The 72,089-nt window shown below is 38.2% G+C and overlaps 1 long non-coding RNA gene and 2 other non-coding genes across 3 annotated transcripts; 1 reads left to right on the top strand and 2 right to left on the bottom strand.

Moving 5' to 3' along the window:
- Nucleotides 1-13,287: 13,287 nt before the first annotated feature.
- On the bottom strand, nt 13,288-13,391 carry LOC148565319 (small nucleolar RNA R71). Its single transcript, XR_015884362.1, has one exon. It is a non-coding gene; the product is annotated as a small nucleolar RNA R71 (small nucleolar RNA).
- Nucleotides 13,392-50,373: 36,982 nt separating this feature from the next.
- LOC107640800 (uncharacterized) lies at nt 50,374-55,816 on the bottom strand. Its single transcript, XR_015883362.1, has 5 exons — nt 55,712-55,816; nt 54,334-54,850; nt 52,491-52,636; nt 50,777-50,853; nt 50,374-50,623 (listed from the first exon to the last, which is right to left on the bottom strand). It is a non-coding gene; the product is annotated as an uncharacterized LOC107640800 (long non-coding RNA).
- Nucleotides 55,817-61,500: 5,684 nt separating this feature from the next.
- Nucleotides 61,501-61,606, top strand: LOC148565318 (small nucleolar RNA R71). The gene has a single exon (XR_015884441.1). It is a non-coding gene; the product is annotated as a small nucleolar RNA R71 (small nucleolar RNA).
- Nucleotides 61,607-72,089: the final 10,483 nt, after the last annotated feature.

The raw sequence follows: 72,089 nt of genomic DNA, 5'->3' as shown, positions 1-72,089 counted from the left end.
GTGTCACGGATCATCACATTCATCAAGTTGAAGAACGAATGAATATCTTGGAGAAGAAATAGACTTGAGTTGAATATAAAAACAATAGTACTTTGTATTAATTCATGAAGAACAGCAGAGCTCCACACCTTAATCTATGGTGTGTAGAAACTGATGACAAGTCATTCTAGCCTATTTTAGCTAGTCTTTTTCTTTTGTTTTCATTAGAATTATGCACTTTCTTGAGCTACAAGCAAGCTAATTGAGTAGATTTTCATGTTTCCCTTGATTGAACCAACCATATAAGAATTCATGCCATTTCATGAGGTTTTATGCTATATTTGTTGCATATTATGAAAGAATGAATATCTCATGATTTTGAGCATAGCTTTGATGAGTTTGGTTGATTAATGATAGGAGAAGAAAGCTTGGAGAAAGGTTGAAGCAAGAAGGAATGGCTAGGAGTGAAGAGAGGACAATGGAATAAGTGAAATTGAACCAGGAAGCAAGAAGCTGGACCTAAAGTTAGCATCAAACTTTTGCACAAACTTTTGGTTGAAAAGTTAGCCCCAACGTTAGCCCCCTAACTTGGAGGCTAACGTTGGAACTTGAAAATTCTCCCCTGGGCTCCAAAAGTTTGCGCCAACGTTAGCCCCCTAACTTGGAGGCTAACGTTGGCACATGAATTCCTCCCTGGCCATCCAACGTTTGCGCCAACGTTAGCCCCCTAACTTGGAGGCTAACGTTGGCACATGAATTCCTCCCTGGCCATCCAACGTTTGCACCAACGTTAGCCCCCTAACTTGGAGGCTAACGTTGGCACATGAAAATTCAATGGGGAAGGAGCAAAAGTTTGCGCCAACGTTAGCCCCCTAACTTGGTGGCTAACGTTGGCGCCACTAGCACACAAGGCAAGGCCAACGTTAGGGTCAAAGTTAGACCCCTAACGTTGGCACCAACGTTCATACCAGCAAATTGTGCTGGCTGCTATGAAAAGTTGGAGCCAAAGTTAGACCCCTAACTTTGGCTCAAACTTTTGGTCCAACTTTTGCTAACCTCAAAACCGGTTCAATTGGTTCACTTTGGTTCTTCTTCAAACTTCAAGAGCAATCAACCAAGGCCTCTTTCAACCCAATTCCACCAAGAGCAAAGGCCCAACTCAAGGCTTGAAGATCATTTGAAGAAAGTGTATAAATAGGATAGAATTCAAGTTCTTCGGAGAGCTTTCCTTTTGAAATTTTCATAATAGTTTTCGGAGAGCTTTTGTTATTGAGTGAACTTTAATTTCTTTGTTTCCATTGCTTTCAATTTCATTTACACTTGTCTTGGATCTTGGATTGGAGAATTGAAGAAATTCTGTTTCAATCTCAATCTTGGATCTCTCTGTTTCTTTACTGTTAATTGAATTTCATTTCCGGTTAATTGCTCTTCATCTATTCTCTTTGCAATTTACAATTTCCTTGCAATTATTCTTGTTGGATCTAGGAAGGCATTGAGATCTAGACTTGGTTTTCTAGTCTCTGGGTCCTGAGATCTGATTTCCCATTTCAATTCTCTGTTTACTGCTTTCTATGTTCATTTACTTTTCTGCTTCATATCCGGTTCAATCCCAAATACCTTTTACTTTTCTGTCTGATGCAAATTTACTTTTCCTTGTTTAACTTCTGCAAATCCAACTCCCAATCCCCTTTACATTTCGAGCTATTTACATTCCTTGCACTTTAAGATTCCGCAATTTACATTTCTTGCACTCTAAGTTTCTGCCATTTAATTTCTTGTTCTTTACGTTTCAGCACTTTAATTCCCTGTTCCCTTTTCTTCCATGCAATTTAATTTCTGCAAATTACAAAACACTCAACCAAATCTTGATTCACTTGACTAAATCAACCACTAAACTAAAATTGCTCAATCCTTCAATCCCTGTGGGATCGACCTCACTCCCGTGAGTTTTTATTACTTGATGCGACCCGGTACACTTGCCGGTTAGATTTGTGTGTTTTGGGAAAAATTTATTTTTCCTCCAAAATACTCATCAAGTTTTTGGCGCCGTTGCCGGGGATTGATTAGATTGACAATGATTAAGTGAGGTGGTGATCTAGATCAAGCACTTTTCCTTTAATATTGATTAACCCACTAACTGTTTGATTTTTTGCTTAAACTAACTAACACTTCAATCTGGCAGTAAATTGAAGTGTCACTGGTTTTGTGCATTTCTCATGCTCTGCTTATATGTCAGGTACAAGAAGAACCATACCCAATTTTCATGAACAAGACGAAAGAACTCTCAGGAGGTTAAGAAGAGCTGAAAGAGTAAAAAATATTGTTGGAGAAGAGGAATCAGACGAAGAATTCCAAGAGATGGAGGAACATTTAACCAATCCACCAGGTGGAGAAGACAACAACAATGGCAACCCACCCCAGAGGAGAGTTTTGGCTTCCTATACCTTTGCAAATCCTAGACATTGTGGGAGCAGCATCTTGGCTCCAAATGTCAATGCTAACAATTTTGAACTCAAGCCACAACTCATCACGTTGGTTCAGAACAACTGCTCTTTGGTGGAGGACCACTTGAGGACCCACACCAACATTTGTCCACTTTCTTGAGGATATGCAACACTGTCAAAACTAATGGAGTGCCCCTTGACAGTTACAAACTGATGCTGTTCCCATTTTCTCTCAGGGACAAGGCCACTCAATGGTTGGAATCGTTTCCAAGGGACAGCATCAACAACTGGGATGATTTGGTAACTAAATTCCTTGCCAAATTTTATCCACCTCAGAGGATTATAAGGTTAAAGGCTGAGGTACAAACATTTACACAAATGGAGGCTGAACCCATCTATGAGGCATGGGAGAGGTACAAGGCTCTGATCAGGAAATGTCCCCCTGCTATGTTTAATGAGTGGGAGAAGTTTCAAAACTTCTATGAAGGCTTAACACTGAAATCTCAGGAAGCTTTGGATCATTCAGCTGGAGGTTCCTTGCAACTCATGAAAACTGCAGAAGAGGCTCAAGAACTCATTGATATGGTGTCCAACAACCAATATTTCTTTGCTCATCAAAGAGGCCGCCAACCATCACAAAGGAGAGGAGTAATGGAGCTAGAAGGAGTGGATTCAATCCTAGCTCAAAACAAGATGATGCAGCAGCAAATTCAGCAACAATTTGAGCAAATGGCCAAGAGAATTGATAGTCTCCAAGTTGCAGCAGTCAACACTAGCCAATCATCAACCACATGGGGACAGAGTGAAGAAACTCAAGAAGAACAACAACAAGAGCAAGTACAGTATATGCACAACCAAGGACCAAATGAAGTGTATGGTGATACATACAATCCATCCTGGAAGAACCACCCAAACCTCAGATGGGGAGATAACCATGCCCAAAACCAACAACCATGACAGAGGAACTCAAACCAACACAACCCAAGAAGCAACCAAAATCACAACCTGCAGCAGACTAACCAAAACCCCTACAGAAAACCTCAAAATGCCACCATGACCACCCTAATAACCAACCAACCAACCAAAATGCCTACCATCCACCACCCACATCTCATAACCCACCTCAAATATCACCTGAAGCCCAAAGAATCACTTACTTGGAGGCCATGATAGACAAAATCCTGAAACACCAGGAAATGGTAGCCAAGAATCAGGAAGCCTCCCTGAAGAGCCTAGAGAGACAGATGGGGCAACTCTCCAAGCAAGTATCTGTTGAGAGACCTTCAAACTCACTGCCCAGTGACACAATTCCAAATCCCAAGGAGGAATGCAAGGCAATACAATTAAGGAGTGGGAGAACATTGATAAGCAACAATGACACTACAAGGAAGCAAGCAGAGAACACCAAAGAACCAATGGAGGATGAGAATCAAACAAAGGTAGATGAGGCTAATAAGCAAGTTGTGATGCCAAACAAAGGCACTGAGAAACTCAAAGAAAAGGACAACCAGCCACATAGCTCAAAGGAAGTAGCTCAGGGGCAGCAGCAAATAGGAAAGAGCATCACACCTCCACTACCATATCCCCAGAGGTTCAACAAAGAGGTTAAAGACCAGCATTTTCACAAATTCCTTGAGATTTTCAAAAAGTTGGAAATCAATATTCCCTTGGCTGAAGCACTTGAGCAAATGCCTCTATATTCCAAATTTCTGAAGGATCTTATCAACAAGAAAAGAAGTTGGCTTGAAAGGGAAACCATATTACTCACCGAGGAATGCAGTGCTGTGATTCAACGGGGTATTCCACCAAAACTTAAGGATCCGGGAAGCTTTGTAGTCTCATGCACTATTGGCAAGATAATTCTCAACAAGGCTCTCTGTGACCTGGGTGCCAGCATCAATTTAATGCCTCTCTCAATGATGAGAAAACTTGCCATAGAAGAACTTAAACCCACCAGGATGTCACTAGTCATGGCTGACAGATCAATCAAGACACCCAATGGAATTGTGGAGAATCTGTTGGTGAAGGTTGGGGAGTTTATTTTCCCAACAGACTTTGTAATTTTGGACACTGAAGAAGAAGGAAACTACTCAATCATTCTGGGAAGGCCATTTCTACACACAGCAAGGGCCATCATTGATGTAGAAAAAGGAGAAATGACCTTCAGGGTCCATAATGAACAAATGATCATAAATGTGTTCAAATCAATGCAAAACGCTCCTGAGCAAGAGGATTACGTAAGAGTGGATATGATAGACAGTTTGGTGGATGAAACAGTGGAAGAAAATTTTCAAGAGCAAGAAGGAAATCAAGGGGCAACAGAGGAACAAGTGGCTGAGACCTTCACTGAGCAAGATGAAAGACAAGATAGCAATGAAGATGTGCGAAAACAAGAACTGAAACCTTTACCCACCCATCTCAAATATGCATTCCTTGGCACATCGGAGAGCTTCCCAGTAATCATTAATTCATCCCTGACAAAGAAGGAAGAAGGAGAACTTCTTGACGTACTCAAAGCTCATAAGGATGCTTTAGGATGGACCATTGATGACCTGAAGGGAATCAGCCCTGCAGTATGTATGCATAAGATCCTCTTGGAAGATAATTCCAAACCAGTGGTTCAACCGCAAAGAAGGCTAAATCCTACAATGAAGGAAGTTGTCCAGAAGGAAGTAATGAAGTTGTGGAATGCAGGGATAATCTTCCCAATATCTGACAGCCCATGGGTAAGTCCGGTTCAAGTTGTGCCAAAGAAGGGAGGGATGACGGTCATCACTAATGAGAAGAATGAGTTGATCCCTACTAGAACAGTGACTGGGTGGAGGATGTGCATAGACTATAGAAGATTGAATGATGCCACCAGGAAGGATCATTTTCCTCTCCCATTCATTGATCAGATGCTGGAAAGGTTAGCCGGCCATGCCTATTACTGCTTTTTGGACGGATATTCTGGGTATAATCAAATCGTGGTGGACCCCAAGGACCAAGAGAAAACTGCCTTTACATGTCCATTTGGAGTTTTTGCATATAGGAGGATGCCTTTTGGGCTCTGCAACGCCCCTGCCACATTTCAAAGGTGTATGCTCTCCATTTTTTCTGATATGGTCGAAAAATTTTTAGAAGTCTTCATGGATGACTTCTCTGTTTTTGGTGATAATTTCAATGCTTGCCTAAACCATTTAACTCTTGTCTTGAAACGGTGCCAAGAAACTAATTTGGTTTTAAACTGGGAGAAATGCCATTTCATGGTACCCGAAGGGATTGTTCTTGGCCATAAAGTTTCAAGAAAAGGGATAGAGGTTGATAAGGCAAAGGTTGAGATTATAGAAAATCTCCCTCCACCAATTAATGTGAAATCTGTTAGAAGTTTCTTGGGGCATGCCAAATTTTACAGAAGGTTTATCAAGGACTATTCAAAAATAGCCAAACCTTTAAGTAATCTGTTAATGCTTGATAACCCTTTTGTTTTTGATGAAAACTGCCAGCATGCATTTGAAACTTTAAAAAATAAACTCACAACAGCACCAATCATCACACCTCCAGATTAGGAATTACCTTTTGAACTCATGTGTGATGCAAGTGACATTGCAATTGGTGCTGTACCTGGGCAAAAGAAGGGAAATTTGCATCATGTCATATATTATGCAAGTAAAGTGTTGAATGAGGCCCAAAGAAATTACACTACAACAGAAAAAGAGTTGCTAGCTGTAGTCTATGCATTTGATAAGTTTAGATCATATCTGATAGGATCAAAAGTTGTGGTTTACACTGATCATGCTGCACTTAAGTATTTGATGTCAAAACAGGATGCTAAACCAAGACTCATCAGGTGGATACTGCTCCTACAAGAATTTGACATTGAGATAAGAGATAGGAAGGGCACTGAAAATCAGGTTGCTGATCATCTGTCAAGGCTACCACATGAAACAAGTCAAAAAGCATCCCAGCCCATAAATGAAAGCTTCCCAGATGAGCACCTTCTGCAGATCCAGCAAGCACCTTGGTTTGCTGACATAGCAAATTACAAAGTGGGAAGGAAGATACCGCAAGAATTCTCTAAGCAACAAGTGAAAAAGTTGATCAACGAAGCAAGGAAATTTTCATGGGATGAACCCTTCTTATTCAAGAGATGCTCTGATGGAGTGATCAGAAGGTGTATTCCTGAAAGTGAAGTGAGGGACATCTTGTGGCATTGTCATGGTTCAGCTTATGGTGGACACTTTGGCCTAGAAAAAACAGCCGCAAAAATACTGCAGAGTGGCTTCTATTGGCCAACTATCTTCAAGGATGCCAGAGAATATGTACACCAATGTAATGAATGCCAAAAAGCAGGAGGATTAACAAGAAGGAATGAGATGCCTCAAAACTTTATCTTAGAATTAGAATTGTTCGATCTATGGGGAATTGATTTCATGGGGCCTTTTCCTCCTTCCTATTCTTTTAGATACATCCTGGTAGCAGTGGAGTATGTCTCAAAGTGGGTGGAAGACATAGCCACAACCACCTGTGATGCACAGATCGTCCTCCAATTCCTTAAAAAGCACATCTTCACTAGGTATGGAGTGCCCAAAGGTCTTATTAGTGATGGTGGTAGTCACTTTTGCAACAAACAAATGGAGAAACTCCTTCACAAATATGGAGTAATTCACAAAGTAGCCACACCTTACCATCCTCAGACTAATGGCCAAGCTGAACTTGCAAATAGAGAATTAAAGAAGATCCTAGAGAAAACAGTGGGAATCACAAGAAAAGATTGGGCTAGAAAGCTAGAGGATGCATTGTGGGCTTATAGGACAGCTTTTAAAACTCCTATTGGCAAGTCACCCTTTCAGCTATTGTATGGCAAATCCTGCCACCTCCCTGTAGAGCTTGAACACAGAGCTTTTTGGGCCACTAAACTCCTCAACCTTGATCCCCAAGCTGCAGGAGAAAAAAGGTTGTTACAACTAAATGAGTTGGATGAATTTAGACTAGAGGCTTATGAAAGTACGAAGATATACAAGGAGAAAGCTAAGAAGTGGCATGACAAGAAGATCACAAAGAAGGAATTCAAGCCAGGACAGCAAGTGCTCCTGTATAATTCGAGGCTTAAAATTTTCCCTGGCAAACTGAAGTCTAAATGGACTGGCCCATACTTGGTGACAAAGGTTTTTCCCTATGGGAGTATTGAACTGCTAGATGAGGTAACAAAGAATCAATTCACAACAAATGGTCACAGAGCAAAGCTGTATTTGGGAGGACAATTGGATAAGGAAAAAGAGGTTCAACACCTCCAGCCCTCTTAAAAAGAATTGAAAGATGTCAAGCTAGTGACAATAAAAGAGCGCTTGTTGGGAGGCAACCCAACCGGAGGTAGTTTTCTTTTCATAACTTTTTCAATAAGAGTGTTGGATAACTGCTATGTATTGCAAGAAGCTAAGTTTGGTGTTGCACACCAAAAACAATCGAAGGGAGAATGCAAGATGCTAAGTTTGGTGTTCCACCAAAACTTCATTCTAACTTCCTGCACATTGCTAGTTCCAAGCAATCAAACAGATTATTCAACAACTTAACTATTTTTGTTTAGTCCCAATATCTTAACCTTTAGCAAGGACACAAAAGTTTGCCCAGAGTTAACCTGTTGAATCAGAAGAAGTAGCAAGGAATTAAGTGGGAATTAACCACCAATTGAAGGTCCCATGCATAAAGACTCAAAAAGGGGCACAACAGAAAGGAGAACAAAAGAAATGCAAACCAATAGGTTGTATCTATACTTAACCTTTACTGTTGGGAAATATTTTTGATTGATGTCTTGATAAAGTGTTCATTTAGTTCAAACAGATTCAAACTTCCCTTAGAACAAGTAAAACTAGTCTATGTGTATGCTTGTGTATTCACTTTCACTTGACAAGAAGCATGTGTTGTCCCCTGCATCTTTAAAATTCAATAAAAGAACAGTTTGAATGTGAAGTAAAATGGTTTCTGTTAGATAGAAGTGGAATAAAAGTAAGTGGTGGTATGTGTGTGATTGTATAATAGCTCACTTTTAGTGGATAAAGAGCTAGGATATCTCCTTCTAAGTAAAGAGTGGCCTACTGTCTATGAATCTCAATTGAATTAAATTCCTTGGTTAGAAAGAAAAACAAAAAGAAGGAAAGAAAAAAAAAAGATAGCCAAAAAGTGGCAGAACAAAAGAAAAACAAAAAGAAACAAAGCTGGACACCAATAGCTTGAACTTTGAAATATATGCCTGTGATGTCTTTGTACTAGGATCTGCTTGGATTAGTAAGCTCTTAGGAGTGCCTCAACACTCGGTGACTTGGGTTAACTAATCCGGGATCATCAGCTGAAAGTCCACTATCAAGAGCAACCTAACTACAAGGCATTTAGTAACCCAAAGAGGTGCTGGGCATCAATGTTTTAAGAAGGAATGTGAGCCAAGTGTCTATGGTGAATAATGTGTCAAGTATAAAGAAAAGAAAATGAACTTGCTACACATGACACTCAAATAAAGCTTATGAACAAAGTAATAGCCAAGGATAAAGGAATAATGAGAGGTCATATCAGTATGTCACTTGAAGCTTGAAGGAGACTTTCTAGGCCTAGGAGTCAATAAGAAGTGAGTATTGGCATATCCACACAAAACCCCATGAACTATCAATAATACTCTGCTAGCATGAACATCATCTTCTATTTCATTCTTTCTTCTCAATAAATCTTTTCTTGCTTGGGGACAAGCAAGCTTTAAGTTTGGTGTTGTGATGACAAGTCATCCTAGCCTATTTTAGCTAGTCTTTTTCTTTTGTTTTCATTAGAATTATGCACTTTCTTGAGCTACAAGCAAGCTAATTGAGTAGATTTTCATGTTTCCCTTGATTGAACCAACCATATATGAATTCATGCCATTTCATGAGGTTTTATGCTATATTTGTTGCATATTATGAAAGAATGAATATCTCATGATTTTGAGCATAGCTTTGATGAGTTTGGTTGATTAATGATAGGAGAAGAAAGCTTGGAGAAAGGTTGAAGCAAGAAGGAATGGCTAGGAGTGAAGAGAGGACAATGGAATAAGTGAAATTGAACCAGGAAGCAAGAAGCTGGACCTAAAGTTAGCATCAAACTTTTGCACAAACTTTTGGTTGAAAAGTTAGCCCCAACGTTAGCCCCCTAACTTGGAGGCTAACGTTGGAACTTGAAAATTCTCCCCTGGGCTCCAAAAGTTTGCGCCAACGTTAGCCCCCTAACTTGGAGGCTAACGTTGGCACATGAATTCCTCCCTGGCCATCCAACGTTTGCGCCAACGTTAGCCCCCTAACTTGGAGGCTAACGTTGGCACATGAATTCCTCCCTGGCCATCCAACGTTTGCACCAACGTTAGCCCCCTAACTTGGAGGCTAACGTTGGCACATGAAAATTCAATGGGGAAGGAGCAAAAGTTTGCGCCAACGTTAGCCCCCTAACTTGGTGGCTAACGTTGGCGCCACTAGCACACAAGGCAAGGCCAACGTTAGGGTCAAAGTTAGACCCCTAACGTTGGCACCAACGTTCATACCAGCAAATTGTGCTGGCTGCTATGAAAAGTTGGAGCTCTAACTTTGGCTCAAACTTTTGGTCCAACTTTTGCTAACCTCAAAACCGGTTCAATTGGTTCACTTTGGTTCTTCTTCAAACTTCAAGAGCAATCAACCAAGGCCTCTTTCAACCCAATTCCACCAAGAGCAAAGGCCCAACTCAAGGCTTGAAGATCATTTGAAGAAAGTGTATAAATAGGATATAATTTAAGTTCTTCGGAGAGCTTTCCTTTTGAAATTTTCATAATAGTTTTCGGAGAGCTTTTGTTATTGAGTGAACTTTAATTTCTTTGTTTCCATTGCTTTAATTTCATTTACACTTGTCTTGGATCTTGGATTGGAGAATTGAAGAAATTCTGTTTCAATCTCAATCTTGGATCTCTCTGTTTCTTTACTGTTAATTGAATTTCATTTCCGGTTAATTGCTCTTCATCTATTCTCTTTGCAATTTACAATTTCCTTGCAATTATTCTTGTTGGATCTAGGAAGGCATTGAGATCTAGACTTGGTTTTCTAGTCTCTGGGTCCTGAGATCTGATTTCCCATTTCAATTCTCTGTTTACTGCTTTCTATGTTCATTTACTTTTCTGCTTCATATCCGGTTCAATCCCAAATACCTTTTACTCTTCTGTCTGATGCAAATTTACTTTTCCTTGTTTAATTTCTGCAAATCCAACTCCCAATCCCCTTTACATTTCGAGCTATTTACATTCCTTGCACTTTAAGATTCCGCAATTTACATTTCTTGCACTCTAAGTTTCTGCCATTTAATTTCTTGTTCTTTATGTTTCAGCACTTTAATTCCCTGTTCCCTTTTCTTCCATGCAATTTAATTTCTGCAAATTACAAAACACTCAACCAAATCTTGATTCGCTTGACTAAATCAACCACTAAACTAAAATTGCTCAATCCTTCAATCCCTGTGGGATCGACCTCACTCCCGTGAGTTTTTATTACTTGATGCGACTCGGTACACTTGCCGGTTAGATTTGTGTGTTTTGGGAGAAATTTATTTTTCCTCCAAAATACTCATCAGAAACTCCACCTCTAAAAATACATAAGAACAAGGTCTAGGCATGGCCGTGAGGCCAGCCTCCCAAACGTGAAAATGTCTATCAAAGTATGAGTCAAAGATAGATGAAAATACAATAGCAAAAGGTCCTATTTATAGAGAACTAGTAGCCTAGGATTTACAGAAATCAGTAATTAATGCAGAAATCTTCTTCCGGGCCCACTTGGCGTGTGCTTGGGCTAAGCATTGAAGCTTCCATGTGTAGAGACTTTTCTTGTAGTTAAATACCAGCTTTTGTGCCAGTTTGGGCGTTTAACTCCAGCTTTTATGCCAGTTTTGGAGTTAAACACTAGAATTCTTGAGCTGACTTGGAACGCCTGTTTGGGCCATCAAATCTCAGACAAAGTATTAACTATTATATATTGCGGGAAAGCCCAGGATGTCTGCTTTCCAACGCAATTCAGAGGGCGCCAATTTGGCTTCTGTAGCTCCAGAAAATCCACTTTGAGTGCAGGGAGGTCAGAATCCAACAGCATATGCAGTCCTTTTTCAGCCAGAAAATACCTGAAATCACAGAAAAACACACAAACTCAAAGTAAAGTCCAGAAATATGATTTTTAAATAAAAACTAATAAAAACATAATAAAAATTAATTAAAATATACTAAAAACATACTAAAAATAATGCCAAAAAGCGTATAAATTATCCGCTCATCAGGTGCCAATCGTGCATTCTGGTCTTAAAGTTGGAGTCAACGTTTTTGGTTAAACGTTGAGTTAACATTCCCTTGAGAAAATCAGTTCTGGTTGCTGTCATCGACGTTTGACTCAACGTTGGAGTGCCAACTTTCTCGCTGTTAGGCGTACACGTGAATGGTCAAATTTGCCATTTCACGCGTGCGCGTGCCGTACGCGTGCGCATGGTTGGGCTAAAAAAGTATGTCCACACGTACGCATCATTGTTGCGTACGCGTCGATGCAAAGTTCCCAACTCCCATTTCTGAAATCTTATCAAGGACGTTGGCCTTAGCATTGGACAACAAACACTTCCTCCAACGTTGGCACATCCACACGTGCGCGTCACCTACGCGTGCGCGTGGATGCTAAATTCTCAAATTCCAAAACTGAATGTTGCACATCAAGCCTTGACACGTTACTTTATCCTCTTGTCAACGTTGCCAATTTCATGCCTACTATAGACAATTATATATGGTTGGAAAGCTCTGAATGTCAGATTACTAAACCAACTAGAATCACCTCAATTGGACATCTGCAACTCAAGTTATGTTCCTTTGAAGGAGACAGGGTCGCTGGCGTCGGTGTGCAACGTTGGAGGCAACATTGGCACACCAACCTGGTCAAAAATGCCAGATTCTGGAGCTCAAACGCATTGTCCACCCCATACTATTATATATTGTTGGAAATCGCTGAATGTCTACTTTCCAATGCCGTTGGGAGTGCATAATTTGGAGCTCATTGACTCGAGTTATAATCCATGGAAGATGTCAAGGTCAGTTGGCCTTACTGCATGTTGATACTATGTTCATCTTTGCACTTTCGGAACAAGTTTTCTCCCTCAAATTTAGTATCCACCATGCAGTTCCATATATGCTTGGAAAGCTCTATATTCATACTTTCCAATGCTATTGGAATCACTTCATTTGGAGCTCTGTATCTCAAGTTATTCGTGTTTGAAGTACATCCCTTCAGGTTGTGAGGAGCAACGTTTCCAGCAACGTTGGAGCACCAACTTTGGCTCCAACATTGCTTCCCTTTGCTTCCTTTCATGGCCTTCTTGTTTCTTCTTTGCCTTCCCTTTTCTTAGCTTCCTTTCCACCTATCATCAACCAAACAAAATGCATTAAAGTATTGCCTTAATCATAAGATAATGCATCATTCATAGCATCAAACAATTCTTTGCATAAATTTTATGAAATGCACAAAATTAATAATGTTTGATTGAATAAAGACAAGCATGAATTTCTCATCCAAATACTTACTTATTACCTAAGAAATGCATGAAACTACTCTAAAACAAACTAAAAACGGCTTGTGAAACTAGCTAAGATGCCCTGACATCAGAAGATCCACATTTATTCTTATCTGAATTCTTGCAAATCCGTGATACTATTAAGACCAATGGAGTGGATCCTGAGGTCTACAGACTTATGCTTTTCCCTTTTGCTATTAGAGACAAAGCTAGGATATGGTTGGATTCTCAACCTAAGGAAAGCCTAGACTCTTGGGATAAGTTGGTTAATGCATTCTTGGCCAAGTTCTTTTCACCTGAAAAGATGAGCAAGCTCAGGGTGAAAGTACAAACTTTCAAACAAAAAGAGGGTGAATCCCTCTATGAAGCTTGGAAAAGATACAAGTAATTGATTAGGAGATGTCCTCCTGACATGATCTCAAAATGGTCTATCCTAGGTATTTTCTATGATGGTCTATCTGAGATGTCCAAGATGTCATTGGACCATTCTGCTGATGGATCACTCCACTTGAAGAAAATGCCTACAGAGGTGCAGGAACTCATTGAAATGGTTGTAAACAACCAATTCATGTACACTTCTGAGAGGAAACCTGTGAACAATGGGGTAGCTCAGAAGAAAGGAGTCCTGAAAGTTGACACTCTGAATGCCATAATGGATCAGAACAAGATCTTGACTCAATAGGTTAATATGATCTCTCAACATTTGACTGGATCACAAGCTGCAACTAGCAGCACTTAAGAAGCTTCCTATGATGGAGATGCCTATGATCCAGATCAACCCATGATGGAAGAGGTGAATTACATCGGAGAATCCTATGGAAATACCTATAACTCCTCATGGAGAAATCATCCTAACCTTTCATGGAGAGATCAACAGAAGCCTCAGCAAGGCCTTAACAATAATCAACGTGGAAGAACCTAGAATAGGTTCAATAACAGACCACCATTCCCATCTTCTCAGCAACAGATGGAAGCTTCTAAGTGGAGCCTTTCTGACTTAGCAACCATAGTCTCTGAACTCTTGAAGACCACTCACAGTTTCATAACAGAAACTAGGTCTTCTATCAGAAATCTGAAGGTACAAGTTGGTCAGCTGAGCAAGAGAATCCCTGAGACCCCTCCTAATAGTCTTTCTAGTAACACTGAAGTAAACCCCAGAGAAGAGTGCAAGGCCATCACAGTGGACATTTGAGGCCGAATCTGAAGGAGATGTAAGGAACTCCTTACTGGGCGTTCAATGCCCAAAGAGGAACCATTCGTGGCGTTAAACACCAGTAAAGAAGACCTTACTAGGTATTCAATGCCCACAAAAGCACCATCACTGGAGTTGAATGCCAGTAAGGAAGACCTTACTATGCGTTCAACACCCATAGAAGCACCATCACTAGTGTTGAATGCTAGTAAAGGGATACAAGCTGGGCGTTCAACGCCCAAAGAGACACAAGTCCTGGCATTGAATGCCACAACAGGAGTAGTTAGCGACCCTAAGCCCACTGAGAACTTTCCTATTGAAGAACTAATAGAACCCAAGGTTCATAAGGAGCCCATTGAAGTTCCCCTGAATGCTTGGTTGAAGATCATAGAATCTGAAGACTACTCCTCCTCTGACGAGGAAAAGGAAATTAGGGAAGAACAAGTTGCTCGGTACCTAGGACTTCTCATGAAGCTGAATGCCAAGTTGTTTAGCACAGAGTCATTGGAGGAAGAACATCCAGTGCTCACCAAGGAACCTAATGCCTTGGTTCAGCAGAAACTACCTCAGAAGCTGCCGGATCCCGGACACTTCCTGATTCCCTCCACCATAGACACCATCACCTTTGAGAAGGCTCTGTGTGACCTAAGGTCAAGCATAAACCTTATGCTACTCTCTATAATGGAGGGGCTGGGGATCTTTGAGGTGCAAGCTGCAAGAATCTCACCAGAGATGGCAAACAAGTCAATGAAAAAGGCCTATGGCCGTGTAGAGGATGTTTTAGTAAAGGTTGAGAACCTTTACATCCCTGCAGATTTTATAATCTTGGATACTGGGGAGGAAGAGGATGAATCTATCATCTTTGGAAGACCCTTCCTGGCCACTGCCAATGCCATCATTGATGTAGCAAAGGGAGAGCTGATTCTACAGTTATGGGAGGACCACTTCTTGTTCAAGATGCCTAACCCTAACTCTCCCTCTGACAAAAGAGAGACAGTTGTACAACACTTAGTGTTTCAACCCTCTCTCCTAGTGTAGAGCTATACAGAACCCCTAGACACCAACTCTATGTTTGGTATTGGGAAGCCATTATCAAGCACTAAGAATAAAGGTACTAAGAAGAAAGTACCTAAAGGCTGGAGGGATAAGAAAATCCCTACTGAAGGCCTCTCACCTGAAATGAGAGTAGTCTTCACTAACAACCCAGTGATTCCACACACAGTGAACAAGATCCTGTCTTTAGAGCATGTAGAGCTCATCCATGAGAGCACAAGCAAGAGGTTCACTGTAAGAGGAAAAATTCTGAGCCCCTATCCATCTCCGTAAGGAGCTAATTGTCAAGCTAGTGACGTTAAAAAAGCAATTGTTGGGAGGTAACCCGTCAATAATTAATGTTTTCTTGTTTTTCTTTAAGTTATGTCAGTTTAATTTTCATATTTCTTTAAGTTTTGTGATCATGTGCAGTAGTGATAAAACTCAATTTTGTGGTTTATCTTGTGTTGATTTTAGGGGATTTTATCAACTTTTCACATTTATTCAATGAAATAGCATGGTTTTGTAATTCTCCCTTAATTTGTGCTTAAGTGTAAAAACATGATTTTTAGGCCCTTAAATTGGTAATTTTAATTCACCTTTGATTCCATAGATGCCTTGATGCGTTTGTTAGTGAATTCAGGTTGAAAAGGCTAGGAATGGATCTAAGGAGTGAAGAGAAAAGTATGCAAAGTGGAGAATTCATGGAAAATCAAGGATTTGGAGTGCATTCATCGACGCGCACGCGTGGAGATGAGGTCGCCAGCTGACGCGTACGCGTGACATGACGCGTACGCGTGAGAAGGAAAAGCCAAGTGACACGTATGCATGACCCATGCGGAAGCGTCACAGCTCGCACATGACCTCATTAAAGTGAAAATGCTGGGGCCGATTTCTGAGCTGTCCAGGCCCAGATCCAACTCGTTCCTAAGGCTATTTCATGCAGAAATCAAGCTTGGGCAAAGGGGGGAGCAATTAGTTGTAGGATAGCATCATGTAGGTTAGTTTCTAGAGAAAGAAGCTCCCTCTTCTCTCTAGAATTAGGGTTCTTAAGGTATTTTGCATCTTAGATCTAGGGTTCAATTGTTGTTTTCCTTGTAATTTCTTGTTTCTACATCTTAATTCTCTTAGTTTGCATTGTTAATTTTCCTTTTATGCCTCAATTTTGTTTTATGAATGCCCATGTTGGATTTGGATTTCCTTTAATGCAATTTGATATTTGATGTTCTTTCATTGTTAATTTGAGTAATTATAGTTAATTTCCTTGCAATTGGTAGTTATAGATTTACATTTCTTGCAATTTTACCATGCTTTCCTTTTATGCCTTCCAAGTATTTGACAGAATGTTTGGTAGGATGTTAGAGTAGATTTTTTAGCGTTCTTGGCTTGGAAAGAGGAATTAGGCAATCTTGAGTCATGAATACCCAACTTATGTTGGCAATCTAGAGTGATTAGTTAATATTATTTCCATTGATTCTAATCTCTTGCTAATTCAATTAGTAAGTTGATTAGAACTTTTGGATTGAGATTAACTAGTCCTATTTGACTTTCTTCCGATGTTGGAGATGACGAATTAGGATTAGCTCTTGTTAATTATTATTACGAGTGACTAGGATAGAAGGCCTATATTCTCAATCCTTGCCATTAATGTCTATATTAATTGCTTTCTTTAATTGTTTTCTTTATTTTCTTTCCATTTACTTTCTCGCCCCTTTTATCAATCAAACCCCCCCCCCCGTGTTCCTTCATAGCCAATAATCACTCACTTCATTACAATTTCTTGTGAGACGACCCGAGATTTAAATACTTCGGTTAATTTTCATTGGGGTTTGTACTTGTGACAACCAACACTATTAAAATTTGATGTAAGAATTATTCATTGGTTTGGAACTATACTATCAACGGAATTATTTTGTGTGAAATTCCTAACTGACATAATTCTTTCTATCAAATTTTTGGCGCCGTTGCCGGGGAATTGCAGTGGTGTTATATTATTGGCTATTGTATATATGTGAATGTGTTTGCCTTTTGCTTCTTTGTTAGTTGTTGCTAGTTGTAGGACTTTGCTTTCTTTGTTTCTTGTTAGTTTTTGTTTTTGTTTTCTCTTGTCATCATGAATTCTCATCACTTTGGCTATGAGTGTGGTTCAAACTATGTTGTAGGAAATGGAAGCTTTAATGAGGATTTGCATCAAGAATTTGGAGATCAAAGGTGGGAGGAGCCCCAAGCTTATGGACAACCCTCTTGGCAACAACCTCCTCTGATTTTTTATGGGTACAATCCAACTCTTGATGCATACCAATCTAATGTATGTGATGACCCTCATTGTGGTTGTCAACCACAATCACCACATGCATATGATCCTTTCCCTCAACATAGTCCCCAACAACGTTACTCACGAGCCTCATACCACCATTCACCCCATATGACCCTAACCCATATCCACCATACCAACCACCATATGAACCATACATAGAGCCACCACCATTCCAACACCAATACTCCTAAGAACCACAATTTTCTTATACACTACCTCAAAACTTTCAATAATATGAACCACCTTCCAACTACAATGCCTTTCTCACAAATGATGAACCCTCTCTTCCACCACCACTTTTAGTGGACCAATCTCTCCAACTCCTGTGGCAAGAACTACAAGAACTTCTAGCTAGGTGTCTTATACAAGAAGAAGAGCAAAAGATGTTACGGGAATTCATGACTAACTTAACTGAAGTGATGAACCACATGGTATCATTGTGCTCAAATATCCAAGACACTCCCATTGTTGAATGTGGAGGATTAGTTGAGGATCATAATGAGAAGGAGATTTTGAAGCTTCAATGTGAAGAAGAGGAGTTGAAGCAAGAAGTGCCACAAGAGGAGGAGGTAGAAGTTATTGAACAAGAGGAAGTAGTGGTTGAAGATTTAGGAGATGTTGAGTGCAAGGAGGAATCTCAAGTTAAAGAGCCCTCTTCCAAGAAGCTTGATATTGATGTTGAGGAGGTTGTACAACCTCCAAGGCATATCACGTTGGAAAACTTTGAAGAGGTTGATCAGGAGATGGATTTAATCATTAGTGAATTCTTATGTATAATTGAACCCTCTTCCATTGGGCTTGAAATTGAGATTAAAGAAGAAGATGCACAACCTCTCATGCCCTTGGTAAGCAATGAAGAAGAGATGAAATTGGAAGAAAGCTGCCAAGAAGAAGGTTTGGAAGAAGTTGGGCAAGCACTAAGTTCCCCTATCTATGATGATTCTGCATCAACATATGATCCTTTTGAGTTTGAGGAATCCCTCCCCATTGGGCTTGGAATTGATGATGAGGTAGACTTCACTAAACCTCCTATCTATGCTTTTAGTGATGGGGAAGAGTTAGAAGAATTTGGTGAGGAGGAACTTGAACTTGAGGAAGCTTGGCAAGAGGTAGAGCTTGAAGAACCTTGCCAAGTGGTGGAAGCCTCTAGAAGAGGATGGACGGGAGTGGAGCGTGCTTTATCAAGACCGTTGGGAACTCCTCTACCTAAGTTGTCATATAACCCTTTATTTGAGTGGGTAAAACTTCTAACTCTTACCTTTATTATGCCACTTGAATTTGGTTTGCTTGAAACGGATGGCCAACTTAGGATGCTTTGTGGAATTAAGCATAAGAGGAGGATGTTTAGTGGTTAGCGGTGTAAATCTAGGCTCATCATGGTTGGAAGCTCAAAATTTAGGAGCATGGATTGGTGTAATGCTCAATTGGATGGGTCTAGGATGGTAGTTTGGTGCCTTAGTGAGAATTCGACCTTCTTACCACCCGGAGGGAATTACCATGATCAATTTGAAGATGGGTATGAAAACAAAGTACGGGATCCCGGATTACAAGGTGTGGATCAACTTTGGGAGCTCATGGTTTGTGAAGAACTCCATCAAAGCATGGAGCTATTAACTTTGAATGATGGAGTTTATTGGAAGTCCAAGCATTGGTGGATGTTGAAGGATGGATTCAAGCACAAGCCACCTTGATGAGAGCTCCCCATAAGTCCAACTTAAAGACAATAAACAAAAGTGCTAGGTGGGAGATACCCCACCATGGTAACATCTTTCCCTTTTTCTTTTTGTAAATATTGGTAAAAATAAGTTTAATTTCATGTTTTGTTTGGTTTGTTGAGTTTAATTGGGAGTCTAGTAGGTTAAATAAGGTTTTATGGTGTTTTGGTAGCTGTTTGGAGGTTTGGAAAGCTTGGTTTGGTGCAAGAACTTGGAAAAATTTTGAAAAACAGAGCACCATACCATGCGTACGCGTGACACCAAATTTTTCAACCATCTACGCATATGCCTCGCGCCACGCATACGCGTGGATCCAAAATTTTCACCTCCCATACAAATTCCAGAGAGTTGTGCGAGTTTTGGGCTACAATTGTGCTTTTAGCACAAAATATACCCACGCGTACGCGTGACCCACGCGTACGCGTCGCCTCTCTGAATAACCCATCACACGTACGCGTGACTCACGCATACGCGTTGAACCCATTTCACCAATCCATGCTTACGCGTCACCCCACGCGTACGCGTGGGTTGCCCTGCATCACCCATCTTCTTATCTTCTCTTCTTTCCATTTCTTTCCTTCTTCTCTCTTCTCTTCTTTTCTTTCCAGCCTTCAACCATCACCCAACACTACCAAGCACCATATAACACCATTTTTTTAGTTAGTTAGTTAGTTAGTTATTTAGTTGGTTTAATTTTTGTTTAATTTTCTATTTTTCGTTATAAGTGTTGGATTATTAAGCTTGTTTACTGTTTATTGCTGCTGATTACTAATAGGATGTTAGTTTAACATCATTTTTGTTTATATTCCTTGTTGGATTCTTTGTTGAGGTTATATTTGGTTACTTGGTTTTAAACATTTCATGCTTAACATTTGTGCATACCAAGTACTTGTACATTGCTTTCAAGCATCTTAACTCTTTTGAATTGCATGTTTTGGCCACCATGCATTCATCATCCATTGTTAGGCAACTGTGCATTATCAATGCATTTTTTTGTTAGGTGATAATTGTTTATGATTGTCCTTCATTTACATCACCTATTTCATGCATTGAGATTTTGGAATTGGGGAATTGGATTGAAAGCTTACCTAGTGACATATTTTTAAGCTTTCTAAGCTTTGTGGATCATACTTGCTATGTGATTGATTTCCACTTCTATCTTCTTTTTTCTAAGTTCCATAACACCCATGTGTTCCACCTTTATGTCACATAGGTGTTGCAAACAAACTTCAATATGTGTCATTGATTGTTATGTAAGTTTCATATACCATTTTGTTCACTAAGTTTACTTGCACATCAATCAATGTCCATTCATTATCCAATTCACAATTTCTTGATTAAATGCTTGAATACTTTCATGCTTCTTCACTACTTGTTTGGTTGCTTTAACCTACAAGTTCTCTTCAAAGTATCTCAAGCACACTAGAATGAGTGATGTGCATACTTTCTTGTGTGTAATTATGACATAGCTCTTTATGCTAGTATGTGTGTTCTAAATTGCATGCAACTTAGAACTCACACACTACTCCTCCTTGATGTCACACTGATTCACTCACTCTATTCTAGTGGTTCTTACCTCATTCCAATAATTTACGCTTCCTTGCTTTTGTATTTTCTCACCTTACGGTGTTATTTTTTTGTTTTTAATGAATGATGCACCATAAGCAAAAAACAGAAGCGGAAGAAAAAACACACAGCACCGGTTGATCCGCCAGCTGAAGGTGGCAATCCGGAAAGTCGTCGTACCCCCTTGTTCATCTTTAATTGCACCGAGGACGGTGCAAACTTTTAAGTGTAGGGAGGTCGTCTGACCAGTCGGCATTTTTGGGTGACAAGTTTCTAATCCCAACACTTTTGTATTTCATTTTTAGGTTTTCTAGGGTTTTAGTTGCATTCTCTTGTTTTGCATCTATATATAATAAGCTTAGTCAAAATGGTGACATTTTCCAAGAAATTCATCTATAGGGCACCACAATTGATTGAAAAAAAAATAATTTTTAGAACATGCTTGAATTATACATTGTGGAACTTGTTTTGAGCTAAGAACACAAGCATGTGAGATTTGAGCCTAATTGTGTGGTTACATCATATAACCACTTATTTTCATTCTTGTGTATGTTATTCTCTTTCTATGATTGTAATCTTTGATTTGTTTGATTCTTTATGTCCATTATTTTGTGTATACACGCACTTATATGATTGAGGCCATCGTTTTGATTAGCTCACTTACCCAAATAGCCTTACCTTTTATCTTCCATTGTTAACCAACTTTGAGCCTATGCTAAACCCATTTGTTCTTAATTTTAGCAAATTACAAGCCCTAAGTGAAAAACAATAAATGTCCCTTGTTTGGATCTTTGATTAGCTTAGGCTAGTGAGAGTGTTTATCATTTGATTTTGGGAGAGTTGTGAACATTGGGTAGAGATAAAAGTGTATTTTGTGGTTTTGTTGAAAATCATGGGAATTGGGTACATACTCATGTATCAATTATGTCTAAACCATATGCATTGATGCTTTTATGTATATTTTAGTTTGAAAAGAAATGAGAAAAATAAAAAGAGAAATATATATATATATATATAAAAGAAAAAATAGAAAAAGAAAGAAAAAAAAATCAATAAAAAGGGGACAAAATGCCCCAAAGTAAAGTTTAATAAAAATCAATGCATAGGTGGGTGATTAAAAAGAGAATGCATAAGTGTGTGGAAAAGTGAAGAATGGGTAGTTAGGTTAGCTTTGAATTGTATAGGTTGTTATATAGGTTAGGTGGGAAGCTTAGGTTAATCAAAGATTCAAATTCTAGCCCACTTAACCAAATATACACCCTTACCTTGACCATAACCTCATTACAACCTATGGAAAGGTCCTCATGATATTTGTATGCATACATAAAATAATTGTTGATTGTTAGATGAAAAAGCAAATCTTGGAAAGCATGATTAGGGGAGAATTGAGTGAATCAACCCTATACACTTGAGTGACTAGAGCGGATACACATCCAGTGAGGGTTCGATCGCTCAATTACATGTTTCTACCCGTGATCATCTCTTTTCTTGCAAGTTTGTACACTCTTTTCAATAACTCAGTTCAATTGTGGGTTTGCTTTGATTGCTATCGCTTTAGCCCTTGTACTCATATATGTATTCTTGGGAATTGATTTATTTTGACCAAGTAATTCCATTCATTTAGATAGATTGCATGTAGGTAGTTGCATCTAGGTAGTTTGCATCGAATAAATATTGATACCCTTTATTTCTTTCTTGAGTTTAGCATGAGAACATGCTAAGTTTAAGTGTGGGGAGGTTTGATAAACCCCAATTTTGTGGTTTATCTTGTGTTGATTTTAGGAGATTTTATCAACTTTTCTCACATTTATTTAATGAAATAGCATGGTTTTGTAATTCTCCCTTAATTTGTGCTTAAGTGTAAAAACATACTTTTTAGGCCCTTAAATTGGTAATTTTAATTCACCTTTGATTCCACTAGATGCCTTGATGCGTTTGTTAGTGAATTCAGGTTGAAAAGGCTAGGAATGGATCAAAGGAGTGAAGAGAAAAGCGTGCAAAGTGGAGAATTCATGGAAAATCAAGGATTAGTTAATATTATTTCCATTGACTCTAATCTCTTGCTAATTCAATTAGTAAGTTGATTAGGACTTTTGGATTGAGATTAAGTAGTCTTATTTGACTTTTTTCCGATGTTGGAGACGACGAATTAGGATTAGCTCTTGTTAATTATTGTTATGAGTGACTAGGATAGAAGGCCTATATTCTCAATCCTTGCCATGAATGTCTCTCTTTATTAATTGCTTTCTTTAATTGTTTTCTTTATTTTCTTACCATTTACTTTCTTGCCCCTTTATCAATCAAACCCCCCGTGTTTCTTCATAGCGAATAATTACTTACTTCATTGCAATTCCTTGTGAGATGACCCGAGGTTTAAATATTTCGGTTAATTTTTATTGGAGTTTGTACATGTGACAACCAACACTATTAAAATTTGATGTGAGAATTATTCGTTGGTTTGGAACTATACTATCAACGAAATTATTTTGTGTAAAATTTCTAACCGACATAATTCTTTCTATCAAGTAGTTAGAACAGAAACAGAAACATCAGAACTGGAAAAAGAACACCCTGGAGCAAGTACCTTGCTGGCGTTGAATGCCAGACAAGGAGGCCAGAGTGGGCGTTCAACGCCCATGAGGAGCAGCATTACTGGAATTGAACGCTAGCCAGGAAGCATGAAGCTGGCATTAAATGCCAGCCAGGGGGCAGAGACTGGGCATTCAACGCCCCAACAGAGGCACAAACCTGGCATTGAACGCAAGGAAGGAGCACCCCAATGGGCGTTCAACGCCCTAATAGGAGCACATAGCTGGCGTTGAATGTTAGCCAGGAGTAAGGGGTAGGTGTTCAACGCCTACAACGGGGTAGGGAATTTGAATTCCCTAGCCTCCTAGGACTAGTAAGTCCCAGAGAATCTCTACCTACCCCACCTTCTTCTCTCTCTCACTTTCCTATAAACCCTAACCCAATCACATCTATATCTCTTTCCAAAACCATCATAATTCCCACCAACTCCTACCCACTTTAAATTCAAAATTTTCCACCTAATTTCCCACTCTTCTGTTCGAACCCTACCCCTAACCCACTCATATAAATACCCCTTCTTCCTACCCTTCATACACACACTCCAAACACTAAAACCCTCAATTGGCCGAACCACTATCCCCCTCCATTTCCTCTATTCTCTTCTTCTTCTACTCTTTTCTTCCTTCTTTTGCTCGAGGACGAGAAAAGCTTTTAAGTTTGATGTTGGAAAAGCCTTGCTTTTTGCTTTCAATTCACACTTATGGCACCCAAAGTCAGAGAATCCTCTAGAAAGAGGAAAGGGAAAGCTGTTGCTTCCACCTCCGAACCTTGGAAGATGGACAGATTCATCACAAAAGCTCATCAAAACCACTTCTATGAAGTAGTGGCAAAGAAAATGGAGATTCCTGAAGTCCCGTTTAGGCTAAAAAAGAGTGAGTACCCGGAGATCCGACGAGAAATCCAAAGGAGAGGTTGGGAAGTCCTAACCAATCCCATTCCAGAAGTTGGAATCTTGATGGTGCAAGAGTTCTATGCTAATGCATGGGCCACTAAAAACCATGACACTAGTGTGAACCCAAGTCATTTCAGATATTTGTGTGGAAGTAACTCAGTAGAAGAGGGATGCTCAAGGCAAGCCTATCCAACTGAGAAGGCTTGACCTCAAGCCCGTAGCTAGAGGATGGTTGGAATTCATCCGACGCTCTATCATCCCGACTAGAAATCGGTCAGAAGTAACCATTGACAGAGCCATCATGATTTATTGCATCATAACTAGGAGAGAGGTGGAGGTACATGAGGTCATACCTCAAGAGTTGTACAAGAAAGCTGAAAAGCTTTCCACCTTGGTAAGGTTGGCGTTTCTTCACCTTATCTGTCATTGATGAGGGAAAAACGATTCCACACAAACTCACCGGCAAGTGTACCGGGTCGCATCAAGTAGTAAATTGAGTTAGGTGATGAATTTAGTTAAGCGAGTATTTAATGATTTGAGTGATTTTGATTAACAGAAGCTAAATTGCAAGAAAATAAAAGTGCAGAAGGTAAATTGACAGAATCTAAAGGTGCTGAAGAAGCAAATTGCAGAAACTTAAAGAGCAAGAAAGTAAAAGAGCTGAAACTTAAATTGAAAGAAAAGTAAATGACTGAAACTTAAAGTGCAAGAAACTTAAATTGCAGAATCTAAATTACTGGGAAATGTAAATTGCATTAATAGTAAAGGGATTTGGGTATTGGGATCTTGAATTTAACTAGAAAATGTAATTTGCAGTAAATCAGAGAGCTATGAGATGAAGAGATTTAGTTCAATAGCTAAACAGAAATGGAAAATTTCTTGAAGAAACAGACAGCATGAAACTTAGCTTAATGTGAAATTCTAAAAGAGAAATTGAAGATCAAAGAAGAGCAATGAGATCGAAAAGCAGATCTAGATCTCAATTGTTCCCTTGATCAAGTAGAAAAGAAATTACAGAAGAAATAAAAATGAAAATAGCAAAGGGAACTCAGATCCAGTTCTCTAATTCTCGAAACTATATAAAAGAAAAGCAAAGATGATCCTCAGATCAAAACCCAAAACAAAAAGTAGAAGTTGCAGAAGAAAGAAAATGAAAACAGAAAGCAAATTAGATCTAATCCCCAAATTCCAAATGAAAACTAAAAGTGAAAAACTAAAAATGAGCTAAAGGTCCTTTACAAATCAAATTAACTCCTATTTATACGCTTTCTATTTTGTTCTTCAAAGCTTGGAGTGGGCCTTTTGATTTTTGGATTTTAAGAAAAGTGGATCCGTGTGGCTTTGGTTAAAATTTGGTTGGAGGCATGCTCCAGTGGAGCACTCCGTTGGGTTTAGTGAACTTGGCGTTCACTCTTGTCTTGCGTGCCTTCCTCAAGCCTTCTTGCCTAGCGTTCACTCTTTAAATGCTACGTTCAAATTGTGAACGCTGCCTCTTGGTGCGTTGGTTCCCTCATGGTGCTCCCTTGTTTCCAAGCCAAAAGTCACGACGAAGTTCACAAAAGTGAACGCTACGTTAGGACTTTTGAGTTCTCCCCCTTGTTGTTTTGCTTTGAGCCCAGCTTCCTTTACTAGCAATCCACGAAATAGGTGGAGCTAGTGAATGTGGCGTTCACTCCTTTGAACGCTAGCCAAAATGTTGCTCTTTGATGAGTGTTTTTTTGGGCCTCAATGATGCTTATCACTTGTTCTTCAATTTTATGCCAAATAAAGATTATTATATATCGTTGGAAAGCTCTGAATGTCAGCTTTCCAACGCAACTGAAAGTGTATCAATTGGACATCTGTAGCTCAAGTTATGATCCTTTGAAGAAGGCATGGTCGCGCTATTTTGGAGGCCGAAAACGTTCACTAAAGTGAACGTGGCGTTCACTTGTTTGAACATTGGCTGTTTGGAGGCCAAAGTTTAGCGCCAGCTTCTGAGGCCCAAACTTGATGTTCACCCCCATACTATTATATATTGTTGGAAAGCTCTGCATGTCTACTTTCTAATGCATTTGAGAGTGCATCATTCCAAGCTCTACAGCTCAAGTTATCTTCCTTGGAAGGTGAAGAGGTCAGTTGGCCTTACTACAGGTTGACACTATGTTCATCTTTGCACTTTCGGGGTAAGTTTTCTCCCTCAAATTTAGTGTCCACTATGCAGTGCCATATATGCTTGGAAAGATCTAGATCTCTACTTTCCAATGCCACTAGAATCATCTTATTTGGAGTTTTGTAGCTCGAGTTATTCTTGTTGGAGTGTAAAAAGGTCAGGGTTGCAAATCCTCTTTGCTCCTCCTTGAGTCTGTTTCCACTCTTTTGCCACCTTGGGGTTGTGATTCTTCTTTTAGTACTTTTATTGCTCCTTCTCCTTCATCTTTTCACCTATCATCATCCAAACAAATACATCGAAGCCTTGGCATAATCATCAACTCTTGCATCATTCATATTATCAACTAAATCTTGCAAGAAATCTAATGAAATTGCATAAAATTACCAATGTTTGATTGAATCTGGACAAGCATGAAATTCTCACTCCAACACATACTTATTGCCTAAAAATGCATGAAAACCAAGTGAAAACTAATGAAATAGGCTTCTAAAACTAGCCGAAGATGACTTGTCATCACAACACCAAACTTAAATCTTGCTTATCCCCAAGAAAGTAGCAAAACAGAACAAGAATGAATGAAGACAGGGAAGAGTATAAATATTTATTTGCAAAACATTCAATACTGGTTAATGGGGTTTTCATGCATGGTATCTTAGAGATTTTTATTCTGTGGCTGAGACATCAACACTCCTTTGGATCCTTACTTGAATTACACAAAAAAATGAGACTTGTTATTACTTGGTCCTTAGTTTTTCTTGCTCTCTTTCTTTTGATTGAGATTTATTGCTTAGCTGAGGCTTAATGTTATGTGATAAGGCAGCTTTTTAGAGTAAGCTTTCAGCCAGCATTTCCGCCCCAGTTGGTTCAAGATGCTAGGTGTTGAAACATCCCTATGGGCTTACTTGCTCAAGCCTCTCCTTAGCACACACACATCACATGCATTTAGCTTTGTTTTGTCCTTTGGAAATTGATGCCCAGCACCTCTTTGGGTCACTAAATGCTTTGTCTCAAAGTAGCTCTTGATGGTGGACTTTCAGTTGGAAATCCCTGGTTAGTTAACCCAAGTTGCTGGGTGATGAGGCACCCCTTAGAACCTAGTTATCCAAGCTTATCTTTGTACAAGAACATCACAGGCATTTATCCAAATTTCCAGCCATTGGTGCCCAGCCTTATTTATTTCTTTTTGCTTCTTTCTCTTGATTTTTCTTTCTATTATTTTGGACCTTTTTCATTTGTCAATTCTCATGAAATGTAACTCAAGTTCATATCACAAAGTCATGCCAACATTCAGCCTTATTTATCAACTAATGAACCAGCACATACCACCACATAACCTTATTCTATCTCATATCATACCAGATTTTTACTCTTTCTCTATTTCACAGTTATTTTTCTTTTATCCAAGCATGAGGAACAAAGCTTATAATTCAAGTAAGATGAAAGTGAATCAAGCACTTAGACTAGCAAGCTATAACAGCATGAAAACAAACAAACTAACAAACAGTATATAAATCTAAGAAGACACTAATCAACAGGGGACATTTGCACTTTCAATTAGCATGTTTAGGCTAAAGTCATTCAGAGAACAATACAACCTCTTGGAGTCTATTTGTTTCCTCTATGTTATCATTATTGTTGGGTTCCATATCCTCCCTTTGTCCATGATGATATATCTTTTTCTCCAAGAGATTGAATGACTTCCTACAAGAGATATTGAAAGTTGCTTGTTCCCCAAGCACTTGAGAAATAGTTAACATGCTTCTATGCTTGTGATTCTTTGATCCTAAGTTGGTGTGGGAATACCAAACTTAGTTCCTTGCCTACTTCTATGAGTAGTAGAATAAATACATGCATGAAACATCAAGTACTTTTTATTAAGAAAATAAACTATGAACTAGAAAACAAACTGAAAACTAGAAACATGACAATTGTTAAGTGGTTTCTCTGATTGTTTGGAGCTGATATTAATCATGCTGAGGGTGTAATGTGTTCTTAATGAAATTTTTGGTGGAACACCAAACTTAGCATCCTTCATTCACCCTTAAATTATTTTGGTATGCAACACCAAACTTAGCTCCTTGCAATACAGATAAGTCTACTTAATCTTTTTATTGAAATAGTTTAGGGAAGGAAAACTACCTCTGATTGGGTTGCCTCCCAACAAGCGCTCTTTTAATGTCACTAGCTTGACATCTTGTCCTTTGATCATGGAGGTTAAAAATCATAGTGCCTTAGCTTTTCTCCTCTTACTGTGAACTTCCTTCCGATCTCCTCTTTGATGATCTCTAGGTGTTCAAGTGAAAGGATCCAGTTCATAGTATAAAACTCAAACAATTATGGAGACACCTTCATTGGTTGGGTGTTTAACATCACTTTATCCCCTGGTGAGAAGCCTTCAGTGGGGATTTTCTTGTTTCTCCATCCTCTTGGCCTCTTCTTCTTTTCTTTCTCAGAAGATGATTCATGCCTTGATGGTTCTTTATCTGGGGGGTTTTGGATCTAGTTCCTCCTTGACTTCTTTGGTCTGTTGCACCATCTCTACTTCTTTATAGCATGGGTTTAGACAACTTGGATTTGACTCCTTAATTGTCTCCTTTGAGCTATGATCTCTGGCCTTATCCTTCTTGCATTCTTCTTCTTGAGTGGGCTCATGTAAAGTCTTGAAGACATGAAATACTAGGTGCTCATCATGCACTCTTAGTAACAATTCCCCTTTTTCAACATCTATCAATGCTCTGCCCGTAGCTAGGAAAGGCCTCCCCAGGATGATGGGAGTGTTAGGGTCCTCTTTCATATCTAAGATAACAAAGTCAGCAGGGAGAAAGAATTTTCCCACTTTTACCAGCACATTCTCCATAACTCCCAATGCTTGCTTAATGGATTTGTCTGCCATTTAGAGAGCTATTCGAGTGGATTTCAGCTCAAGAATTTGAAGTTTCCTCATAAGAGATAGAGGCATCAAGTTTATGCTTGCACCAAGGTCACAGAATGATTTCTCAATAGTTGTGTTTCCTATGGTACAAGGTATATAAAACCTTTCAGGATCATCTTTCTTATCTGGTAAACCTCTTTGGAGGATAGCGGTACACTCCATTGTCATCTCAACAGTTTGTCCTTCTTTCAAGGATCTTTTCTTTGTTAGCACTTCTTTCATAAATTTGGCATATAATGGCATCTGTTTAAGTGCTTCTAAGAAAGGAATATTGATGCTGAGTGTTTTGAATATGTCCAGGAATTTTGAGTATTGCTTATCCTCATTTTCTTTCTTGAACCTTTGAGGGTATAGAAGTTTGGGGATATATGGATTCACCCCTTCCTTCTTCTCTTGCAGCTGTGGTTCAGTGATGCTCTTGTTTCCTTCTGAGCTTTATGCATTCTTGGTCTTCTGGTCCTCTTTACTTCTCTCCTCTGTCTCTTCTTGTGGAGCTTCTCTGTGGTGTTCTCTTTGAATGATAGCTTCCTTGTCCATAGTCTTCTCACTTCCTGCTATGATTGCTTTGCACTCCTCCCATTTTGTAGCTTTTCCTTTGTCTCTTGGGCCTTTAGTGGCACAAGGGAAGGCTTTTGCTTGCTTCTCACCCATCTCAGCAATTTGTTTAGCCATTTGTCCCATGTGTCTCTCAAAATTCTTGATTGAAAATTCTTGATCTTGTCTGGCCATCTCTTGAGTTTTGATGAGTTTTTCCATCAACATTTCTAAGTTGGAGATCCTTTGAGATTCTGGATGGGGCTGTATGGGTTGTGATGGTTGTTGGTGGAAATTGTTTGAAAAATTGGAGAAGTTGTTTTGTGGATTAAGTGGTGGTATGGAGAAGTTGTTTTGGGGGGTTGTGAAGTGTGATGAGGTTGGGTATGTGTGTCTTGTGGTTGTGTGTAGTGGTTGTTGTTAGTAGGGGATTGATTGTGTTTATTTGTGTTGCCAAAACTGTTAGAGTTAAAGTCCCTTTGTCCTTGATTCTGATGCTCACCCCATCTCAAGTTAGAATGAGTTCTCCAGGATGGATTGTGTGCATCACCATGGGAGTCATATTGGCATGAACTTGAGGTATTGTTCATGTGTTGTATCTTTTCAGGTCCTTGTTGCTCATAGTTGAGTGTCCCAAGACCTCCTTCAGATCGATTCCATCCATGTGAGATTTGAGATTGGCTTTGTGTATTCACTGCAGCAAGTTGTAATCCATCTATTCTCTTGGTAATCATCTCCATTTGTTGCTGAAGTTGTTGATGTATCTGCTTGTTTTGAGTCAGCATTGCACTTACTCTTTCAAGTTCCATCGCTCCCCTCTTTGGATTTGTGTCATGGTGCCTCTCAGATGAGTAAAAATATTGATTATTGGCCACCATATCAATGAGATCTTGTGCTTCTTGAGCAGTTTTCATCATCTGAAGTGAACCTCCAGAGGAGTAATCTAATGCTTTTCTTGATTTCAGGGTCAATCCTTCAAAAAAGTTTTGAAGTTTCACCCACTCACTGAATATCTCAGGTGGACATTTCCTTATCAGGGCCTTATATCGTTCCCATGCCTCATAGAGTGATTCTCCCTCCTTTTGTATGAAGGTTTGCACCTCTATTTTCAGCTTGATGATCTGAGGTGGGTAGAACTTGGCTAGGAATTTTCTCACCAAATCATCCCAATTGTTGATGCTCTCCTTGGAAAAGGTTTCCAGCCATTGAGCAGCATTTTCCCTCAAAGAAAATGGGAATAGAAGTAACTTGTAGATGTCAGGATGTACCCCATTTGTCTTGACAGTTTCACAAATCCTCAAAAAAATAGACAAATGTTGGTTGGGGTCTTCAAGACGGCCACCTCCATAAGCACAATTGTTCTGCACCAAAGTGATTAGTTGAGGCTTCAGCTCAAAGTCATTTGCATGAACATTTGGGGTGAGGATGCTGCTCCCATAATGTCTGGGATTGGGGATAGTGTAAGAGACCAATACCCTTCTTGTAGGTTGAGCATTATAGATCACTCCCTCTTAACGCACTTCAGCTTCCACGACTTGCAAAAATCACAAACGAACCAAATGAAACCTGGACATTCTAATGCTAGAATGTGGTTAGAGGGTTAAGTGACACAATGTGTCAAACAGTTAATGTGCTTAATAAAAATAAAAAGAAAATGCTTAATCTAGATTATCACCCTACTTAATCATTGTCAATCTAAATCAATCCCTGACAACAGCGCCAAAAACTTGATGAGGGAAAAATTATTCCACACAAACTCACCGGCAAGGGTACCGGGTCGCATCAAGTTGTAATTACTCACAAGAGTGAGGTCGATCCCACAGGAATTGATAGATTGAGCAATTTTAGTTATGTAATGAATTTAGTTAAGCGAATATTTGATGATTTGAGTGATTTTGATTAACAGAAGCTAAATTGCAAGAAAATAAAAGTGCAGAAGGTAAATTGACAGAATCTAAAGGTGCTGAAGAAGCAAATTGCAAAAACTTAAAGAGCAAGAAAGTAAAGAGTTGAAACTTAAATTGCAAGAAAAGTAAATGATTGAAACTTAAAGTGCAAGAAGCTTAAATTAGTGAATCTAAATTGCTGGAAAATGTAAATTGCATTAAGAGTAAAGGGATTTGGGTACTGGGATCTTGAATTTAACTAGAAAATGTAATTTGCAGTAAATTAGAGAGCTAGGAAATGAAGAGATTCAGTTTAATAGCTAAACAGAAATGGAAAATTGCCTGAAGAAACAGACAGCAAGAAAACTTAGCTTAATTGTGAAATTCTAAAAGAGAAATTGAAGATCGAAGAAGAGCAATGAGATCAGAAAGCAGATCTAGATCTCAATTGCTCCCTTGATCAAGCAGAAAAGAAATTGCAGAAGAAATGAAAACGAAAACATCAAAGGGAACTCAGATCTAGTTGTCTAATTCTTAGAACTATATAAAAGAAAAGCAAAGATGATCCTCAGATCAAGAAATTCAATGGAGTTCTTCAATTTCAATTCAAAATCCAAAATAGAAAGTAGAAGTTGCAGAAGAAAGAAAATGAAAACAGAAAGCAAATTAGATCTAATCCCCAAATTCCAAATGAAAACTAAAAGTGAAAAACTAAAAATGAGCTAAAGGTCCTTTACAAATCAAATTAACTCTTATTTATACACTTTCTATTTTGGTCTTCAAATCTTGGAGTGGGCCTTTTGATTTTCGGATTTTAAGAAAAGTGGATCCGAGTGGCTTTGGTTGAAATTTGGTTGGAGGCATGCTCCAGTGGAGCGCTCCGTTGGGTTTTGTGTACTTGGCGTTCACTCTTGTCTTGCGTGCCTTCCTCAAGCCTTCTTGCCTAGCGTTCACTCTTTGAACGCTATGTTCAAATTGTGAACGTTGCCTCCTTGGTGCGTTGGTTCCCTCTTGGTGCTCCCTTGTTTCCAAGCCAAAAGTCACGAGGAAGTTCACAAAAGTGAACGCTACGTTAGGACTTTTGAGTGCTTGGTGCAGGAAAATTACTTCGCACTATGTAATTCCGCACAACTAACCAGCAAGTGCACTGGGTCGTCCAAGTAATACCTAACGTGAGTAAGGGTCGAATCCCACGGAGATTGTTGGCTTGAAGCAAGCTATGGTTATCTTGTAACTCTTAGTCAGGATATAATATTAATAATAATTCTTAGTTTTAATTGTAAAAAGTCAAAGGGCATAAAATAAATACTTGTTACTCAATAATGGAGAATATGTTGGAGTTTTGGAGATGCTTTGTCATCTGAATTTTAGCTTTTCTCTTGTACTCCTCTTCACACACGCAAGGCTCCTTCCATGGCAAGCTGTATGTAGGGTGTCACTGTTGTCAATGGCTACTTCCCATCCTCTCAGTGAAAATGGTCCAAATTCTCTGTCACAGCACGGCTAATCATCTATTGGTTCTCGATCATGTCAGAATAAAATCCATTGATTCTTTTGCGTTTGTCATCACACCCAACAATCGCGAGTTTGAAGCTCTTCACAACCATTCAATCCTCGAATCTTACTCGGAATACCCCAGACAAGGTTTAGACTTTCTGGATCCTCAAGAGTGGCCGCCAAAATATTCTAGCTTATACCACGAAGATTCTGATTAAGGAATCTAAGAGATACTCATTCAATCTAATGTAAAATGGAGGTGGTTGTCAGGCACACGTTCATGGATTGAGGAAGGTGATGAGTGTCACGGATCATCACCTCCTTCATAGTGAAGCGCGAATGAACATCTTAGATATGAACAAGCGTGTTTGAATAGAAAACAGAAGTAATTGCATTAATTCATCGAGACACAGCAGAGCTCCTCACCCTCAACAATGAAGTTTAGAGACTCATACCGTCAAAGTGTACAAAGTTCAGATCTAAAAATGTCATGAGATACAAAATAAATCTCTAAAAGTTTTTTAAATACTCAGCTAGTAACCTAGATTTACAGAAAATGAGTAAACTATGATAGATAGTGCAGAAATCCACTTCTGGGGCCCACTTGGTGTGTGCTGGAGCTGAGGCTTAAGCTTCTCACGTGCCTGGGCTGTTTCTGGAGTTAAACGCCAGGTTGTAACCTGTTTCTGGCGTTGAACTCCAACTTGTAACCTGTTTTTGGCGCTGAACGCTAGACTGCAACATGGAACTGGCGTTGAACGCCAGTTTACGTCATCTATCGTCGCGCAAAGTATGGACTATTATATATTGATGGAAAGCCCTGGATGTCTACTTTCCAACGCAATTGAGAGCGCGCCATTTGGAGTCTTGTAGCTCCAGAAAATCTACTTTGAGTGCAGGGAGGTCAGAATCCAACAGCATCAGCAGTCATTTTTCAGCCTGAATCAGATTTTTGCTCAGCTCCTCCAATTTCAGCTAGAAAATACCTGAAATCACAGAAAAATACACAAACTCATAGTAAAGTCCATAAATGTAATTTTTAATTAAAAACTAATAAAAATATAATAAAAAGTGACTAAAACATATTAAAAACTACCTAAAAATAATGCCAAAAAGCGTATAAATTATCCGCTCATCACAACACCAAACTTAAATTGTTGCTTGTCCCCAAGCAACTAAAAACAAAGTAGGATAAAAAGAAGAGAATATAAAATGAATTCCAAAAACATCTATGAAGATCAGTCTTAATTAGATGAGTGGGACTATTAGCTTTTTGCTTCTGAATAGTTTTGGCATCTCACTTTATCCTTTGAAGTTCAGAATGATTGGCATCTATAGGAACTTAGAATTCAGAGTGTTATTGATTCTCCTAGTTCAGTATGTTGATTCTTGAATACAGCTATTTTATGAGTCTTGGCCGTGGCCCTAAGCACTCTGTTTTCCAGTATTACCACCGGATACATACATGCCACAGACACATAACTGGGTGAACCTTTTCAGATTGTGACTCAGCTTTGCTAAAGTCCCCAATTAGAGGTGTCCAGGGTTCTTAAGCACACTCTGTTTTTGCTTTGGACCTCGACTTTAACCGCTCAGTCTCAAGTTTTCACTTGACACCTTCACGCCACAAGCACATGGTTAGGGACAGCTTGGTTTAGCCGCTTAGGCCAGGATTTTATTCCTTTAGACCCTCCTATCCACTGATGCTCAAAGCCTTGGATCCTTTTTATTACCCTTGCCTTTTGGTTTTAAGGGCTATTGGCTTTTTGCTCTTGCCTTTTGGTTTAAAGAGCTTTTGGCTTTTTCTGCTTGCTTTTTCTTTTTCTTGCTCTCTTTTTTTTTTCATTTTTTTCTGCAAGCTTTGTTCTTCACTGCTTTTTCTTGCTTCAAGAATTATTTTTATGATTTTTCAGATTATCAAATAACATTTCTCCTTTTTCATCATTCTTTTAAGAGCCAACAATTTTAACATTCATAAACAATAAATTCAAAAGATATATGCACTGTTCAAGCATTCATTCAGAAAACAAAAAGTATTGCCACCACATCAAAATAATTAAACTATTTTAAAATTCGAAATTCATGTACTTCTTTTTCTTTTTCAGAAAACAATTTTCATTTAAGAAAGGTGATGGATTCCTAGAACATTCATATCTTTAAGACATAGACACTTAGATACTAGTGATCATATAGTAAAGACACAAACATAATTAAACATGAAGCATAGTAAACGAAAAATAGGAAAATAAGAACAAGGAGATTAAGGAATGGGTCCACCTTAATGAGGGTGGCGTCTTCCTCTTCCTGAAGAACCAATGGTGCTCTTGAGCTCCTCTATGTCTCTTCCTTGTCTTTGTTGCTCCTCCCTCATAGCTCTTTTGATCTGCAGTCAAATGCTCTACCACTAAACTATGGACCCTTGAGATGAACCTCTCCATCTCTCATGACTCGGAGGTGGAAGCAACTGCCTTCCTTTTCCTCTTTCTAGAGGTCTCTCTGGCCTTAGGTGCCATAAATGGTTATGGAAAAACAAAAAGCAACGCTTTTTTCCACACCAAACTTAAAAGGTTTGCTCGTCCTTGAGCACAAGAAGATAGAAGGGAGTAGAAGGAGAAGTGTGAATGGGTGGGTATGGGAGGGAAATGGTTTGAATTGGAATGATGAGGTAGGTGGGGATCCTGTGGGGTCAAGGACTTAATATCCCTGCTCTAATTAGGCGTGTAAAATGCCCTTGCTATGCAATCCTGGCATTTAACGCCAGATTGCTGCTTGTTTCTGGCGTTAAACGCCCAAATGTAGCTTGTTTCTGGCGTTTAATGCCAGGCAGATGCTTGTTTCTGGCATTTAAACGCCAGACTGCTCTCCTCTAGCGTGTGCTATTTTCAATGCTGTTTTTCATTCTATTTTTTATTTTTCAGTAGTTTTTGTGACTTCACATGATCATCAACCTAATAAATCATGAAATAAGAAAAAGAAAATAAAATAGATATGATTAAATAACATTGGGTTGCCTCCCAACAAGCGCTTCTTTAATGTCAATAGCTTGACAGTGAGCTCTCATGGAGCCTCACAGATAATCAGAGCAATGTTGGGACCTCCCAATATCAAACTTAGAGTTTGAATGTGGGGGTTCAACACCAAACTTAGAGTTTGACTGTGGGGGCTTTGGTTGACTCTGCAGTGAGAGAAGATTTTCATGCTTCCTCTCCATGGTTACAAAAGGAGAACCTTGTGTCTTATAGTTTGCAATGTCTGCAAACCACAGAGCTTCCTGAATAGCAAATAATTGCTCATCCGGAAAGGTTTCAGAGATCTCAGGAGGAGGGAGGGATGCTCCTGGTACTGGTTCTATCCGGGACAGGTGATCAGCTACTTGATTCTCTGTCCCTTTTCTGTCTCTTATTTCTATATCAAACTCTTGCAGAAGCAACACCCATCTTATGAGCCTGGGATTTGAATCCTGCTTTGTGAGTAGATATTTAAGAGCAGCATGGTCAGTGTACACAATCACTTTTGATCCTACTAAGTAGGATCTAAACTTGTCAATGGCATAAACCACTGCAAGTAATTTTTTTTCTGTGGTTGTGTAATTTTTCTGGGCATCATTTAAAACACTACTAGCATAATAAATGACATGCAGAAGCTTGTTATGCCTCTGTCCCAATACTGCACCAATGGTATGGTCACTGGCATCGCACATTAGTTCGAATGGTAATGTCCAGTCTGGTGCAGAAATAACTGGTGTTGTGACCAGCTTAGCTTTCAGGGTCTCAAATGCCTGCAGACACTTTGTGTCAAACACGAATGGCATGTCAGCAGCTAGCAGATTGCTCAGAGGTTTTGCAATTTTTGAAAAATCCTTTATAAACCTCCTATAGAATCCTGCATGCCCCGGAAAGCTTCTGATTGCCTTAACATTAGCAGGTGGTGGTAATTTTTCAATTACTTCAACTTTAGCTTGATCCACCTCTATTCCCTTGTTTGAAATTTTATGCCCAAGGACAATCCCTTCAGTAACCATAAAGTTACATTTTTCCCAGTTTAAAACTAGGTTGGTCTCTTGGCATCTTTTCAGAACAAGTGCTAAATGGTTAAGGCAGGAGCTGAATGAGTCTCCAAATACTGAAAAGTCATCCATGAAGACTTCCAGAAACTTCTCTACCATATCAGAGAAGATAGAGAGCATGCACCTCTGAAAGGTTGCAGGTGCATTACACAGACCAAAAGGCATCCTTCTGTAGGCAAACACTCCAGAAGGACATGTGAATGCTGTTTTCTCTTGGTCCTGAGGATCTACTGCAATTTGGTTGTAACCTGAATAGCCAACCAAAAAGCAGTAATATTCATGACCTACTAGTCTCTCTAGCATCTGGTCCATGAATGGTAAAGGAAAATGATCCTTCCTGGTGGCTGTATTGAGCCTTCTGTAGTCAATACACATACGCCACCCTGTAACTGTTCTTGTAGGAACCAGTTCATTCTTTTCATTATGAACCACTGTCATTCCTCCCTTCTTAGGGACAACATGGACAGGGCTCACCCAGGGGCTATCAGAAATAGGATAGATAATCCCAGCCTCTAGTAACTTAGTGACCTCTTTCTGCACCACCTCCTTCATGGCAGGATTTAGCCACCTCTGTTGTTGAACCACTAGCTTAGCATCATCCTCCAATAGGATCTTGTGCATGCATCTGGCTGGGCTAATGCCCTTAAGATCACTTATGGACCACCCAAGAGCTGTCTTGTGTGTCCTTAGCACCCGAATTAGTGCTTTCTTTTTCCTGTGGCCCTAAAGCAGAGCTTATGATTACAGGAAAAGTGTCACCTTCTCCCATAAATGCATATTTCAGGGATAATGGTAGTGGTTTGAGCTCGGGTTTAGGAGGTTTCTCCTCTTCCTGAGGAGTTTTCAGAGGTTCTTTTATTTCCTCTGGTTCCTCCAGATCAGGCTAAACATCTTTAAAAATGTCCTCTAGCTCTGATTCGAGACTCTCAGTCATATTGACCTCTTCCACCAGGGAGTCAATAATATCAATGCCCAGGCAGTCGTCTGATGTGTCTGGATGTTGCATAGCTTTGACAACATTCAACTTAAACTCATCCTCATTGACTCTCAGGGTTATCTCCCCTTTTTGGACGTCAATGAGGGTTTGTCCAGTTGCTAGGAATGGTCTTCTTAGAATGAGAGTTGCACTCTTGTGCTCCTCCATTTCCAGCACTACGAAGTCAGTAGGGAAGGCAAATGGCCCAACCTTGACAATCATGTCCTCAATTATGACTGATGGGTATTTAATGGAGCCATCAGCAAGTTGAAGACAGATCCGGGTTGGTTTGACCTCTTCAGTCAAGCCAAGCTTTCTGATAGTGGATGCAGGAATTAGGTTGATGCTTGCCCCAAGATCACATAGAGTTGTCTTGGTGCAGTTACCCTCTAATATGCATGGTATCATAAAGCTCCCGGGATCTTTAAGCTTTTCTAGGAAGCTTTTCAGAATGACTACACTGCATTCTTCAGTGAGGAGAACTCTTTCAGTTTCTCTCCAATCCTTCTTATGACTCAAGATATCTTTCATGAACTTGGCATAAGAGGGTATTTGCTCAAGTACCTCTGCAAACGATATCTTTATTTCAAGAGTCCTGAGATAGTCTGCAAAGCGGGCAAATTGCTTATCCTGCTCCTCTTTGTGGAATTTTTGAGGATAAGGCATCTTGGCTTTGTATTCCTCAACCTTAGTTGCTGCAGGTTTATTTCCTACAGAGGCAGGTTGAGAAGCCTTCTTGAGGGATTTATTATCAGCACTTGCAGGTGTCTAATCCCTCATTGGCATTTGAAAGCCAGGGTTGGAAGCTGGAGTGGCGTTGGACGCCAACTCCTTACTTGTTCCTGGCGTTTGAACGCCAGAACTGAGCTTCCATTGGGCGTTTGATGCCAACTCCTTGCCTGTTTCTGGTGTTTGAATGCCAGAGTTATTCCTCTCTGGGCTCTTACTGTCTTCAGAGGGATTTTGGATAGCCGGTTGTTCATTTCTTGGCTTCCTGCTGCCTTGAAGTGAGGTATTTAATGTTTTCCCACTTTTTAATTGAACTGCTTGGCACTCCTATGTTATTTGTTTTGATAACTGCTATTCTGTTTGCTTCAACTGTACTTCCATATTCAGATTAGCCATTCTTGTGTCTTGTAGTATCTCCTTGAATTCGGCCAGCTGTTTTGTTAGAAAGTCTAATTGCTGATTGAATTTTGTAATTTGTTTTGCAGGACTGAGTTCAGCAGTTATTGTTTTAGCCTCTTCTTTCATGGAAGATTCACTGCTTAGGTACAGATGCTGATTTCTGGCAACTGTATCAATGACCTCTTGAGCTTCTTCAATTTTTTTTCTCATATATATAGATCCACCAGCTGAGTGATCTAGAAAAATCTGAGCTTTCTCTGTAAGCCCATAATAGAAGATGTCTAACTGCACCCATTCTAAAAACATTTCAGAGGGGCATTTTCTTAGCATCTCTCTGTATCTCTCCGAGGCATCATAAAGAGATTCATTATCTCCTTGTTAAAGCCTTGGATGTCCAGCCTTAGCTGTGTCATCCGTTTTGGAGGGAAGTATTGATTCAGGAATTTTTCTGTCAGTTGTTTCCATGTCCTTATGCTAGCTTTAGGTTGGTTATTTAACCACCTCTTAGCTTGATCTTTTACAGCAAATGGAAATAATAATAATCTGTAGACATCCTGATCTACTTCCTTATCATGTACTGTGTCAGTAATTTGTAAAAACTGTGCCAGAAACTCTGTAGGTTCTTCCTATGGAAGACCGGAATACTGGCAACTCTGCTGCACCATGATAATGAGCTGAGGATTCAACTCAAAGCTACTAACTCCGATGGAGGGTATACAGATACTACTCCCATATGAAGCAGTAGTGGGGTTAGCATATGACCCCAGAGTCCTTCTGGACTGTTCATTTCCACTTTTGTCCATGATGGAGAAAGGGAGATGATGTGGATTGTAAATTTTTTTTTTGAAAACCGAAATTAAAATAAAATAAAATAAAATAAAATAAATAAAGAATTTACTAAAATTTCAAAAATTTGAAGAAAAAGAAATAAAAGAAACTTGAAAACTAAATTAATTAATTAAAAAGATTTGAAAAAGATGTGGGTGAGGATTTTCGAAAAAAATGAAGAGAGAGAAATTGGTTAGGAAGTTTTGAAAAAGATATGTCTTAAAATTAAAGATACTTGTAAGAAAATAAAATAAAAAAAAGAAAAGATATGAAAAAAAATTTGATTTTAGGATTTGAGATTAGAGAGGATAAGATAAGCTAGGTAAGAGAAGATAAGGAATTTAAATTAAAAAGTTTTGAAATTTAAATTTTAAATTTGAAAATTAAATTTTAAAATTTAAAATTTGAAATTTGAAATTTGAAATTTGAAATTTGAAATTTTGAATTTTGAATTTTGGTAGTTGAAATTTGAAATTTGAATTTGAAATAAGATAAGATAAGATTTTTTTGAAAAAGATTTGAATTTCGAAATTTTAAAACTAAGATAAGATAAAATAAAATTTTTAAAATGAAATCTGAATTTTTAAAATAAAAATTCAAAAAATCACTTAAAATAAAGAAAAAAGATATTTTTGAATTCAATGAGGAAAGAGAAAAACAATAAAAAGACACAAAACTTAAAATTTTTAGATCTAATGTTCCTTATTTTCGAAAATTTTGGAGGGAAACATCAAGGAACACCAAACTTAAAAATTTTAAGATCAAAATACAAGGAAGACTCAAGAACACTTTGAAGACTCACAAGAACAACAAGAACATGAAGATAGAACACCAAACTTTAAAATTTTTAGAAAACCAAAACAAAATTTTCGAAAACTAAAGAAAAATCAACAAGAAAACACCAAACTTAAAGTTTGGCACAAGATTTATTCAAAGAAAAGTTAATTTTGAAGAAGATTTTTTTTAAAAAAGAAGATAGCCAATTACCAAGAACATAAGCACCACGCTCTAGCTAATTGAGCTATAAATTTAAAGTGTTTTAACAAGGTATAAATAAATCTTTTTTTTTAGATGATAATAATTCGAAAATGCACAAGAAAAACAAGAAAAATCACAAAACAAGAAAAACTAAAGATCAAACAAGGAAAATAAACAAGAACAACTTGAAGATTAAGAAAGAACAAAGAACATGCAATTCGAAAATTTAAAGGGAAATAAAAACATGCAGTTGACACCAAACTTAAAACATGACACTAAACTCAAACAGAAAAACTCAATTATTAGTTAAAAAAAATTTCGAAAAATTTAAAAAGAGAAAATAAGGATTTAAAAAAAATAATTTTAACCAAAAACAATAATAGAAGACTCTAAACTAAAAAGAAAAATTTTTGCTAATCTAAGCAACAAAATAAACCGTCAGTTGTCCAAACTCGAACAATCCTCGGCAACGGTGCCAAAAACTTGGTGCACGAAAATTACTTCGCACTATGTAATTCAGCACAACTAACCAGCAAGTGCATTGGGTCGTCCAAGTAATACCTTACGTGAGTAAGGGTCGAATCCCACAGAGATTGTTGGCTTGAAGGAAGCTATGGTTATCTTGTAACTCTTAGTCAGGATATAATATCAATAATAATTCTTAGTTTTAATTGTAAAAAGTCAAAGGGCATAAAATAAATACTTGTTACTCAATAATGGAGAATATGTTGGAGTTTTGGAGATGCTTTGTCATCTGAATTTCAGCTTTTCTCTTGTACTCCCCTGCACACACGCAAGGCTCTTCCATGGAAAGCTGTATGTAGGGTGTCACCGTTGTCAATGGCTACTTCCCATCCTCTCAGTGAAAATGGTCCAAATGCTCTGTCATAGCAAGGGTAATCATCTGTTGGTTCTCGATCATGTCAGAATAAAATCCATTGATTCTTTTGCGTTTGTCATCACGCCCAACAATCGCAAGTTTGAAGCTCGTCACAGCCATTCAATCCTCGAATCCTACTCGGAATACCACAGACAAGGTTTAGACTTTCCGGATCCTCAAGAGTGGCCGCCAAAATATTCTAGCTTATACCACGAAGATTCTGATTAAGGAATCTAAGAGATACTCATTCAATCTAATGTAGAACGGAGGTGGTTGTCAGGTACACGTTCATGGATTGAGGAAGGTGATGAGTGTCACAGATCATCACGTCCTTCATAGTGAAGCGCGAATGAACATCTTAGATAGGAACAAGCGTGTTTAAATGGAAAACAGAAGTAATTGCATTAATTCATCGAGACACAGCAGAGCTCCTCACCCCCAACAATGAAGTTTAGAGACTCTTGCCATCAAAGAGTACAAAGTTCAGATCTAAAAATGTCATGAGAAACAAAATAAATCTCTAAAAGTTGTTTAAATACTTAGCTAGTAACCTAGGTTTACAGAAAATGAGTAAACTATGATAGATAGTGCAGAAATCCACTTCTGGGGTCCACTTGGTGTGTGCTGGGGCTGAGACTTAAGCTTCTCACGTGCCTGGGCTGTTTCTGGAGTTAAACACCAGGTTGTAACCTGTTTCTGGTGTTGAACTCTAACTTGTAACCTATTTTTGGCGCTGAACGCCAGACTGCAACATGGAATTGGCGTTGAATGCCAGTTTATGTCATCTATCTTCGCGCAAAGTATAGACTTTTATATATTGCTGGAAAGCTCTGGATGTCTACTTTCCAACGCAATTGAGAGCGTGCCATTTGGAGATTTGTAGCTCCAGAAAATCCACTTTGAGTGCAGGGAGGTCAGAATCCAACAACATCAGCAGTCCTTTTTCAGCCTGAATCAGATTTTTGCTCAGCTCCCCCAATTTCAGCCAGAAAATACCTGAAATCACAGAAAAATACACAAACTCATAGTAAAGTCCATAAATGTGATTTTTAATTAAAAACTAATAAAAAATATAATAAAAAGTGACTAAAACATATTAAAAACTACCTAAAAACAATGCCAAAAAGCGTATAAATTATCCACTCATCAGTGCTCCCCCTTGTTGTTTTACTTTGATCCCAGCTTCCCTTGCTAGCAATCCATGAAATAGGTGGAGCTAGTGAATGTGGCGTTCACTCCTTTGAACGCTAGCCAAAATGCTGCTCTTTGATGAGTATTTTTTTGGGCCTCAAAGATGCTTATCACTTATGCTTCAATTTCATGCCAAATATGAATTATTTTATAGCGTTGGAAAGCTTCGAATGTCATCTTTCCAACGCAACTAGAAGTGCATCAATTGGACATCTGTAGCTCAAGTTATGATCCTTTGAAGAAGGCATGGTCGTGCTGTTTTGGAGACCGAAAATGTTCACTAAAGTGAACATGGTGTTCACTTGTTGAACGCTGGCTGTTTGGAGGCCAAAGTTTAGCGCCTGCTTCTGAGGCCCAAACTTGATGATCACCCTATACTATTATATATTGTTGAAAAGCTCTGGATGTCTACCTTATAATGCATTTAAGATCGCAACATTCCAAGCTCTACAGCTCAAGTTATCTACCTTGGAAGGTGGAGAGGTCAGCTGGCCTTACTGCAGGTTGATACTATATTCATCTTTGCACTTTCGGGGTATGTTTTCTTTCTCGGATTTAGTGTCCGCCATGCAGTGCCATATATGCTTGGAAAGCTCTAGATTCCTACTTTCCAATGCCACTAGAATCACCTCATTTGGAGTTTTGTAGCTCGAGTTATTCTTGTTGGAGTGTAAAGAGGTCAGGGTTGCAAATCCTCTTTGCTCCTCCTTGAGTCTGTTTCCACTCTTTTGCCACCTTGGTGTTGTGATTCTTCTTTTAGTGCTTTTATTGCTCCTTCTCCTTCATATTTTCACCTATCATCAACCAAACAAATACATCAAAGCCTTGGCATAATCATCAACTCTTGCATCATTCATATTATCAACTAAATCTTGCAAGAAATCTAATGAAAATGCACAAAATTACCAATGTTTGATTGAATCTAGACAAGCATGAAATTCTCACTCCAACACTTACTTATTACCTAAAAATGCATGAAAACCAAGTGAAAACTAATGAAATAGGCTTGTAAAACTAGCCTAAGATGACTTGTCATCAGTCATCTATGCAATTCAACTAGAATTGTCATAGAAGGAGACATCCCCATTGAGGAGGACAAGTGGTGCGGAATTTATAATCACAAACTAACCGGCAAGTGCACCGGGTCGTACTAAGTAGTACCTCAAGTGAATGAGGGTCGATCCCACGAGGATTGATGGATCAAGCAACAATGGTCAACTGATTTGCTTAGTTAGACAAACAGAAAGTAGGGTTTTGCTGTTCAAAAGCATTAAACTGTAATTCAGAGATTAAGACAGCAAGCATTAAATTGATGAGAATAATATATGGAGAAACAGTTAAGGCTTCAGATATATCTATCTTCCGGATTGACTTTTCTTACTAACTATTTTAATCATGTAAGATTCAATTTATGGCAAACTATATGTGACTAAACCCTAATTCCTTAGACCTTTTTAGTCTCCTCTAACTTTCATCAACCGCTAATTCCTTGGTCACTTAATTCTAATTAGAGGGTGAAGTTCAATTCTAGTTATATGGCACAGAAACCCTAATTACCCAAATAATTAGAAATTTAGGAGAAATTGTTTTCAAGCTGTTGTTCAAGTAAAGAGCTTTTCCAAGTTATACTAGAACTAAGTTAGAACAAAGGTCATACTTCCATTCCACACAAATTCATAAGATAAAGCATGAAAATAATTCTTGAAATAGAAATTAGTACATGAATTAAAATAGAAAAATAATAGTATCAATCCATACAATAGACAGAGCTCCAAACCTTAACAGTGAAGGTTTAGTTGCTCATGGTTCAGAGAGAAAACTAGGATACCCCAAAAATTGTAAATTGCGGAATGAGGTAGAAGAGAAGAGATGAGCCCGAAGGGCTGATTCTTTTTCCTTTTATATCTAATCCTAATTAATGTAAAATATATTTCCTAAAACTAAATAATATATTTTCCTAATTATAAAAGAAATAAAAGGTTAAATCAAGACTAAATAATTGACTCGCAGGCTTTGGACGAGATTAGGGACCACCAACTGCACTAGCGTTGTGGCGCCAAACTTGGATTCTCCAAGTTTTGGCGTGGAGTGGACAGCAAGTTCTTCCTTGGCTTCTTTGCTTGTGGCGCCAAACTTGGAGGGAGTCAAGTTCGGCGTGGAGTAGTGCACACATACTTTCCTTGGAGCCTTTGAGTTGGCGCTGAACTTGAGTAAACTCATGTTCGGCGTGGAGATGGCAGCGTGTTTCCTTCCTTGGGGCTTCTTGGTTGGCGCCAAACTTGAGCTTCCTCAAGTTTGGCGTGAAGTTGTCCATATAAAATGGAAAAAACGGGTATACTATCATATATCATTGGAAAGCTCTACAAGTTAGCTTTTCAATGCTGCTGGTTCACATCAATTGGACCTTTGTAGCTTATGTTGTTCCTGTTTGAGTGCAAGGAGGTCGAGGTTGACAGCATCATTCGCTTTCTTCCTTTTCTGCTACAAAACTCTGTCAAATCTATCCGAATGCTACCTGAAATAAACAAAAATTGCAAACAACTCAAAGTAGCATTCATAGTGGCTAAAGGTAATTAAATCTTGATTAAACTCAACAATTTGAATGCAAATTCACTAGGAAAAGATAGAGAAGATGCTCACGCATCACAACACCAAACTTGAATTGTTGCTTATCCTCAAGCAACCAAAACTAATACATGATTAAGATGTGAATTTGCATGAGAGGTGAGAGTTCAGTTATGTTCATGTCGCTTCTTGAAGTGGGGTTTATCTATTGTAATTCTGAACAGTTTTAGCATCTTACTCTCTTTTGAATTAGAGGAATATCACTGTCATTTGGGATTAGAATCCAGATCATATTTTGAATTCTCTTATCTTTATACTTTAGTTTAATCCTTGAACACAGCAGATGTCCTTTAATTCTCAAGTAATTGGTGCCTTGCACCTTGAGCCTTGCCGTGACTTTAAATCTTCTGTCTCAAGGGTTAATTGATACAAGAACACCACAAGCACTTGATTGGGGAACTCTCTTGAAGTTCTGATTTTTCTTTCGGCTATTCCCAGACAGTGGTGCTCAAAACCTTTGGCATACTCTGCTAAATGCATTTGATCTCGACTCTAAATGTTCTATCTCAAGGATTACTTGACACAAGAACACCATAAGTATATGACTAGGGAAACAACTCTTTGAGCTTTTAATCATGTCTGACCTCCCTAGTCATTGATGCTCAGAGCCTTGGACCTTGCTTTTTATTCTTCCTTTGCTGTTTCTTTTGCTTCAAGAATCAACTTTCACTAATTTCAGAAAATTCATAATTGTTCTCTAAATTCATTTTCCTTATACATCAACATCCTTTGATTCAAATTCAAACATGCACGGTTCATGTCATGCATTCAGAATCATAGAGAACACCACCACATTTGATTAAATGAGACTATTTTCTTTCATAAACTCTTTTACTCATGCATTACATCTTTTTCTTCTTTCTTCTCTTTTGTTTTCAAGCTCAGTTAGTAATACATGAGACACCCTTTCAGAATAAAATCAAATAACAAAATAAACAGTAATTTAAATTAGAACCTAAGACTTGAAATAACAACTGATCATGCAATAATAAAAAATAGCAGAAAATAGGAACCTAATCGTAAAAATAGCAAAATAATAAGGGAAATGAAAAGGAACTGAGCCACCTCAATCTCCTTGATGGGGATATCTCTCCTCAGGCTATGCTCCATATGCTCCTCTCAAGCGACTGTAGTCCTTTCTTAGCTGAGAGATCTTCTGCCGCTGAAGGTTCTGATCAGCTCTCATCTCATAAAGAGTGGTACAGACATGCGCCCAACGGCTATCCTGTGTGGCTTTCATCTCTTCTACAGACGCCATATACTGCTGCCAGTGGCTGTCATTAGTGACCCTCATCTGCTCCATGGAGGATGTGAGCTGCTGCCAGTAATCTTGAGGAGGAAAGTAATGTCCCTAAGGCAGTGGCTGCTCCTCTTGAGCTCTTTCTTCAGCCTGTTCAACTCTTGGGAGTCTCTGATAGTTCCTTACCAGTTCCATAGTCTTCTTTGTGATGGGCTTCTCGACTGGGACATGGAAATCATTCTCTATCTTCACCGTAGCGGCCTCACAGAGGCAGAAGATGAGATGTGGGAAGCCCAACCTGGCATTATCTTTGGTGTTGGAGGTGATATGGTAGATCTGCTGGGCAATGACGTCCTCCACTTCCACTATCTCTCCTCTGATGATGAAATGAATCAGAATGGCCCAGTCCACAGTGCACTCGGACCAGTTGCTTGTGGGCATGATAGACCGGCAAATAAAATGGTGCCATTCCCTAGCCAAAGGCGTCAGGTCACCGACTCTGATATGGCCTGGCTTCCCCTCTGCCCCCAGTTTCCACTGGGCATCCAGAATGCAAATATCAACGAGTACTTGCTCTAATTGCTGATCTTTGTCTACCCTATCACTGTAGCATTCCTCTTCATCACGGTCTACGACTAGTAATTGGAGGGTCTGTCTGATGGTCTCTGGACTAAAGTCAATGATTCTTCCTCTAACAAACCTTCTGTGGTCCCTTACATTGACTCCAGACACATCCTTATAAGTAATCCACAGGTTTTCATAAAATTCTTGAACCATTAATTGTCCCACCTGTGTATGCGGATTGCACAGAAACAACCATCCTCTTCTCTGAATTTCACGCTGAATTTCTGGATATTCATCCGGTTGGAGATTGAACCGCACTTCAGGAAGAACCGGCCTCTTGCCAGAAACTTCATAAGTGGTCTTCATGTAGTTTAGAGCAGAAGTGTCTTGAATCATGCAAACCGGTGGCCGGTTCCTTTCTTTTTCTCTTCTTGAAAGGTTGGATGGTCTTTGGTGCCATAGAAATAGCCGAACAAAATAGTGAAGCGACAACACCAAACTTAAAATTGTTGCTCGTCCTCGAGCAAAATAAAGAAATACAAGGGGAAGAAGAAAGAGGGGCAGAAATTTAAACAGAAGAAAATAAAGAATAATGCTAAAAATATCTGTTTTTTTTTAATAGAAAAGTAAAAAGAAAGTAAAAAGAAAGGGAGAATAGAAGAAGAGGGGGTACGGAGGTTTGAAGGGTACGGTTGAGTTTTTTTTTAAAGGGAAGTGATTATGGATTGGGGAAGGAGGGACGAAGGGTTGAAGGTTAGTTATATGAATGAAGAGGAAGTTAGGTTGGGTGGGAAAGAGGGAGGGATTATAGTGCTGGGGAACGTGGTTGGAAGTGATTTGTATGTGACTGTGGTGTGTGGTTTAAAAGGGGTTGGGGTTGTTTATATAGGAATGGGGTTAGGTGAGGGTAGCTGGGTTTTAGGAAGGGGGTCACAGGCTATTATGGGAACCAGTGTATGATGGGAGGGGTTGGTCATATGTATGTATTGGGAAGGGAATAGGATTCGATCAAGGGAGCAGGGGTTGGTAGAGGCTTTATAGGGAAAAAAGAAAGGCTTGGGTTGGGGAGTGTAATATGTTGAGAAGGAAGGAGAATCTTTGGGGAAGGTGATTGGAAGCAATGAGGGGTTGCTACAAGGTTTGGGGGTCACAGGTGTATTGGAGAAAGAATGGAAAAGGAAGAGCATCTGGTCAATGGGTGTGGGGACTAGGAAAATGGGATTTGGTTATGAAATTTGCTGATTGTGATTGATATGGCTCAATAGTTAATAGTTGGCGCCATACTTGATTAGAATCAAGTTCGGCGCTGTATGAAATATTCTCCTCCACGCCAAACTTGGTGTAAGCCAAGTTCGGCGGCATCCCCCCCCCCCTTTTTTTTGGAATTTTCTGCGCCAAACGCCAGGGGAGCCAAGTTCGGCATCCCCCTGGCAGAGAGTAATCTTCCTTTTATATGCATCTCCCACGCTGAACTTGAACAAGGTCAAGTTTGGTGTGGACTCTTGGCTCAATTGCACTCTATTTACGTCATTCTCCACGCCAAACATGGGATTTCCCAAGTTTGGCGTGGGCCTTCCAGAGCCATTCCTCCCTTTTGCACGCAGAATTCCATGCCAAACTTGGAGATGCTAAGTTTGGCGTGGACCTTCCAGAGAAAAATCTCTATTCTGTACACACACATAGTGCCAAACATGGATATCCCAAGTTTGGCGCCACCCAGTCCGAGACTTCCATATCCAGAGTGGTCAAAATTTTCGAAGTGTCCGGGTTCCTGTTTTCAAATATTCTGCATGATCAAAACATACGTAAAACAAAGGAAAAACAGTAAAGACTCAACAAACACTACAAGAAAAACACCCATTCAGGTACACTTGAAAAGTGTAGCTAAAAGTGAAAAAAATGATGCCTTAGGCTACGGCTACGCTTTTTGGGCTACGGCTACGCTTTTTGAGGTGATTCTTATTCGGCCGTTGCCTATTCTCAAAGGCTACACTTTTCTGTACCAAAGGCTACGCTTTTGGCGTTTGGGAATAGGCTACGCTTTTCAAGTGATGTTGTCCAGGACCAAAGACTACGCTTTTCAGCTTTCATTTTTCCAGAATAGGCTACGCTTTTCAACGCTACTGCATCACCTGTAAAGCGTAGCCACATTGTATACTATAGCTACTTTTTATAAGCGTAGCCTTAGGTCCCTCTTTTTTTTTTTGTATACTATAGCTACTGTATATAAGTGTAGCCTTAGATCTCTTTTTTTTTGTGTATGCTATAGCTACTGTATATAAGTGTAGCCTTAGGTCTCTTTTTTTTTGTATATATATATATATATATATATATATATATATATATTAATACAACATAATAGCTAATATAATTACATGTATAATAATTCTGCATTTTTATTTAAATGAGTTGAATATTACAAAATAAAAATAAATACATAATTATACTAAATAATTTCTTTAAATAATAAAAATTATCTCTAACCAAAATATATTTATAATATTGATCCAAAAGTACTAGAATGAAGTTTCAAATTCCATGGCATGCATTCCCTTTTAAAAACATTGAATCAGACATACCCAGAAAGCCACAACAGTAAATTATGGACCTAAATTGTTAGCAGGCAATCTAGTTTCTATCAATAATTAATCAAAGATAAATTACAAAATAATTAATCAAGAATTATCATCACAATCTGTGTGGTGCACAAGCACGCTTGTTAATAAAATGAATCCAATTAATGAGTCTAAAACAAAATAATGGTGAAAGCACGCATATACCTCCACCAAACTTATGCTAAATGGGTTGAGGCCAGCAACAGTCTGTCTAGCAAATTCCTCATCCCTAAACCAGAAAAATCTATCCCCTGCAAAATAAATATTAATTAAACACATTGAATAAATTTTTTTTAAAAAATATATATTAGTTTAGGCAAGAAAGGACACCAATTTATAAAATGTAGAAATGATATTTTTTAACATGCAAGAACAGGAAAGCAATGGAGTTGAAATCCACTGACTGTCTGTCACAGTATGCGTTCATCAGCTTTTTCAGTTGAGTGCTTCTCTTGATCCTGAAGAACACTTCATTCCCATCCTACAACATCCAAGAACATCTCAATGTTATTCAAGTTGTTTCATATCTCTAATTATATTATGTCATCACATAGTGAAAACATTTCGACAAGCCTAGATAACAAAGAATAAGATATCAGAATCTGGATATAGATAAAACTCATGAGCCATGGTTATACAATTTAGCTACTATTCATATTATCAAAATAGGCAATTAACAGAGGCTTGGCAATCGAGCACCTAGATTCTGAAGACCACGACAAGAACATATGAAAAGAAGTACACAAGATCCAAACTGTGATATTCACAATTTGCACCAAACAAAGAGGTTTAAAGGAATCTTTTTCAAAGTTAAAACAATGTTATTAACAACCCTAGCCCTTGATGCAGCTTAGCAAAGTTTCCATTTGAGAATTCTTATCTTAACTATCTGTAACTTTCCATTATCTACATTAACATATTTGGATTTTCTGTTTGCAACTCCAAAACTAGGGTTTGGGCAAAAGCAATAGAGAAAAGCTTTGGCCACAACCATGATCCAGAGCTTTTCTACACAGGAATTCAAACATGCAGTTACTTAGAAAAGTTAACCACCCATAGAAACAACTATTTAGTTGAAGTTGCATAAAAAGCACACAAATTCAAATAGCTTCTATTTAAAAATAAAAAAGTTAAATTTAAAACCTGATCAATTCATAAACATTGTCTACAAATTTTTAAATTTTAAATTCATCAGCTTCTACTTTCACTTGCATGTTAAAAAATCTACAATTTTGGCCTGGAATATACACAGACAAGAAAGGACACCAATTTATAAAATGTAGAAATGAGAAACAAAATACAAGAAGAAATAGCCTTATGCTTAAGTTACAAGTTATAACTGAAACGAATGGGATTGAAAATGTAATAAATCATTAGTAACAAAATTCTTGTTTTTTTTTTCTTATCCTGGTTTACCTTTACCTTAGCATTAGTAAAAGGAAAAAAAGAAGTTTGGTAAATGCACAGTTTCTGAAAGCAAGAGAGAGAGAGTGTGCAAGTTGAAACTATTTTTGGTGGAGGCAAGATTAATGAACATTAACTATACGGAAAATGTCGAATGGAAGAAGGAATTCAGTTACAAAAGAAAAAGTTTTTCATTATATTGAACAATATCAATTTTAAGATTAAGTGCGATCAAGGCTGACACTTCTTTTCATGAACTTCTGTTGGTTTGCATGCTAAGGCTTGTTTAATTCAATTCCTAGCATGTTAGCATGATTATTTGCAGCTGTAAAAGAAGCCTGTGCAAGTTCTTAATTTCAACATTCCTAATTTTACTTTAAGTGTTGATTTATTGATAAACTATTTTTTGGTACTATTTATAGTTTTATTCCCAGGAATCCAGGATAGTGGCAAACTATAACACAAGTTTCATCATACATTACTTTTCACAAGAAAGTGAACCAACTACTTAAGAATTAAAATGTGAAATAACTAAGATTTAATAAATTTTACATAAAGTATGCATGATTGGAGACATGCCAATATTCTTTTAGTGTTGTTGATTCAAGTTCTTAATGACTTATTAATATGGTCATAGAGCATGTGCAACTAGCGGAGTTGGGCAAATGACGATATTCTACTGTGGTAAGGTGAATGTCTATGATGGAGTCTCACCTGATAAGGTAGGTAATGATGTTCTAGTATAATGCCTGGCCTTAAATCCAAACAAATTGCACATTCCAATGGAGCCAAATTTGATTTGCAGGCACAGGCTATCATGCAACTTGCAGCAAGTCCAGTCCAATTTGCTGAAGATGATCCTGTAAACAGAAATACAAATTTGTTAAACTAACATTAACCAATTTGTTCTTTTTTACTAAAAATATATAAAAAGAATATTTATGGATGAAAAACTGATTCTTGATGTGTTGATCAATCACTCACAGACCATAAATATAAAATATATAAGTATATAACCTATTATAAGCCATCATAACAGTGGAATAGCAGGTGGACTAGTTGAAACTCGGACCAAGATACACAAAAAATGCAAGAAAGTATAAGATAAATGACTTTAATCCATTTATTTTCACACTGGTGAGGGCCACAAAAAATCAACAATTTCTAGTAACAAGATAATCTATTAAAAGCTTATTTGATTTCAATCACGAATACCATGTCATCAATTCAAAAATCCTTTACAACAAAGCACATTCAAGCAATTACTCTTCCTTCAATATATCTCACAATGTACAATCAAGTAGCTAACCTCACAACACAAATTTAGGATTAAATAGATCATCAATTTTACTCCATTGACCAATGGGTCACACACAAAACCTAACTTACATGGAATTTAGACGATTCTAGGGCTTCAAATCTAGAATTTTTATAGCAAAAAGCTCAAATTTCCAAACCCAGAACCAATTTTCCAAACTAATATAGGCAAAAGAAATTATCGGCATAATCAAACAAACTGTGTGCTATATAATGTTAGATGTATTCATGTTGCTTTACCTAATAGCTTAAGCTTTTGTAAGAGTTGATTATAAACATTGTAATAAAGAATAGACTATGGCTGGAAGAATAGGAATTGAAATCTTGCCATTACGACATATTATCAAATCCCTAGGGTTGATCAATTTTGAGCATTCACCTAAAAAGCTTATGATTCTTGACACGAGGACAATATATTCAGTCTCACTACAACCTATTAACTAATCTAATTTCATAATCCAGAGTAAGAAGCTAGATAATTAATCAATTATTAAAAATTGAAAAAAGTGATAAGGATAGACATCATACATGCCTCTTCTATCGGATCTGAGTTGGCCACGCCTGACAAGATCAGCTACGGAGCCAGGGCGGTGGTTTCTTTGGGATAATACTCTCCTGCAAATGCTCTCACTCCCACAAACAAAACAAGAGCCACAACGCACATCCAAATCGGATACTTCATTCCACCGTCTCCATTAACCTGGTGGTCCAAATTTGCATTTTTTTTTCAATCTTTCAAAATATTAATAATAAATTAAAGTTATGAACGGGGAAGGAAAGCTTACCAGAAAGGAAAGAGGAGGAGGCGGAGGATTGATGATGGAAGTAAATAGGTGATTGTGGAATTTTGCAACGGAATTAATGGAGTCTTGTCTGAGCTGGTTGGTGCGAGTGGTGATTAGGGAGCACCATTTGGAGATTCCGTTCCTAATTATACGAACACCATTGCCACCGCCTCTGCCATGACTGTTGTTGCTGCTGCTACAGATGACGATGGAGGGCTACATACAATGTGTGAACACTTCATTACAACTCAATAAAACGAAGTAGCAGGGAAATGCAGTGAGGTATTCCTGCGTAGCAACTAATCATGGCCAAACTCACCTGTGTTAACGGAATAAAACCCCTAAATTCAGGGGTTCTCCTGCGCTGCACAATAGCATGCATGTTCATCAATTCACGATGTCACAGATTATTGTACCAAATCCCCCAAATTGAAACCTAAATTTAGAACCCTAACCTCGTGAATGAAGAAAGCTTTCAGTTGAGCGCAGAGTCTTCGTGATGTGACCGCGCAGCGAAGAGAAGCGACGATGAAGATGAGTGGGGAAGATGAGTGAGCGCAGAGTGTTCCTGGAGTAGTGAATGGTGACGCCGTGAGTGGTGAGTGGTGATGGCAAACGCTTTTCTCTGATTTGGGGGTGATGACGGTGGTGAGGGCGGCGCAGCGACGATGGTGAGGGCGGTGCAGCGATGGTCAGTAGTGCAGCAATGTGGAGAGTGGTGAGTGCGGGTGAGTGGGAGAGGGTCAATGGCAAGAGTGAGAGGATCAATGACGAGAGCGAGAGTGTCAACGGCGAGAGTGAAGAGAGTGAGTGGGGGCAGGGTTTCCACTTCGCGACGGTGCAGTGAGTGAGTGGGGGCGACGATGGTGAGCTTTTGGAGGCAGGGTTTCTGAAGGGAATGAACGTGCTTGTGGAGGTGAGTGAGATTTGGAGGGAATAATGGATAAAAATTTTACTTAGTGTATGAGTTTGCTTGTGGAGGGAATGAACAAAAATTTTACTAAGTGTGAGTTTGTTTTCAGAAGAAAGAGGAAAAAATTTCACTAAGTGTTAAGTTTTTTGTTCTAGATATATTAGGCTTTACTTTAAAAATGCACTTAAAATTTAATAAATAGGCTACCCTCTAAAAGCGTCCTCTTTGATACAAAAAGTGAACCTATAGATATCAACCTACGGCTACGCTTTATAAGTGATTTCTATAATACCTAAGGCTACACTTTTTAAATGATGCTGTAATTGTGTATTCTTTTCTCTTATAAAAAGGCAACACAGAAAAAAGCGTAGCCTATTCTATGAATAGGCTACGCTTTTCAAATGTAGCTTAAAAAATGTGTGGCTGAATGGGTATTTTCTTGTAGTGAAAAATCAATCAAATAAGAAAATCAACGCAACAGAAAATAAACTAAGGATACGAAATTATCGGGTTGCCTCCCGATGAGCGCTTCTTTAACGTCACTAGCTTGACGGTCAATCCTGCTAATTTAGCAGGTGAGCGGACCTTTGGCGATCAATCTCACCTCCAAGATAGTGCTTCAACCTCTGACCATTAACTGTGAATTTCCTGTCGGGATTCTCTTCCTGAATCTCTACATGACCATATGGTAAAGCTCTAGTAACTATAAACGGTCTTGACTACCGGGATTTTAGCTTCCCGGGAAAGAGTTTGAGCCTTAAATTATACAGAAGCACTTGCTGACCTGGCTCAAAGACTCTGATGGTAATCTTCTTGTCATGCCATATCTTAGTTCTCTCCTTGTAGAGCTTGGCATTCTCATAGGCTGAGTATCTGAATTCATCAAGCTCATTCAACTAGAGCATTCTCTTAATTCCTACAGCCTGAGCATCAAGGTTCAGGTACTTGATTGCCCAGTAAGCTTTATGCTCCAGCTCCACTGACAAGTGACAGGCTTTACCATAGACCAGCTGATAAGGAGACATGCCAATAGGAGTCTTGTAAGCTGTCCGGTAAGCCCAGAGAGCATCATCAAGCTTCCTAGACCAGTCCTTTCTTGAGACACTGATAGTCTTCTCTAAAATCCTCTTGAATTCCATGTTGGAAACCTCAACCTGTCCACTTGTCTGAGGGTGATAGGGGGTTGCCACTTTATGATAGACTCCATATCTCTGCAGAAGTGAGTCTAGCTATTTGTTATAGAAGTGACTTCCACCATCACTAATGAGTGTCCTTAGGCAGGGCCACAGCTTCCACCCACTTGGACACATAATCAACTGCCACTAGAATATAGTTGTTAGAATATGAGGGTGAAAAAGGTCCCATAAAATCAAAAGCCCACACATCAAACAACTATACCTCAAGAATCCCCTGCTGTGGCATCTCATGGTTGGTAGGGAGATTCTTAGCTCTTTTACACCTGTCACAGTTCTTCACAAATTCTCTTGAATCCCTGAAGAGAGTCAGCCAGTAAAACCCACTCTGAAGGACCTTAGTAGCTGTCCTTTCACCACTAAAGTGACCTCCATAATCAGAGCCATGACAGTGCCAAAGAATCTGCTATGTTTCCTCATCTGGAACACATCTTTGGATTATACCGTCTGAGCACCATCTAAAAAGGTATGGTTCTTCCCAAAAGTAGTACTTTGCATCAGTCAATAGCTTCTTCACTTGTTGTCTACTGTACTCCTTTGGAATAAAATTCATGGCTTTGTAATTTGCAATGTATGTAAACCATGGAGCCTGCTGAATGAGGAACAGTTGATCATCCAGAAATGTCTCAGCTACAACTGTGGGTGACTGTACTCCTGCTTCAGGCTCAATTCTAGAAAGGTGGTCAGCTACTTGATTTTCTGACCCTTTCCTGTCTTTTATCTCAATATCAAACTTTCGAAGGAGTAACACCCATCTGATTAATCTCGGTTTAGAATCCTGTTTGGTTAGACGGTACTTCAAAGAAGCATGATCAGTACACACAATAACCTTAGAACTAATTAAATAGGACCTAAACTTATCAACAGCATACACAATAGCTAATAATTCTTCTTCTGTAGTTGTGTAATTCCTTTGGGCATCATTTAACACACGGTTAGCATAGTAAATGACATGTATAAGCTTGCCATGCCACTGTCCCAAAACAGCTCCAATAGCATAATCACTAGCATCACACATTAATTCAAATGGTAAATCCCAGTCAAGAGGAGCTATAACAGGAGCAGAGGTAAGGTTTGCTTTTAGAGTTTCAAAAGCATGCAGGCAATCAGCATCAAACACAAAAGGTACGTCAGCAACTAATAGGTTGCTTAATGGTTTAGCAATTTTAGAAAAATTCTTTATAAATCTTTTATAAAAACCTGCATGACCCAAGAAACTTATGACTACCTTAACATTAGATGGTGGTGGTAATTTTTCAATTACCTCCACCTTTGGTCTATCAATCTCAATTCCCTTGCTTGAAATCCGGTGTCCAAGAACAATACCTTCTGTAGCCATAAAATGACATTTTTCCCAATTTAAAATAAGGTTTGATTCTTGACACTGTTATAAGACCATAGATAAATGCTTAAGACAGGATTCAAAAGAATTACTAGAAATAGAAAAATCATCCATAAATACCTTAATGAACTTTTCAACCATATAAAAAAAATTAAAAGCATACACCTCTGAAAATTTGTTGGAGCATTGCAAAGTCCAAATGGCATTTTCCTGTAACCAAATACTCCTAAAGGACATGTGAATGCTATCTTCTATTGATCTTGAGGGTCCACTGCAATTTGGTTATATCCAGAATATCCATCTAGAAAGCAATAAAAAGCATGACCAGCTAACCTCTCAAGCATCTGATCAACGAAAGGCAGGGAGAAGTGATCCTTCCTTGTAGCATTGTTGAGCCTCCTGTAGTCTATGCACATTCTCCATCCTGTGACGGTTCTTGTAGGAATAAGCTCATTATTTTTATTCTTGATCATTGTCATCCCTCCTTTCTTGGGAACTACCTGCACAAGACTTACCCTAGGGCTGTCAGAAATAGGGTAAATAATGCCTACTTCCTATAGTTTCATTACCTCTTTTTGGACCACCTCTTTCATAGTTGGATTGAGTCTCCTCTGTGGTTGCACAACGGGTTTAACATCATCTTCAAGAAGGATCTTGTGCATACACTTGGTGGAACTAATCCCTTTTAAATCACCAATGGTCCACCCAAGAGTTGTTTTATGGCTCCTGAGCACTGAAATAAGTGCCTCTTCCTCTCCAGGCTTCAAGGAAGAGCTAATAATCAGTGGATATGACTCCTTTTCACCCAATAACACATATTTCAGAGAAGGAGGTAGAGGTTTGAGCTCAAGCTTGGGGACTTCCTCCTCTGTTTTAGACATGTTCATCAGCTCTTTTTGGTGTGGTGAATCATCAACTTCAACTAATTTATACTCAGAAATAAGATCCAGAACATCATCAAGTACCTCAGCTTCCAGTACCTCTTGAACAAGTGGTTCAACAACATCAACTCTCATACACCCTTCAGAATCATTAGGGTGTTTGAGAGCTTCAAACACATTAAGGACCACCTGTTCTTCATTGACCCTCAGGGTTAATTCACCCTTTTGCACATCCATAAAAGCTCTACCTGTAGCTAAAAAGGGTCTACCAAAAATAATAGAGAATTTTGCATCCTCTTCCATATCTCGTATAACAAAATCAGCAGGAAAAATAAATGGTCCTACTTTCACAAGTAAATCCTCAACAACACCCACAGGAAATTTAATAGAAAGATCAGCAAGTTGAAGAGAAATACGAGTAGATTTTACCTCCTCAATTTGAAGCTTTTTCATCACCGAAAGTGGCATGAGATTGATGCTAGCTCCAAGATCACATTAAGCTCTCTGAATAGTGACATCTCCAATGGTACAAGGAATGACAAAGCTTCTTGGATCTTGCATCTTCTCAGGAAGGTTATCTTGAATAATAGCACTCCATTCCTTGGTCAATACTACTGTCTCTTATTCCTTCCAATTCCTCTTATTAGTCAACAATTCTTTCATAAATTTAGCATAGAGAGGCATTTGCTCAAGAGCCTCTGCAAAAAGAATGTTGATCTGCAGCTTCTTGAAGGCTTCTAAAAATCTAGAAAACTGCTTGTCCTTGGAAGCCTTCTAGAGCCTTTGAGGATATGGCATTTTTGGCTTGTACTCAGGAGTCTTTGGCAATGTAGGATAAGTGCCTAGAGAGTTTGGGAATGGGTTGTCTGCACACTTTAGAGGGGTGTGCTCTACTTCTTCCTTCTTCTCCTCTGGAGATTCTTTTTCAACTAGCTCCTCATTGACCTTGGCCTCAGACCCAGCTACTTTACCACTTCTCAACTGAATAGCCTTGCAATCTTCTCTTGGGTTCACCACTGTATCACCAGGAAAAGTACTTGAAGACCTCTCAGGTATTTGCTTCCTCAACTAGCCCACTTGCACCTCCAAGTTTCTAATGGAAGCTCTGGTTTCCTGCATAAAACTATTCATCATTATCTCCCAGTTAGAATTCTGCTGGGGCTGAGAATTTGCCTGCTGAGGTGGTTGTTGTTGATGAGACTGAAATTGGCGGTTAATATGATTATTCTGTTGAAAACCGTCTTGAGAATTATTGTTGAAATTCTGAGATCTCTGAGGTTGGTCTCTCCACCTAAAATTTGGGTGATTTCTCCACCCTTAAGTGTAGGTCTTAGAGTATGGATCATTATTGGGGTGTCTAGGAGTACTTCCCATGTAATTGACCTGTTGAGTAATTAGACTTATTTGCTGAGACAAAAATTTGGGTGATTTCTCATTCCCTATTTGTTTTATTCTTCCTAGTTATTTTACTTATTGAGTGTGAATTTTATATTCCTTTTTACTTATTAATTATTTTATTTTTTATTTAGTTTATTTTCTTTATTTTATTTTCTTTTATTTTCGTTTTCTTTTACATTTTATTTTTTTATTTTTTATTATTTTTATTTTTCTTTATATTCTTTCTTCTTTGCTTGCCTATTTATCACATGGTGCGTTTAATTCTGTTTGGTGCTTTGTGCTAAGAAAAATAATAGAGAGAGCTCACATGGGTTACTACTCACACCCAAGGAGTGATTCATATTATTGTGGATGGAGGAACTACCCGGATGTTAGTTGGCAAGGTCAAGAGCAAAAAGATTTCAATGTCCCATATCCTATCCATCAAGAACCACCAACTCCATATTCATATCAAGAACCACCATCTCCATATACATACCAAGAACCATCCTCCTCTTTTTATTCATATCAAGAACCATCATTTTTCTACTCATATCATTAGCCATCATCTCCTTATTCATACTAAGAACCATCCTCTTTTTACTCTTATCAAGAACTATCATCTCCTTCTTATTCATATCAAGAGCCATCAGCTCTTGAGCTTCGCATGAAAGAATTCATACATGATATGAAGATGAGTGTCAAAAATATAAAGAAATATGTGCAGCTAATTATCAAGCCCCAAGAAGAGGAACAAGCAAATTCCTTCCCAAGAAATACAATGCAAGATCCTATGGAAGAAAGTGAGAAAATCAATCAAAGGAGTTCATACTCCAGTGAATTAGAGAACTCTCCACCCTCAAACATGGAAGAAGAGGAAGATGCAAAAATAAAGGAGGAAGATGTACAAACAAAGGAGGATAATACACAAACAAAGGAGGAAGCCATGCACACTCCATGCTTGCACATTCCAATAATTCTGGAGGAAGCCATACATGTCCCTATAATTCTATGCATGCAAGCTCTCAAGAAGAAAAATCTGAATGCACTGCCCACATTTGAATTGAAGTCTTCTCCCCCAACACTTGAATATGCTTTCCTTGGTCCTAATGAAGCAGAGAGTGACATAGATGGTGAGTTTCTTGAACCACCAACTCAAGAAATTCTTGATGAAGGGTACACTTCAACCATCACACAACACCCAAATTTTGAAATCAAAGAAGTGAAGGCAACCAATGAAAGCACTAAAAAGAAGATTGTGACCAAGAAACAGAAGAAGAAAATATCCATGAAAAAGAGAAGGTCAGCAAAAAACAATCCAACCTCTACCCCAACAAGCAAGGTGAATCAAGCTAACCACAATAAAAGAAAGCTTGTTATGAGGAATTTATATTAGGGGGCACTAATTTTCACCTCTTCCCCCTTGGAGACATTTCAAAAACTTGGTGCGGAATTTATAATCCACAAACTAACCAGCAAGTGTACCGGGTCGTACCAAGTAGTACCTCAGGTAAATGAGGGTCAATCCCACGAAGATTGATGGATCAAGCAACAATGGTTAAGTGATTGGCTTAGTTAGACAAATAGAAAATGGTATTTGAAGGTTCAAAAGCATTAACAGTAAATTCAGAATAGCAGAAAGCAAACAGTAAACCAGTAGTGAATAATATCAAGAGAAACATTTAAGGCTTCAGAGTTATCTATTTTCTTGATTGACTTTTCTTACTAACTATTTTAATCATGTAAGATTTAATTCTTGGCAAACTATAAGTGACTAAACCATAATTTCTTAGACCTTTTAAGTCTCATCTAGTGTCTTCTTCATGTGCAAAGAACCACCTGCAAAATTATCTAAGCGCATATTGGACATTTCACACAAGTCATCATAAAAAATATCCAGCTGAGTCCACCTAGAGAACATGTCTAGAGGGCATTTCCTCGTCAGTAGCTTGAATCTCTCCCAAGCTTCATAAAGGGTCTCAACATCTTTCTGTCTGAAAGTCTGAACCTCCACCCTTAGCTTAGTCAGCTTTTGAGGTGGGAAAAATTTAGTCAGAAATCCAGTGACAACCTTATCCCAAGTATACAGACTCTCCTTGGGTTGAGAATCTAACCACAACTTTGCTCTATCCTTCATAGTAAATGGGAAGAGCATGAGTTTGTATACCTCAGAGTTCACTCCATTAGTTTTCACAGTATCACAAATCTGCAGAAAATCAGAAATAAACTGATTTGGATCTTCCTGAGGGAGTCCATGATATTGGCAATTTTTTTGGACAAGAGTAACTAGTTGTGGCTTCAGTTCAAAGTTGTTTGTAGCTATAGGAGGCACCACAATACTCTTTCCATAAAGATCTTCATTAGGAGCAGTGTAAGAGCCAAGCACTCTTCTAGGTTGCTCATTTCCATTCAAATTTGCCATATTGGCATTAGCAACATGATTATGATCCATGGTGGACTTTGCAGCCTTGTAAAGTCTTACTTCTTGCAAACGCCACCTCAAAGTCCTTTCAGGTTCAAGATCAAAGTCTAACAGAGGTTCCTTGTCCCTGTTCCTACTCATAAACAGACAGAAGATAAGAAAAGATGGGATTCTCTACGTCAGAGTGTAGAGAATTCCTTGTGAGGTAACCTGTGTAAAGAATTAAAATGGAATACTTACTACATAATGCAAGAAAAAATTTTGAAAATAATGATTAAAAGAAAGCTAGAAAAATTCGAAATTTTCAGGGAAATTAAATAGAAAAATTAAAATAAAACTAACTAGGTAACACCAAACTTAAATTCAGAAATTAAGTAAAAGTATTAGTAATAATTTCGAAAATAACAAGGTAAAAATTAAATAAAATTAAAACTAAAATGCCTAATCTAAGCAATCAAACAACTAGTAGTTGTCAATCACGAACAATCCCCGGCAACGGCGCCAAAAACTTGATGCAGAATTTATAACCACAAACTAACCGGCAAGTGCACCGGGTCGTACCAAGTAGTACCTCAAGTGAATGAGGGTGGATCCCACGAGGATTGATGGATCAAGCAACAATGGTCAAGTGCTTTCCTTAGTCAGACAAATAGAAAGTAGTGTTTTGGTGTTCAAAAGCATTAAACAATAATTCAGAGATTAAGATAGCAAGCAGTAAATTGAAGAGAATAATATTTGGAGAAACAGTTAAGGCTTCAGAGATATCTATCTTTCAGATCGACTTTTCTTACTAACTATTTTAATCATGCAAGATTCAATTCGTGGCAAACTATATGTGACTAAACCCTAATTTCTTAGATCTTTTTAGTCTCCTCTAACTTTCATTAACCGCCAATTCCTTGGTCACTTAATTCCAATTAGAGTGTGAAGTTCAATTCTAGTTATATGCCACAGAAACCCTAATTACCCAAATATAAGAGGATTATATGTCATGTATCCCGTTAAGTCCAGATTATTAGAAATTTAGGAGAAATTGTTTTCAAGCTGTTGTTCAAGTAAAGGGCTTTTCCAAGTTATAAAAGAACTCAATTAGAACAAAGGTCATACTTCCGTTCTGCCCAAATTCATAAGATAAAGAACGAAAATAATTCTTGAAATACAAATCAGTACATGAATTAAAATAGAAAAATAATAGTATCAATCCATACAATAGACAGAGCTCCTAACCTTAACAGTGGAGGTTTAGTTGCTCATGTTTCAAGGAGAAAACTAGGATTCCCCAAAAACTATAAATTGCGGAGTGAGGTAGAAGGGAAGAGATGAGCCCGAAAGGCTAATTCTTTTCCCTTTTATATCTAATCCTAATTAATGTAAAATATATTTCTTAAAACTAAATAATATCTTTTCCTAATTATAAAGGAAATAAAAGTTTAAATCAAGACTAAATAATTGATTTGCAGGCTTTGAACGAGATTCGGGTCCACCAACTGCACTAGGGTTGTGGCGCTGGCGTGGAGTGGACAGCAAGTTCTTCCTTGGCTTCTTTGCTTGTGGTGCCAAACTTAGAGGGAGTCAAGTTCGGCGTAGAGTGGTGCGCACATACTTTCCTTGAAGCCTTTGAGTTGGTACCGAACTTGAGTAAACAAAAGTTTGGAGTGGATATGGCAGCGTGTTTTCTTCCTTGGGGCTTCTTAGTTGGCGCCAAACTTTAGCTTCCTCAAGTTTGGCGTCAAGTTGTCCGTAAGAAATGGAAGAAAAGGGTATACTATTATATATCATTGGAAAGCTCTGAAAGTTAGATTTTCAATGCCGCTAGAATCACGTCAATTGAACCTCTGTAGCTCAATTTATTTCTGTTTGAGTGCAAGGAGGTCGGTGTTCTCAGCATCATTTACTTTCTTCCTTTTCTGCTACAAAACTCCATCAAATCCATCCGAATGGTACTTGAAATAAACAGAAATTGCAAACAACTAAAAGTAGCATTCATAGTGGCTAAAGGTAATTAAATCTTGATTAAACTCAACAATTTGAATGCAAATTTACTAGGGAAAGATAGAGAAGATGCTCACGCATCAACAAGTCCATCACTAAAAGAATGATGGAGCAAACTAGAGAGCATGTGGAGCAGCCTCAACAAGAAATCCCTAAGATGCCTCAAGGGATGCATTTTTCTCCCTAACGCTATTGGGACCAATTGCATACATCTCTTGGAGAATTGAGCTCCAGCATTGATCAGTTGAGGATGGGATATCAACAGCATTCCACCATCCTCTATGAAATAAGAGAAGATCAAAGGGCCACGATGGAAGATCAAAGAGTTATAAGGGAAGAACAATAGATGCAGGAGCATGACATAGAAGAAATCAAGCACTCCAATGGATCCTCCAGAAGGAGTAGTAGCCGCCATTACTAAGGTGGATTCGTTCTCTTAATCCCCCGTTTCCCATGTTATTTGTCTATTTTCCATGTATTTTGTCTTATTGTCTGTTTCTAGTGCATGATCATATTTATGTCTTAAGGCTATGAAATATTCTATACATCTATCACCTTGCTTAAAATAAAATTTTAATTGAAAAAGAAAAGTGAGATACTTGAATTTTGAGTTATATATTAAGAATAGTTCAATTATTTGATGTGGTGGCATTACTTTTGCTTTTTGAATGTATAAATGAACAGTGCATATTTGATGTTAGAGTTAAGAATGTTGGCTCTTGAAAGAATGACTTGAAGTATTATTGGTGATATGAAAAATCTTAAAATGGATTCTTGAAGCAAGAAAAAGCAGCAAAAAGCAATAAAAGAAAAAAAATATATGCAAAAGAAAAAGAGAAAAGTAAGCAGAAAAAGAAAAAAATAAAATAAAAAGCCAGTAGCTCTTTAAATCAAAAGGCAAGAGCAAGGATCTAAGGCTTTGAGCATCAATGGTTAGAAGGGCCTAAAAGAAAAATCTTATCCTAAATAGTTCAAATGAGCTGCTTCCCTAACTATATGCTTGTGTTGTGAAGGTGTCAAGTGAAAAGCTTGAGACTGTGCAGTTAAAGTCGTGATCCAAAGCAAATAGTGTGCTTAAGAGCTCTGGACACCACTGGCTGGGGATTCTAGCAAAGCTGAATCATGATCCGAAAGGGTTCACCCAGTTAAGTGTCTATGGTGTTTATGTATTCGGTGGTAATACTGGAAAACAAAGCGCTTAGGGTCACAGCCAAGACTCTAAAGAAGATGTGTTCAAGAATAAAAAAGAGCTGAACTAAGAGAAAATATCATCCGGATTCTGATGTTCCTAAAGATGCCAATCATTCTAAGCTTCAAAGGAAAGTGAGATGCCGAAACTATTCAAAAGCAAAAAGCTACTAGTCTCGCTCATCTAATTGAAACTGAGCATCATTGAGAACTTTGAGCTTTATTGCATCCTTCTATTTCTTTTTAATCCTACTTGTTTTTGGATGCTTGGGGACAAGCAACAATTTAAGTTTGGTGTTCTGATGAGCAGATATTTTATATGCTTTTTGGCATCATTTTCATATAGTTTTCTTTATGTTTTGTTTAGGTTTTATTATATTTTCATAGGTTTTAGTGCAAAATTCATATTTTTGGATTCTACTTTGAGTTGTTGTGTTTTATGATGATTTCGGGTATTTTCTGGCTGAAATTGAGGAGTTTTGGCAAAGTCTGATTCAGAAACAAAGAAAGATCTGCATATGCTGTCAGGATCTGACTTCCATGCACTCGAAGGAGCATTTCTGGAGCTACAAAAGTCCAAATGGCACACTCTTAACGGCTATTCAAATCTAACATCCATGGATTTCCAGAAATAAATGATAGTTTATACTTTGCTTTGGAAATGAAGGCTAAAAAGTGGCGTTGGATGGCAGCGTTAAACGCCCAAATTACCCCCTTTCTGGCGTTCAACGCCCCAAGGGGATTGAAGCTAGTGTTGAACGCCCAAGACTGGCATTCAACGCCACAAAGGGAGCAATTAAGCAGCATATCTATCCCCTATTTGGCATTGAATGCCCACTCCCTCAAGTTAGAAGCCAAGCTCAGCCCAAACACTCACCAAATAGGCCAAAAAGTGGATTTTTGCATCATTTTACTTAGTTTGCTTCATTTTTGTAATTCTTAATTATTATATTAGTATATATAGAAGAAAGATCACCATTGTTAGGGCTAGGAGCTCTGCGGATTCCTATGGATTAATACAATTACTTTTCTATCTCAATCTTTGTTTTGATTCTATTCTAGTATGCATTGTCGTTCTTCATCCTTATGAACCATGATTCTACATGAGTTCTTACGAGTCCTGACCCAGATAGTATTGAGCTACAGCTTGATGACGCATCACGGGTTCCAACAAAATTATTTGGATTAATCGTGGTATGTGACATAAAACCTCGTTAATCAGGAGCAATTGAGGTTCTTGTAGCTCTAAGGGCTAGAATCATAAGAGCAACAGTCTCTAATTCGGAAGATTTGATCTTATCTGTGGCGTTTTGAGTAGGATCACTAAAGGGATTGACTTGCACGCACTTAACCCTCTCCCAGATTGATCTAGTCCATTCGAACATTTGGTCTAGACCTGAGGAGATTAATGACTACTGCTAATTACTGTCTCTACGTTCGATTGTTATTTCTTGTTTATGCGCCTATAATAAACAACAACTATCCTTCTATTCGCCTGAATAAGATCTGCAGGATAGCCACAGCCTGCCCAATCTGGCAATCCTCGTGCGATTCGATCCACACTTACCTGAGGTATTACTTGGATGACCCGTTGCACTTGCCGGTTCAGTTGTGTGGTTCACAAATTTGCGTACCAATAAACATCCTAAAATATTATTATAGCTTTTGCCTAAAATTTTTCTACCAATTTGGTTCAGTCAACAAGCACCAAACTAATAATATCTAAAACTGATATCACTCTAAAATGGCTTCTACTTCTAAACTAACATCAAGTACTAAAATAACAAGCACCATACAAACATCAAGCGAAATGGCTTCTGCTTCGCGTTTGCCCAATCCAAATTTCCAAATACATTTTTCAATTGATTTAGTGCAGCAATCTGAAATAGGTTGTAAACATATTAATGAGTGTTTACACATATCAAGTTTCCATCTGAAACCAATAACAACTTTTAGAGTAATGAATATCATGCTTATTCTGGACAAAAGGGGATCTTAAACAACAAATTTTGTGAAAGTTCAATGAATAAACAAACAAACTGAACAGCAGCCTGGAATCACCTTAAAATGCCATAAATCAAGCTATGTTGTTTTATTATTTTGTATATATTCGGTTACTATATATGGGAAAGGATATTGTCACTCGTTTTCTCATAAATTCATGAAAACATATATAAAAAAAATCATCTGTAATCATGTGTGGTGTAGTACTATCCAAAATAACAGTAGCAATATCAATTTCCTAAATATAACCCTTTTCTTTTTTAACAAAGATAGTTAACTTCATTATGCATAATATATATAAGTATATAACCCACAACTAAATGTAATTCATTCAGTGTGGATTAGCAGTTCTAAAGTGCACTATTCAAATCATTGATCATTGATGAGAAAAGCAATAAAAGAAAGAAAAAGAAAAGATAATTAACAAGAACAACATACAAAAGCTCCTTGTTATCCTAGATGCAAACTACATACGACTAACAATAACTACACTCAGTACCAAACACTGCAGAAGACTAAGAAGAGATATATATTTAGCAGCACTCAGTACTAAAAATTAAAATTAAAAAACAGCATACTCACTTCCTCAGAAATTAAAAAGGGCATAAAAGCAAGACCTGAAGAAATTTAATTTCAATCCATAGAAATTAAAACAGCATACCAAATCCATTTTAACAACACAAAATCAACAATTTAATTTCAATCCACATTCAGAAATTAGTAAATCACTAAATAGAAGTAGTACAACTAGAAATCAATAACTTATAATCAACGATAAAAACAGTAGTAGTACAACTAGAAATAATCATTAACCACTCCTAAATTAATCTAAAACAACAGCATAACAAATAATCACCCCTAAATTAATTCAAAACAGTAACATTACAAATAATTATCTGTAAATTAATCCAAAACATCAATCTTACAAATAATCGCCCCTAAATTAATTCACAATAGTAGCATAACAACAACAACAGCATAATAAATCACTAATCACATGTTCCAAATTCAAAACACTGATCAATGATCACAAAATCACGGTGCCATAAAAATAGCAGCATAACAACAACAGCAGCTTAACAAGTCACTAATCACAAATTCTAAATTCAAAACACTTATTAGTGATCACAGAATCAGTGCCATAACAAAACAGCAGCATAAAAACAACAACAACAGCATTACAAAAGATGATGAAAACCACAAATCACAAATTCAACCACAAAACCCTGAAACAGAGCAACAGGGTCTTGTTTTTTTTTTTAACAAAATTAAAACGATGTCATTCATATGAACTGGTCGGTCTTCGGTCCGACCGGTCGGTTCAGCAGTTCTTCAGCAATTTTGTTATCAGCGGTTTTACCAGGAGGAACGGACTATTTTCTATGCCGATTCCCAGTTGAACCGGTTTGATCGGTTGGTCCGGTCCGATTTTCAGAACATTGATTTTCAACGCCTAATTTGCAGTGATACAATTATGGGGTTTAGCAACGAGCAAAAAACATTTCCATAAATAAGAAAACTGCAACATTGTCTAAAACTATTCTTAAAATTTTAGACAATTTTTTGACAACGATTTTTTAACTATTTTCTATGCAGCTATTACTAATACTAATAGGCAACGATTATTTATCTAAGGCAACGGCAACAGAGAAGGAAATTTCCCTTATTACCCTAATAAACAACGGTTTCATAATAACGTTTAAAAACCAATTTTAGCCATTGTCGACTTTTATGCAACAGTTTCAAACCATAATTAATTAGACAATGGTTTTTACTCTATTACCTTTGTGTTACTAATTTTGACAATAGTTTTAACATCGTTATCTTTGTATTGATGATTTTGACAATGGTATTAATATTATTGCTTTTATTTTTCAGTTTTTAACAAATGGTTTTTATGTTTATATGTTTCTTTATTCACAACGATTTTCTCATGTTGTAGCATTAAGTTCTTACACTATGAAAAATTTGCTTAAAATGACAATTTTTTTAGATAATTATGGTGGTTTGAACCACCATTATTGACAAGAACTGCGTTTATGAAAAATGCCATTATCATAAGTGTCATTATTACTGCTTAAAATAGCGATTTTTAATCGTCATTTTTACAAAAATATAATAGTACTTTCTTTGTTTAAAATGGTGGTTGGAACCATAATTTTTTCCCTAAATGAATTGGCAGATTTAACCATTATTTTTAACTGATTATGATGATAATTTTATACATTTAATAACGGGATTGAAACTGCCATTTTCTACTATAAGAATTGGAAGTTTATTTAACCGATTAAGTAAAATAAAATAATAGTTTAATTTTTTGAAATAGGTTCGAAAATTCAGAAATATTAATTTGAAAATTTGAAGGTGCGATTTGGATTCAGCAAATTTGTTCCAGTAGGAAAAAGTAATTTTTTTGCGGAGAAATGCATAAAAATGCGTACTAGTAATTTAGCCGTCAATACCGAAGACTTATTCTAAAGGTTTTAGCCCGAAGTTGGGACAAATGAACCTAAAACGTAAATCTGTTGGACGGGACCGATGTTGGCCCCAAGTCCAACATATAAATACCCTATTAATGAGCCATTCAGCTTATTTTCATTGCTGAAAGTGAGAGATCGGCACAGTGATATAGAAAAGAGAAAGAGGGTTTGAGTTTCACTATTCACCTTCATCTTTTTTGGATCATAACTTTCGATCCGGAGCTCTGTTCGTCATTCCATTTGTGGCCATGCATTCATCTCATCGAGCTCTTTGATTCTATCCAAACAAAGAGGTAAGAAACTTTCAATGTTTTACCCAATTCTCTGCCCTAACAGATTTTGAAATTTTAGGTTTGGTTATTAAGGTAATTTTGTGATTTTGGTTGTTTATGTGATATCAAGCATTGGGAAATTGTTGGGTTTTACCCTAATCCATAGTGGGTAAGGTAATAAAGCTCTTAAACCTTGAGGTTTGTCAATAGGATTGATTTTTGGTAATTTATATGAATTAGCTTGGAATTCTTGTTGATTTTGGTGGCTAAGCTTGAAGGCTTGTGATGAGGAGACTACTTTTGGTGATTTTGTGCTTATGTGAAAATTGGTCAAGGTATGGTTTCAGTTTTTTTTTAAATAATATGTAATGTTGATGAGAAATTATGATGATTATTGATGTTGATGAGTGTTGATGATGATGAATTGATGCTTGGATTGATAATTGTTGAGATTAGTAATCTATGAGTTGGAATTGTAAAAAGAGTTGATGATTTAGGGAAATTAATGAGTATTGACATGAATTCTATTGAATTGAAGACTTTGAATGATTAGATGAGGTGAGAATCGAATGATTTAGATGGTTGCACTACAAGAAAAAAGGCCTGTCCACGCTTTTAAAGCGTGCCAAAAAGTGGTCTATGGGCACGCTTTTGCGAGGGTGGCCACTGATTTGTGATTTGGCCACGCAAATCGGCACGCTTTTACGAGGGTGCGCACTTACTTGAAATTTGGCCATGCTTTTTTACTGCCACGCTTGAAAAGCATGGCAATAGAGAAAAATCGGCACGCTTTTACGAAGGTGCCCACTGATTAAAAATTTGGCCACCCTTTTTTTTTGTCACGCTTAAAAAGCGTGCTCATAGAGAAAAACCGGCACGCTTAAAAATCGTGACTATCTTGTACTTAATCTGGCACCGTACAAAAACGTTCCAATAGAGTTCCCTCCCCTATTATCAGAGTTTTTTATTTTTTTTTCAGAAACCCCCTCCCAAACTATGCCGTTTTGACTCCAATTTCCTCTCCTCCCAAAATTTTCCAATCCCCCTAACAACACTTCATCCTTTCTTCGAAACACACCCTCTTCTTTGAAACAATGCCTTTGAAAAATGAAAAGTGAAAACCCTAAAGTCACAGAGCTCATTACCCTAACAGCGGCGGCGCTCTTCACCAAACATAGAGCTCATCGCCAGTGCCCTCACTCTCTCCCCAATAACACTCGTTGGTCAACCTCGTTCCAACCCTCTCTAGCAACCCCTCCGTAGGTGCCACCTCTGCTGGTGTTCCCTGCGTCGGCGCTCCTTCCGTTTCTCCTGTAAACACCTATCCCTCCTTCGGCGGTGACTCACTCTGGTAAGGCCTCCCTCCGCGCTCACTCTCTATCGCAAACCCTCCGTCGACGCTCTCCCTCTCTCTCGTAAACCCTCAATCGTCGCTCCTCCCACCATGATTTAGCACCCGCCGCGTTTCTGTCTCCCTCTCTGAAGTCGTCGCGCCGCCGTCTCCCTCTCCCTCACTCGTCGCACCTCCGTCAGCCACGTTCAGTGTTCGTAGTGCCGTGGTAAATTATCTGGTCAAAATTTTTCTTGATCTAATTATTTGTTTTTGAATTTGATTTTTTGTTTTGATTTTCTTGGTTCTTCACTTTTTCTGATTTTTCTAAATTTCTATTTTTTGTTCTAAACTTCTTGGCATTTGGTTCTGTTCTGCTGCAGCTGTGGTAGTGCTCAACTGCTGCTATGTGATGCTGAACTGCTACTGCTTTGCCTATTCTGTTATTCTAGTTTTTCTACATCAACTATCAGTAGGTTAATTTTTTCATACTTTAAGCATTCACGATTAGGGTTTTGATTATGTTTAATTTTTGTTGATTGATATTGATGGTTTGAGTTAATTGTTCCTTTGCTATGTGTGTGGTTTAAGATCTGAGTTGTTGTATGTTTTTATGAAAGAGGATTGAAACTTGTTAAATGAAGTAAACTTTGTGTTTAGATTTGTTCTTGCCCCAAGAAACTCTGCTTGTGATAAGTCATTTTAATTAATAACTCTGCTTGGTGACAATGTATTTTGAAAGAGCAGGGGACTCCTACTGGGAGAAAAAGTCTAAGGCTGCTGGTCTTAGGGCAACTGCAAACCATTTGCATGATTT

Source organism: Arachis ipaensis, chromosome B5 (assembly GCF_059453495.1).
Source record: "Arachis ipaensis isolate K30076 ecotype BB chromosome B5, ASM5945349v1, whole genome shotgun sequence".
NCBI classification, from domain to species: domain Eukaryota; kingdom Viridiplantae; phylum Streptophyta; class Magnoliopsida; order Fabales; family Fabaceae; genus Arachis; species Arachis ipaensis.
Note: the sequence above shows the minus strand (reverse complement) of the source record. Positions and strands in the feature narration are given on the sequence as shown.